This window comes from Rutidosis leptorrhynchoides, chromosome 2 (assembly GCF_046630445.1).
Source record: "Rutidosis leptorrhynchoides isolate AG116_Rl617_1_P2 chromosome 2, CSIRO_AGI_Rlap_v1, whole genome shotgun sequence".
Classification (NCBI taxonomy): domain Eukaryota; kingdom Viridiplantae; phylum Streptophyta; class Magnoliopsida; order Asterales; family Asteraceae; genus Rutidosis; species Rutidosis leptorrhynchoides.
Genome location: NC_092334.1, coordinates 129,980,208 through 130,052,296, shown reverse-complemented (window position 1 = coordinate 130,052,296; position 72,089 = coordinate 129,980,208). Strand labels below are relative to the sequence as shown.

Here is a 72,089-nt window from a genome sequence, read left to right as displayed (position 1 = left end):
ATTTAAGTTTGGTGTGAATTTTTAAAATATGAATTTTTAATTTTATGCATTTTAAATTTAAGTTTGATGTGAATTTAAAAACAAAAATTTACTTTATTTTGCTAAGTTAAAAATATGATTTTTAAAAAATTCGTCGTAAGTTGAAGACTAGGTCGTTGAACCGAAATTGCTTTACCCGAGGGAGGGACGAGAATTTTTATTATCATTATTTTTAATCTTATTGATTTAAAGTATGCCAAAAACATTAAAAAACCCAAAAATCTTTGCTTTTAAAACCGCGCTTTAAATAGACAAATTTTAAAATTTTGTCGAGGGACGGACTAGGACATCGATCCGAAACGACCTCGTTCTAAATAACAAGGGAAAGAAATTTTTAAAATTAGTTAATATTTGTTTTATAAGTTAAAGATTTAGAAAAAAAAAATAATAATAAGCTCCGCGACTCGCGGAGTTTGAAGGGAAACACCACCGCGACTCGCGGAGGTTGCGAAATCCAGAAAAAAATAAAAGGGATCGAACAGACCAGTTTCTTCCCAACCAAACTCAAATACTGCGAAAAACACACACGAAAACACACACAAATTCGCAATTTTTGGCCATTTTTCATCAAATCTTTCACAAAATCATTTGAGAAGGATGCTATCAAGGAATTACTCAAGGAAAACGGTAAATTTCTACACCAAATCACCCTTTAATCCGAAAAATTAGTGTTCTTGAGCAATTTTATACCCAATTCAATTTTGATGCTTTTTAGTGTAATTATGCTTAAATTGCTTATGTATTATGCTTATATAACCTAGAGTGATGCTATTTAACATGATTAGAAGCCTTAAACTTCAAATTTTGAGTAATCTAGGGTTTGTGTTCTTGAGCAAAATTTGGGGCTTTTTGATATAAACAGGTTATGGCCGATTTTTGTCATGAATTATTGCTAAATTAAGTAATGTAACATGTTTAGGTAGTTAAATGATACAAACTTTGAGCCTAAACAAGATTTTTGAGAATTAAAGTGGACTTTTTCAAGTCTAAAATTCATGAACTTGATTTTTGAGAGATAATGCCATTTGAAACTTGTTTAATTGCTAATAATGATTATTTTGACATGTTATTTGAGTTGAATGCTTATGAACTTGGCAAACAATTTCGTATATGCTTATTTGAAAAAGTGTAGATTTGATAAAAATATGAAAATAAGCATAAGTTTGATATAAATTGAACATGTCATTGTAATTATTTTGATTGATGATTTTGCTGACACTAATGCATATTTGGATGCACAAAAATTGTGTTTGATGTGTTTTGCAGACTGAAAGGGGTGAATCTTCATCCCAAGCTCGCATTGCTCCTCCTGAGAATGCGGAACAACAGGATGTTGATAACTATTACAAACAAGATATACCTCATCCAGTTATGACATTTTCAGATATGCACGTGGAAGATTTGCACCCGAACTTGAGATTAGACAAACATTGGATAGATTATCCAAAATACCAAAGGAGCTTGCACACTCTTCATTCTAAAGCCGTTGAAGTACCTAGGGTAATAGAATGGGAACCGTTAGAAGCCGTAGGATTGGGCGAACAGATTAGAGAATTACTTACACAGAGGTATGGTAATTCTACTTTTAACGATTGGGTACGATTATTCAACATGCGTAGACCTGTATATAAAGTATGGTGTGAAGAATTATTGTGTAGTATAGAAATAAATGATCGGGTAGCTAGTTTAACCGATCGAACTTTTATTAGATTTTTGTTAGGAGGTTCGATGCGCCACATGTCTCTACTAGACATGGATCAGGCCTTATGTATATATACGCCTGAGGAGCTAGCATCTGCCGATTGTCGAGGGTTGATATTAAATGGTAGGAAGATTGATGAAAATTTTGATACGCATGGTGTATGGAGTCAAATGACTAGCCATCACCGATTTAAAAGGGGGAAATTACTCTTATTTGGATATAGATAGAGCTGAGTTAAGAGTAATTCACAGGTTTCTAGCGAACTCGATTACACAGCGAGGTAAAAATAAGGAAAAGGTAAATGAGCAAGATTTATTTTACCACATGTGTATTCGAGACCCACAAAGCGCTGTAAGTATACCTTATTGTGTGGGTTATTATTTATCGGCTATGGTTAGGGGGATGAGACCGCACAGTATAATAGGAGGTGATATATTTATTACATTAATTGCTGAGTATCTCGATGTGGATATAAGTCGGGGGGGATTATTAATCGAAGAACCAGAACCCCACGATACAATTGGTTTAAATGTATATCATGGTGCTAAGGTTTTGAAGAGGCGAAATAACGCCGCAGTACAATATAATGGAAGACATCCACAGGTTGAAAGAAATCAACAGCCAGGTAATGTGGGAGGGGGAAATGAAATGATAGAAATGCAAAGGTTTATAGCTTCACAAGAGTATGAAAATGCTAGACATCGAGCATTTGAAGATTGGCAAGTTCATCAAAACCACATCATAGCTCATTGCCAACATATAGGTAGAAACTATATTCCTACTCCAAAGCCCGCATTTCCTCCCTGGTCTATAGAGATCCAACCACCATATCCTACTTATAACCCAGCTGAAGCATTTTATAACACATACGGTTATGCATGGAACCCCTACTGGTATCAGTATCAACCCTAGTTTATTTAGTTTTATTTATTTTATTTTTGTAATGTTACTACATTTAGCACTTATGTTGATATTGTAATAGTTTTTATAATTTTCTAACTTTTATTATTAGATTTTAATAATTTTTGAATGTAGGGTAATATACCAAACTTCAAAAATATGTATATATGTTTGCAGTTTATCTTATGTACACAACAGGGTAAAACAACGCATTTTCAAAGACTGGCATTAAGTTCAGAAAAAGCAACTAATTTTGACGACAAGATGAAAAATAAATGTGATGTAACAACAAGACGGAATGAACAAATGATATGCACCATTTACCATTCAACACAAACAACAATATGTTTGGAAACTTTGGTAAAATTTAATCATTTTTCTACGCTAATCACCCTCAATAATTTAAATTGTTACTAATTTTTTGCAAATGAGGGCATTGCAAGATCTTAAGTGTGGGAAGGGGTTAAATTCTTTCGGATTTTAAAAAATTTTTATTTAAACACTTGGTTACCATTAAAAATACTAGTAAAGTAGTAGTTGTATTAGAATCTAGTGCTCTCTGATAATAAAGAACAACCCTAGTCTTATATACTGACTACCCAATTCTAGTAAAATTTTCAAAATTTCCAATTAAATGAACTCAAAATCATGTTTATACATATTTATGAACGATAAAACTAGGTATTAACACCGAAATTATTGTTACCTTGGAAAGGAAATAAATTGAGAAACAAACCAAAATGTTAGAATTCATTTAAAATGGAATAGAGGACAATAAAAAGGAAAATAAAAGCCAAGTGTGGGAAAATTTACCAAGTTATTTAAAATATAAGTCACATATTTTTGTACAAATAACTGAAGATACTTTTGTTTTGGACAATTTCTAAAAAGTTTTACCCGATTTTCTGTAAGAAAGATGGATCTACACGATGAATCAATTCCATCATTAAAAGGAAGTAAAGTCTTCCGAAAAAGACACGCGCTTCTTGATTTAGGTCAAGAAGTTGTCGTCCAGACCAGCTGTAGGTTGACGAAAAATCTAGAAAAGTCATCTCTAAAATCAGCAGGAAATCCACGGACCTCAGCATCAAATAGGGTCGCCAAGTGGTCAGACTTATCCTAATCATGAGAGGATCTGTCTCGTACAATGGGGAGGGCACCGTGCAAATTAGCTTGATAAGACTAATGAATCAGACCTCCAGAAAGGATAATCTCCTTAAAGATTAAAAATCAGCTTCTAAGACTGATATTACTCAATCCTAGAGATTGACCTTAAAGATTGAGAATTACAAACTTATGGAATTCAATGATATCTAAACTCGAGCTTGAACGAGAAAATATTTTGATCAAAATTTCAAACCGATTTGTTTTCTGAAAACCTATTTTCAATGCGTTCATTACCATTGAACGTAAAATCCTAGGAATTCACCTGGAATTCATTATGTCACCTGAACCAAATCGGGTGTCAACCGTAAGAACGGTGGTTGCATAGCATGGTCAAAGACAGGACCTTGTGCCAGACTGGAAATTATAAGGGTGTGCTTTACTATTGCTCCTACAAAGGATAGTAATTGCATCCGACATGTTATAGACCATGAACAAAAGCATGTCAGGGGACATTGCCTTACCAGTTGCTTGTTCAATGCTTTCCTTTACAAACGGACGGTAGTTTACCGAAAGGTAATATACGGAGCAAGTATACTGGACGTGTTGCTTTCCCAATACAAGGTTAGCAAGTGGGTGACACAAAACCGCAAGTTTTGAGCTAAAATTTTTAAATCTGAAACCCACTAAACCCACAAAAACAATTTGCAAACACCGGTGAAGGTTATTCCGGAAAACTTAGCTAGGGTAAAAGCTAGAATGAATTTTCAAAAGATCAAATGTTTTCATAAAGATCTAATTTTCTTAATGGATCTAAATTTTTATAGTCATGTGAGACTGTAAACCACATCGTTACTACCATTGTTTATACCGCCGTATAGAAATCACTGATGTACAAAGTGTGAAGAATAAAGAAGTGATTCTAGTATTTCAAGACTATATTGCTTGAGGACAAGCAACGCTCAAGTGTGAGAATATTTGATAATGCTAAAAACGAACATATATTTCATAGCATTATTCCTCAAGAAAGACAAGCTTTTAGTTGCAATTGTTCTATTTACAAGTGATATTCGTTTAAATAATAAAAGGTGAAGATAAAAGATAGATTCGACGAATTGAAGACGCAAACGACCAAAAAGCTCAAAAGTACAAAATACAATCAAAGAGGTTCCAATTATTGATAAGAAACGTCTCAGTTTTACAAGAGTACAAGATTCAAAACGCAAAGTACAAGATATTAAATTGTACGCAAGGACGTTCGAAAATCCGAAACCGGGACCAGAGTCAACTCTCAACGCTCGACGCAACGGACTAAAAATTACAAGTTAACTATGTATATAAATATAATATAATATATAATTAATTATATAAATTATATATATATATTATATTTATATATTAAAACCGTCGACAGACTAGGATTTAAACTTGTGTGAGCTGGGTTTACGAACTCCGCGACTTGCGGAGTTTGTAGTGCAAAGGGACCGCGACTCGCGGAGATACCCTGGACAAAAATGCCTATAAAAGCTAACGCATTTTGATCGTTTTATATATCCTTTTATCAATCTCTCTATAAACGTATATATATATATATATATATATATATATATATATATATATATATATATATATTTATATTTTAATTTTAATTTTAATTTTAATTTCTAATAATAAGGGTATGTTAGCGAATGTTGTAAGGGTGTAAGTCGAAATTCTGTCCGTGTAACGCTACGCTATTTTTAATCATTGTAAGTTATGTTCAACCTTTTTAATTTAATGTCTCGTAGCTAAGTTATTATTATGCTTATTTAATACCGAAGTAATCATGATGTTGGGCTAATTACTAAAATTGGGTAATTTAGCTTTGTACCATAATTGGAGTTTGGACAAAAGAACGACACTTGTGGAAATTAGACTATGGGCTATTAATGGGCTTTATATTTGTTTAACTAAATGATAGTTTGTTAATTTTAATATAAAGATTTACAATTGGACCTCCCTATAAATAACCATATACACTCGATCGAACACGATGGGCGGGGTATTTATATGTACGAATAATCGTTCATTTAACCGGACACGGGAATGGATTAATAGCCACTAGAATTATTAAAACAGGGGTGAAATTATGTACAAGGACACTTGGCATAATTGATAACAAAGTATTAACACCTTGTTACAGTTTAAGTCCCCAATTAGTTGGAATATTTGACTTCGGTTATAAGGATAATTTGACGAGGACACTCGCACTTTATATTTATGACTGATGGACTGTTATGGACAAAAACCAGACGGACATATTGAATAATCCAGGACAAAGGACAATTAACCCATGGGCATAAAACTAAAATCAACACGTCAAACATCATGATTACGGAAGTTTAAATAAGCATAATTATTTTATTTCATATTTAATTTCCTTTATTTATTGTTATTGTATTTAATTGCACTTTTAATTATCGTACTTTTTAATTATCGCAATTTTATTTTATCGCACTTTTATTTATCGCAATTTCAATATCGTTATTTACTTTACGCTTTAAATTAAGTTATATTTATTTTTAATATTTTACATTAGGTTTTAACTGCCACTAAAGTTTTTAAAATCGACAAACCGGTCATTAAACGGTAAAAACCCCCCTTTAAAATAATAATATTACTTATATATATATTTATATTTTTATAAATTAAAACTAATATAGCGTTAAGCTTTGTTTAAAAGATTCCCTGTGAAACGAACCGGACTTACTAAAAACTACACTACTGTACGATTAGGTACACTGCCTATAAGTGTTTTAGTTATCGTTGTGATTATTATTATTTCTATAAGTATTATTACCATTATCATTAAAAATTATTATTATTATTATTATTATAATTATCATAAATAATACAAATTAGTATTATTAACATGAATATTATTATCATTATTATTATTAATATGGTTTTCACTAATATTGGTATTATTTCTATTATTAATATTATTAGTATTCTTAATATTATTAATAATATTAAATATTAATAGAATTATAAGATTTAACATATTATTATATTTAATATAATTATAAATTATAAATATTAAACATAATATATATATATATATATATATATATATATATATATATATATATATATATATATATCAGATAAAAACGCGTATTATATTCACTGCCTTATCTATTTCTTTTTCTTTCTTTCTGTCATGCTCGTGAGGGTTGGTCGACACCAAACTGATTATATAATGATCAATTATGGATTAAAATCATTCGAAATTCCACAATCATAATCAATTACACTTCTTGCTATTAGTTGTCGAATTTTAAACAGAAAAATATAGGAAATTGGGTTCAACAGCTCTGTATGCGAGTATTATATTCAAGAGTTCAAAATTCGATTCAATCATCAGAAAATAATAATACAGAGCTGTTATAAATCATCTTGTGAAACTTTCTGTAAATTTTCAAGCCTTAATTTCTTAAATTGATTGATAATTTCGGAGTCAAAGTCTCGAAACAAAAAGTCAAACGGTTTGATCTTTGTGAAATTCGAAGTATAGTTAATGTTTCAGCTTCGATTGATGATTCAAACGGTTTCCTGGGTTAATTTGTAATCTTATTCATGTATTAATCATAACCTAAAAACGTATGAATTCTAAAATCAGAGTTTGAGTCTTAAATGGGTCATCGTGTTCCTGCTACTGCATTTTTTTCTTTCATTTTATTTTCTGATTAATCCTTTCACCCACCGTAGATTGTTTAGGTTTCGAATACACGTCCTAAATTGAACCTAGTGTGCTGTTGTGAGTTTGGGAGATTCAGCCGATTGAGTTGTGGAAACAAAGAAGATGAATATAGAAAACAGGTTAGTTACATTATAATTATAGATTAGATCATAAATGTAAGCAGCAGCTGAGTGGTTTGGGCGAGTTTTGGGTTTAACTGAGAGGTCTCGGGTTCGAGCCCGGGCAGGGACGCTTATTTTTTTAAAGGCCTTAGTACACAAAGGTAGTCTTTCTAATATTTAGTATTATTATTATTATGATTATTATTATTAATGTTATTATTATGAGTATAAATATAATTCTTATTATTATGATTATTGTTATTATTGTTATTATTAGCATTATTATAAGTGTTATTTATATAGCTATTATTATTAATTTTATCATTTTAGTATTATAATTACAAAATTGAATATTATTATTATTATTGTTAAGTTAAGTATTATTATAACTATCATACTATAATTTACTATTATTATCATTAAATATTAGTATTATCATCATATCTACAAATGTTATTATCATTGTTATTATTATAAGTGTTATTATTAATATTACAATTATTATTATTAAAATGATTATCATTATCAATATAGTTATTATTATTACTATTGTTAAGTTAATTATTAGTAATAATACAACTACACATTATTTACACTAAAACGAGTATTATTATCGTAACTATAACTAATATTATCATCATTAATATTAATATTAAGGTTATTATTATTATTACTACTAATGTTATTATTATTATAAGTATTAATATTTATATTATCATGCGTATTATTATTATGTAATTACTAAAATCATTATCATAACTATCATTAATAAAATTAATATTTTTATAGTTATTATTATTAATATCATTATTATTACCACTAATAAGATTATTAACATTATTACCTTTATTATAAATACTAAATAATATAATCATTTTACCATATTTAGTATAATATTAGTATCACTATAATTACTAATCTTAATAAACAAATGTTATATATATAAATATATTTAATACATATAACATAGAAAAATTCAATATTTTTATATACAAAATGAATATATGAAAAATATATATATATATATATATATATATATATATATATATATATATATATATATATATATATATATATATATATATATTATTAATATAAAAAGGATATAACTAATAAATTTATATATATATTTGTTCGATTACAACTATGTATATTAATAAATATACAAATGATATAGGTTCGTGAATCCGAGGCCAACCCTGCATTGTTCAAGATCGTCATATGTATTTTTACTACAAAATACAGTATTGTGAGTTTCATTTGCTCCCTTTTTAAATGCTTTTGCAATATATATTTTTGGGACTGAGAATACATGCGCTGCTTTTATAAATGCTTTACGAAATAGACACAAGTGATCGAAACTACATTCTATGGTTGGATTATCAAACCGAATATGCCCCTTTTAGCTTGGTAGCCTAAGAATTAGGGAACATCACTAATTTTGAGAATTAGTGCACCCCTAATTGACGCGAATCCTAAAGGTAGATCTACGGGAACTAACAACCCCCATTCTGGAATTTGGAATGCTTTAGTACTTCGAGTTTATCATGTCCGATGGGTATCCCGGAATTATGGGGATATTCTATATGCATCTTGTTAATGTCGGTTACCAGGTGTTCACCATATGAATGAATTTTTATCTCTATGCAGTTTGCAAAATGCCTGATATGAGATTTTGTTTATGAAAAACTGAAATATAAAATCTTGTGGTCTATTAAAATGATGGAAATGAATGTTTACGATAAACTAATGAACTCACCAACCTTTTGGTTGACACTTGAAAGCATGTTTATTCTCAGGTATTAAAGAAATCTTTCGCTGTGCATTTGCTCATTTAGAGATATTACTTGGAGTCATTCATGGCATATTTCAAAAGACGTTGCATTCGAGTCGTTGAGTTCATCAAGAATATTATTAAGTCAATTATAGTTGGATATATTATGAAATGGTATGCATACCGTCAAGTTTCGATGTAATGAAAGTTTGTCTTTTAAAAACGAATGCAATGTTTGTAAAATTGTATCATTTAGAGGTCAAATACCTCGCGATGTAACCAAATGTAATGTATTCGTCCTTATGGATTAGGACGGGTCGCTTCATGTGGTATCAGAGCGGTGGTCTTAGTGAACCAGGTCTTGCATTAGTGTGTCTAACTGATAGTTGTTTAGATGCATTAGTGGGTCTGGACTTCGACCGTGTCTGCATGTCAAAAGTTTTGCTTATCATTTTGTGTCAAAAATTACCTTCTTATCATTCTTAGGGAATCACTTGCTTATCATTCTTAGTCTAGACACATCTTACTGCATTGATTGCATGAATAGTGTATAGACCAAATTCATATCTTAGCGTATCTGCTAATTCATATCTTAGTGTATCGGTTACTGTAAACTTTGCCTGTCAGTTCCGAAAAATCCTCCGTAACTTATGAGATTTTGGAATATCAAAATAAGTCCTATAATCTATTGCATATCAAAAATCAATTCCCTGATCGCACCAGATGGATCCCTCAATCAGTTCGAGTCCTTCGGATTCCGATAAGCTATTCCGATAGTCATTCCGACCGCTATTCTGATATGGATGTTCACCTAAGCTCCGGAAGCAGCGTCACCAAAATGAATCAACCAATCAGCCATCCCCAATTCATATGATGGGTTCGTAGACTACTTAATCATTAGAGACAAGAAGAAGGCGATCCCTTTCATCCACCATATTGTCCTCTTGAAGAAGAACCTGAAGCACTTACCGGCGAACCTGTCTATAATACCATTTTCTCGCTCATTTCCAGAGTATCTCATCATGATTATATTCTATCCACAATTCTAAACCTTATTCATCCGCTCGTTCCGACCGACAATCATCCCAGAATAATGGAAGAAGTCAACGAACTTCACGCTCGAATAATCATTCTGGAAAACGTGGTGCAAAACCTACCATCTTCAGCAACAGCACCGGTAACACCAGTACCATCAACAACAACATCTGCAGCACAAACCTCAACATCTCATTCTGTACCTCGAGTATAATCATCATTCTACATGACATTCTATATCATTTATCTTCGTTCGACATGGCGATTATGTAATCTCTAATGTTTTAGAGATTATATATTCTTATTCTAACGGTAAATCAAATGAGTTTAATATCATATTGACTCATTAAATCCATGATTACATCTGAAGAAAATATATATATGTAAGTATATTTTCATAAAGATTATAATTAAAAATTCTTTTGTACAAACTATTAATGATGAAAATATTTTAACGGGTAGCTAATACCCGAGGAATATTTAGATTTTACATTAATAAGTTACACGGTACATTCTTTCAAATCTGATTCAACAGTCATTTACTATCCTATTTACAACCACCGATATACGTATCCGTTCACCGCAAAATAACCATTTTCATTCAATTTCATATTTGGATTTTGATCTATCAGAATCCAACAAGTGGCATAATGAAGAAAACATTGGAAAAAAAAAATTTGTTAGAAACAAACGAATTAACTATGAGAAATTCTATTAAGAATCCACGCTAACAAAAATCCTAGCTAACTGTTCCTAGTTAACTGATTACATTTTATTTATCGCAGTTTATTTATCGCAATTTTATTTATCGTCATTTAATTTTTTGTTATTTATTTTACGCAATTTAAATATCGGGACACGTATACAAGGTTTTGATATATCATATCGACGCATATATATATATATTATTTGGAATAACCATAGACACTCTATATGCATTAATGCTGGAGTTAGCTATACAGGGTTGAGGTTGATTCTATAATAATATATATACTTTGAGTTGTGATTGAGTCTGAGACATGTATACAATGGGTCACGAATACATATTAATTAATTCGAATATTATATATTAAACTATATATGAATTATTGGATTACTAATTGTGGACTGCCAACTATGGACTGCCAACATTGGACAATTAAAATGAATTAAAATATTGATTATAACATATGAAACTAAACAATTCTTCAAGTTTGCCACTTGATTTCATCTTAAACCTCATTTATATCTTGACGATTACAATTTGCGTTCAAACCTTTCATGATTCTTTAAAACACCTCAATCGAGAGGATGAACCAACCTCAATTCATCTACGGAAGAAAAGATTTATGCATATAGCTATGCACCTGAAAAATTCTCGAAAATTGTGTAAATGTTTAAAACGTATCTGTGCTAGCTTCTTTGGCATTGTTATTTCTGAAAATAACAACGCAATTTCTTTTCAAATTAGCCAATTTTGTCACAGCTCCAGCAAATCAACTTCAATGTTTCATTCGAATAAGCCTTATTATAACCTTGATATATAAGTTTGCCTTTCGTCATCGTTAACGGGGAATTGTTTATATCTCACCATATTAGCAAAAACTTACCAGTAACTTCATTACTCATCGGCTTAAGTCTCTTCGAAGAACCATTATAGTTGTTCAATAAAACCTATTCAAATACTCATCCACATCTTGTAACGAGAATTGCCATACCAAGTACCAGGAAATTAGCAATCAGTATTTCGAATCTCGCAGCATTGCTACATTAACAGTTATGTGAATACGTATAACAGTTACCTCTTAGAATTATGATTTTCAATTCTGAACTTTCTGAAAAGCATCCAGTCTACGAATCAAAACACCAAATTTTGAAAATGCTGATGAAGCAGCAAAAACTGTAAACGACCTTAACAGTCAAAAGTTTGATGATAAAGAATGAAGTGTTGAAAACACTCAATGGAAAATTTGTACTGGAAAACGGATTGAGCAAACCATGAAGGAGGCCGTGGACAAACCACAAAGGCTAAATCTGCCTTCAAAGATTCCAAATGATTCGGTATTTGCTGAAGTTATTATCGAATACCTTATTCCTGACTCTACACTTGTACGGACAATCTTCATCATCATCCATCAATATTAGAAATTTTAAGATATCATCGTATCTTTCATTATTAATATCTTCAATATTTCTGAAGATATCTTCATAAATATTCTTGTTCGATATTAATTATCTCTCCGCGTTATCTGTATTATATCATAAAAGAAAACAGTTTTAGCTTCTAAATCTCTGAAAAATTAGAGTTTGAATTATGAATGATTTTGAAGTAGTTTTGGAAATTGATGCATGAGTTAGTATAATATAATGACACTTGATCAACGTGATTATATTACAGTAAGTCATGCTGAGTTTCTAATGGAACGTGATGATTCACATATCATAACGTCATCACGTGCCATGTTACATAACTTTTTCATTCTGCTTAACTTCTGAACATATCAAGAAAGTATATTCTTGATAATTCTATTCTCAGTGATTCTGGTAATTTGACAAATTAAATCGTGCGATTACGTTCTTCTTGTTTAGAACATTAAGTTCATTCGAAGTTCCATACTTATGAATTCTGGACCGTTACTTGCTTTACTAGAGGTCGAGAAGATAATAAAAAGGCAAAGAGCTCCAAAATATAAGAGAAAATATAAAGCCCAATAACAACACGGAGGTTACAAATCATGGATATTAATACGAATAGCAATATAAAGACACGGTATAATTAAGAATAATATCACCCAAGGTAATAGTAGAAGTAAACAGATTTTTCTGGTGGAAGATTGAATAGAAGGATGACAGAAATGATAATTAGAAAAATATCAAGGATTAGAACTCGATTAAGCATTTTCACAATATTTTAGATGTATGAACTAAGAAAGAAAGTATAGGAATGGTGAAAATAATGGAGCGGAAAAAGTTTAATTTATAATGGGAATATCAGACAGAGTAATCGAGGCAGATCACCGTATTTAATTATAGATATCTTAATTTCCTTATTCGACGAAGAATCAAATCTTTTAGATTTCGAAGATTTTCTTTAAATCCATTGAATTCCGGAATTCAACCGTTACTACGTCAAAAGTTAAGACGAACTTTGTTTTAATCATTTCACTCTTTTGTGACAGCTTCACTCGTACGCTTCGAGTAATCGAATCGTTTTATCTATATTACTCATTGATGATAAAACTTTATTTTATCAACTTATATTCGTCATGAAAACATTCTTATTGTTAGTCATGTCCACCACACTCAAATTTCGGGACGAAATTTCTTTAACGGGTAGATATTGTAATGAACCGAAAATTTCTGACCAAATTTAAACTTTATTTATATATTGTTCCGACACGATAAGCAAAGTTTGTTAAGTTGAATTTCAAAAATCTTAAACTGTGTTCATACATTCATTTACCCTTTGACTGTGCTCGACGATTCACGAACATTTATGTGTATATAGATATGTTTATATAATATAAAGTTATATTAATTGAAAGCGTTAACAAGGTATTAGATGTATAATACTTTACATGAACATATTTGTTTCGATATATGTTTAATATATTATCGACGAAATTATAAGATAATATCAAATGATTGAATTATCAGATACATTATGATATGATTACGAGTCTATGTTGTGAGGTCCACTGTGATTTGAGAAATCATTCCTTTTTAACAATATTCGGAATAAATGGTAAAGTGATCTACAAGTAAGAACAAAAGTGTCAATTAACGATAACTAGACAAAAGTTAATGGAGATTCCTGTTTGATTTCCAATACATGCTTTACAATAATTTACTAGTGTCTTTTGATATGAAAATCATTTAGTTTTTATAATATTAAAAAAGTTGTATGATATAGATGAAACCTTTTAAAGAATGAATTTGAATATATACAACAAGTCGGAATGTTAATTGTTAGAATTAAATATATAAATAAATTGCAACGTGTATTTAAAACATGGTTATGTATATTAAATATATATGATTTCAAATTAGCTAAGTAAACGATAGTAACACTCGCTAAGTGATTCAATTGATATGTAAATATGATAAGTAGTACGTTTAATAAGTTAAAATAAACCTTAGTACATAAATAAACTATACCTAGTTAAATTTTAAAATGAAAACGTTATATGATATAATAATTTCCATTATGTAAACAATTTTAAATTATACTTTGAAATATAATTAGTATTTGAAAAATTAAATATTATATTAATTATTTCAATCACATATAATATGTATAAATTTATACTTCTAAATGAAAATATATACATATTTTACAATGTGATAAATATTAACTTTGTTATAAAATGTTTTGATTTATACTATTAAATAAGATAAATATATGAAATAAGATACATTTAATTTGTCATATTATAAATATTATTATTATTATTATTATTATTATTATTATTACTAATAACCTTATTATTATAATTAGAATTAAAAATTTTAATTTTAGTTATCATTGTGATTATTATTATTTCTATAAGTATTATTACCATTATCATTAAAAATTATTATTATTATTATTATTATAATTATCATAAATAATACAAATTAGTATTATTAACATGAATATTATTATCATTATTATTATTAATATGGTTTTCACTAATATTAGTATTATTTATATTATTAATATTATTAGTATTCTTAATATTATTAATAATATTAAATATTAATAGAATTATAAGATTTAACATATTATTATATTTAATATAATTATTAATTATAAATATTAAACATAATATATATATATATATATATATATATATATATATATATATATATATATATATATATATATTATATATATATATATATATATTAGATAAAAAAACGCGTATTATTTTCACTGCCATATCTATTTCTTTTTCTTTCTTTCTGTTTTGCTCGTGAGGGTTGGTCGACACCCAACTTATTATATAACGATCTATTATGGATTAAAATCATTCGAAATTCCACAATCATAATCAATTACACTTCTTGCTATTAGTTGTCGAATTTTAAACAGAAAAATATAGGAAATTGGGTTCAACAGCTCTGTTCACGAGTATTATATTCAAGAGTTCAAAATTCGATTCAATCATCAGAAAATAATAATGCAGAGCTGTTATAAATCATCTTGTGAAACTTTCTGTAAATTTTCAAGCCTTAATTTCTCAAATTGATTGATAATTTCGGAGTCAAAGTCTCGAAACAAAAAGTCAAACGGTTTGATCTTTGTGAAATTCGAAGTATAGTTAATGTTTTAGCTTCGATTGATGATTCAAATGGTTTCCTGGGTTAATTTGTAATCTTATTCATGTAGTAATCATAACCTAAAAACGTTTGAATTTTAAAATCAGAGTTTGAGTCTTAAATGGGTCATCGTGTTCCTGCTACTGCATTTTTTTCTTTCGTTTTCTTTTCTGATTAATCCTTTCACCCACCGTAGATTGTTTAGGTTTCGAATACACGTCCTAAATTGAACCTAGTGTGCTGTTGTGAGTTTGGGAGATTCAGCCGATTGAGTTGTGTAAACAAAGAAGATGAATATAGAAAATAGGTTAATTACATTATAATTATAGATTAGATCAGAAATGTAAGCAGCAGCTGAGTGGTTTGGGTGAGTTTTGGGTTTAACCGAGAGGTCTCGGGTTCGAGGCCGGGCAGGACGCTTATTTTTTTAAAGGCCTTATTACACAAATTTAGTCTTTCTAATATTTAGTATTATTATTATTATTATGATTATTATTATTAATGTTATTATTATGAGTATAAATATAATTGTTATTATTATGATTATTGTTATTATTGTTATTATTAGCATTATTATAAGTATTATTTATATAGCTATTATTATTAATTTTATCATTTTAGTATTATAATTACAAAATTGAATATTATTATTATTATTGTAAGTTAAGTATTATTATAACTATCATACTATAATTTACTATTATTATCATTAAATATTAGTATTATCATCATATCTACAAATGTTATTATCATTATTATTATTATTATAAGTGTTATTATTAATATTACAATTATTATTATTAAAATGATTATCATTATCAATATAGTTATTATTATTATTACTATTGTTAAGTTAATTATTAGTAATAATACAACTACATATTATTAACACTAAAACGAGTATTATTATCATAACTATAACTATTATTATCATCATCATTAATATTCATATTAAGGTTATTATTATTATTACTACTAATGTTATTATTATTATAAGTATTAATATTTATATTATCATGCGTATTATTATTATGTAATTACTAAAATCATTATCATAACTATCATTAATAAAAATTAATATTTTTATAGTTATTATTATTAATATCATTATTATTATCACTAATAAGATTATTAACATTATTACCTTTATTAGAAATACTAAATAATATAATCATTTTACCATATTTAGTATAATTTTAGTATCATTATAATTACTAATCTTAACAAACAAATGTTATATATATAAATATATTTAATACATATAACATAGCAAAATTCAATATTTTTATATACAAAATGAATATATGAAACATATATATATATATATATATATATATATATATATATATATATATATATATATATATATTGTTCGATTACAACTATGTATATTAAAAAAATATACAAATGATATAGGTTCGTGAATCCGAGGCCAACCCTGCATTGTTCAATATCGTCATATGTATTTTTACTACAAAATACAGTATTGTGAGTTTCATTTGCTCCCTTTTTAAATGCTTTTGCAATATATATTTTTGGGACTGAGAATACATGCGCTGCTTTTATAAATGCTTTACGAAATAGACACAAGTGATCGAAACTACATTCTATGGTTGGATTATCAAACCGAATATGCCCCTTTTAGCTTGGTAGCCTAAGAATTAGGGAACATCACTAATTTTGAGAATTAGTGCACCACTAATTGACGCGAATCCTAAAGGTAGATCTACGGGAACTAACAACACCCATTCTGGAATTTGGAATGCTTTAGTACTTCGAGTTTATCATGTCCGATGGGTGTCCCAGAATGATAGGGATATTCTATATGCATCTTGTTAATGTCAGTTACCAGGTGTTCACCATATGAATTAATTTTTATCTCTATGCAGTTTGCGAAATGCTTGATATGAGATTATGTTTATGAAAAACTGAAATATGAAATCTTGTGGTCTATTAAAATGATGGAAATGAATGTTTACGATAAACTAATGAACTCACAAACCTTTTGGTTGACACTTGAAAGCATGTTTATTCTCAGGTATTAAAGAAATCTTCCGCTGTGCATTTGCTCATTTAGAGATATTACTTGGAGTCATTCATGGCATATTTCAAAAGACGTTGCATTCGAGTCATTGAGTTCATCAAGAATATTATTAAGTCAATTATAGTTGGATATATTATGAAATGGTATGCATGCCGTCAAGTTTCGATGTGATGAAAGATTGTCTTTTAAAAACGAATGCAGTGTTTGTAAAATTGTATCATTTAGTGGTCAAATACCTCGCGATGAAACCAAATGTAATGTATTCGTCCTTATGGATTAGGACGGGTCGCTTCACAGCATCACCACCAACAGCATCAGCTTCATCAACAACAACATCCGCATCACAAGCCTCAACATCACAATCTGTGCCACGAGCATCAACATCATACACACCATAGATACCAAGGAATACCAGTAACAACAAACGATGAAGTATTGATTCATAACTACATTGAAGAAATACTCTGCAGAGAATATGTAGTTTCTAAAAGTTTTTGGAGATTATTTATTCTTGTTCCAACCTCAAATCAGATGAGACTAATATGATATTAACTCATTAAATCCATGATTTACATCCGAAGAAAATATATATGTGGGTATATATTCAAATTCTTTTGTACAAACTGTTGATGTTAAAAATATTTTAACGGGTAGGTAATACCCAAGAAATATTTAGAATTCACATTAATATGTCACACTGTACAATCTTCAATTCTGATTCAGCAGACATTAACTATCCTACTCACATCCACAGATATATGTATCTGTTCACCGAAGAACAACCATTTTCATTCAAATTCAATTAGACATCCAAAGCTTTAGCAGGAGTTCTCTTCCTAAGATCACTACATTCGTAAATTATATTCATTCGCATTCTTATCACATCAAACCACCGAAACCATCATTCATTACTTTTGAGATTTACAACATTTCTAGTTACATCCTATGCTTAAACACTTCAACTCCAAATTCTTGAAAACACCTCAGAACTATAACCAATGATTCAGATTCGTTAAAATTTGAGAATGCTAATGAATCAGCAAAAGCTGTAGAGGGTCTTAATGACCAAAAGCTTGATAATAAAGAATGGTACGATGGAGAAGCTCAAAAGAAAACTTGGTACCCATGAAGGAGGCTGTTGACAAATCACGAAGATTAAACCTATACATAAAGAATCTAGATGATTCAATTTCTGATGGATATCACCGAAGATCTCTTTACGCATTCTAAATTTCTACAGAAGAATTTTCCACGATTATAAAATCATCGTATCTTTCGTTATAAATATCCTTTATATCTCTGAAGATATCTTCATAACGATTCTTGTCTGTAATTAATTATCTCTTTGCAATATCTTTATTACATCATAAAGGACACTATTTTAGTTTCTATATTCTGTAAAATTCAAGTTTAAATTATGAATGATTTCTGGAGAAGTGTTGGGAATTGAAGCATGAGTTAGTATAATATAATGACGTCAGGCCAACGTGATTATATTACAGTAAGTCATGATGAGTTTCTAATGGAACGTGATAAAGGTTCCCAGATCATACCATCATCATGAACCATGTTACATAACTCTTTCATTCTATTTAACCTCTAAACATATCAAGAAAATATTTTTCTTGATGATTCGGTCTTTTCCGGATATTCTGGTAATTTGACAAATCAAATCGTGCTATTACCTTTCCTTTCTACTTTATATATTATGATCATTCGAAACTTCATACCTACGAATTCTGGACCATTACTTGCTTTACAAAAGCATGAATCTTCGACATATAAGGGAAAATATAAAGCCCAATAACGACACAGAAATTACAAACCGTGTATATCAATGCGTATAGCAATATAAAGACACGGGAGAACCAAAAATACAATAAATCCTAGAGCATAATAGAAGTAAACAGACTCCTCTGGTGGGAGTTGGAAAAGAAGGAAGATTGTGGCGATAACCAATATAAGGTCAAAAACAAGAACTGGATTGAGCATATTAACAAATCTTTTGGAAGTATGAATTGAGAAAAGAAAGTATAGAAGTGGTGAAGATAATGAAACGAAAGAAGCTAATTTATAGCGAAATTCCAGACACAACAATCAAGGCAATTCACCGCATTTAATCAAAGAAAATCCTAATTTCCGTAATTACCGGAGAATCAAATCTTATAAAGATTACAAAGATTTTCTTTAAATCCCTTGAATTCCGGAAATCAACTTTAGCTATGTCAAAAGTTAAGACGAACATTTAATTTCCTCATTTCAATCTTTTACGATAGCTTCGTTTATACTCTTCCTGTAATCGAATCATTTCATCCATATTACCCAATGTTGATAAAACTCTATTTTTTAACTCATATTCATCATTCTTGTTGTAAACAATGACGATCTCTATCAAATTTCATGACTGTGATTTTCATGAACTCCTCTCTATTTTGTCTACCCTAAATATTGTGGCATAAACGCTCAAGGTTTAAATAAGCTCACTATTATTCATAACACATTTCATGTGTATTGAAATGCTTGTATAACGTCATCATCTCTTTCTGAGAAAACCTAATCAATGACACTCTTGTTAAATTCTTTAGATAACCTCCGCATTAATAATAAAATGCACTTCGTAGAATTTATGGATCGAATGATTTAAACTCTCGAAACAAAATAATATTCTATCCATTGGAATTCACGTAAGGCCCCGAGTATACCTGGGAACATGAAAACCAAATAAAACGTAAATATCCTCATCTATTTATGGACAACGCCGATAGATGGCAACAACTAAAATTTCGGGACGAAATTTCTTTTAACAGGTAGGTACTATAACAACCTGGAAATTTTCGACAAAATTTAAACCTAACTTTTATGTAATTCTGACGATTCACGATCCATTATTTATAAATAATTATGTATTAATATTAATTGTTATATTAATATTATTATTTATCATCATTCACAAGTATTATTACTCTCAATATTATTAATAATATTATTATTAATAATTATTATTATCATTAATATTTTTATCACTTTCACTAAAAGTGAAAAGATTATTACAAATATCATTATTACTAATTATAATTAAAATTATCATTTTTATCATTAATATTGTCATATTAATATTATTATCATTAAAATTATTATCATTACTAGTATTATTATTTCGTAGTATTATTATTATTATTATTATTAACATTTGTACTAATTATTATTATGCATATTATCAAGATTACTATAAAATAAATGCAATCTAATATTATTATAATTAATAATATTATCATTAATAATATTATTATTCTCATTTTTATTTATTAATATAATTATTATTGTTAGGATAATTAATTAGTATTAATTAAAAATAAAAGTGGACAAATACCTAAATTAGGTCAAAACAATATCTGTATATTTTTTTTACGATTGTGATCTCTGCTTTTATATTTTTTATATTTTTCTGTTCAATCATGATCTTCTACTTATTTTTTTATTTTATTTATCTGCTATTTATATTTTTTTTTTTACTTTCAGTTCCAAAGTGATAATCAAGTCGACATCCACTCAATGGTAGCAATTGATCATCTCAATTTATTTATAAAAACCTAATCGATTTCTCCATCATCATTATCAAAATAATCTTCTGTTTGATTTAAATTAACAGAAATATAAAAAAAAAAAAAATATATATATATATATATATATATATATATATATATATATATATATATATATATATATACACGTCGATACCTCTGTTTCTTGTTCAATTATCCAAAAGCTCGAAATCTAAATCCATTTCCAAATCTATAAATGTGGTTTTGTTAGGAATCCTCTAGGGAAACTATCTGCAAAATTTGAGGTTCCAACTCTTTCTATCGATCACGAATTTCAGAGTCAAACTTTAGAAATAAAAAGTCAACTGTTTTGTTCATAGCAAAATTCAAGTTCGTTTGAATGTTTAAGTTTCAATTGATGATTGAGAAACATTCTAGGAGTAATTTGAAACATAATTCGTGTTGAAACCTTTATCTAAAACGATCTAAAATCCGAAAACCAATTTAGTGTTCTTCATATATTTTTTTCCTTTTCGAAATTGTAACTGTTGTTGCTGTTTAATTTTTCTGTTAATCTCAGTCATCACTAATCAATTTTTGTTGTTAAATATCCAACAACCAATTCTGTAATCGTGTTTTGATTAACGGATTAATTTCTTGGTTCGTTCGAATTAATGAAGAAGATGAAAATATAATACGGGTTATATATATTAAAGTCGGTTATAAAAACAGAAAGATGCAAGTCAGAGTAATGGTTTGGGGTATGTGTAGAGGAACGAGAGGTCTCGGGTTCGAGCCCGGGCGTAGGCGTTTATTTTTTTTTAAAAGCCTATTACATTAAAGGTAGCTATTTTTCTTTTCATTATTGTTATTAGTTATTATATTACTAGTATTATAATTATTAGTGTTATTATTATTATTATTATCATTAACATAACCAATATTATTATTATCATCATCATCATCATTATTATTATTATTATTATTATTATTATTATTATTATTATTATTATTATTATTATTTTTATTATTATTATTATTATTATTATTATTATTATTAGTTATTGTTATTATTATGATAATTGGTATTACTCCTAATATTTACAAGTATCATTATCATTATTAGTATTATTATCATTATTATCATTCTTACTAAAATTGTTATTTTGTTACCATTAAAAACTATCAATTTTATTATTAGACTTTTTATATTATCACTACAATTATTATTACAACTATTAATATTAATACTAATATCATTATTTTATGATTATTGTTACTAACACAAAAATATTTTAATTTAATATATTAACATTGATAATCTACCTTTTTAAATTAATATTAAGTACTTATTTCAAATATTGAAAATAAATATATATTAAGTTTTAATACATTAGATGATGCTTCTAAACATCAAAATAGGATATTTATAATAAATGACTTAACATATACTTTAAATCTGATATATACATACATATATATATACATATAAATTTTAAGTATTAAAAATATACAAATGAATATAGTTAATAAATTATTAATATAATAAGTATATTAATAATATAAATATATAAACTTGTTTTGATTACGATTATATGTTTTAATATATATAATTGATATAGCTTCGTGAATCCGAGGTCAACTCTACATTTGTTCAGTGCCGTCATATGCATATTTACTACAAACTATCGTATCGTATCGTGAGTTTTCATAGCTCCCTTTTTATATATATTTTTGGTCTGAGAATACATGCGTAACTTTTATAACTATTTTACACGTTAGACACAAGTACTAAAACTTTTATGCTATATACATGCTTTGTCATGCTAAATTCCTGCCGTAATATCGTTAATTGCTGAGGTATAAGATGCAAGCTTAGTTATTGTGAGTAGCGCTACTGAGAGTGATGTCTCTAACTATTTGACTAATGGTCTTTGGTTACATAATAATGATTCAACGACACTGACAGTACAAGGTGTCACAGGGTAACTTTTGTTTAGTCGCGATATTACAAACAGCAACTCTTTCGATTGATATATTTGATATCAATCAACTTTAAACTTAAAAAATCTTGTGGTCTAATACTATACTGAACTATTGATTTATGATAAACCTATGAACTCACTCAACCTCGTATTGGCTTTTTAAAGCATGTTTATTCTCATGTATTTAAATATTGCTTCCGCTGTATATCTGCTGCTTTGATGATGATTGCTTGCTATGCTTGGAGTCTTCATTACATATCATATCAATTAAAGACATTAAATGTTCTAAATACAATGTAATCTATTTATCTTCCACTGCAAAACTCAATAAAACGTCTCATATAGAGTCGTTCTCGTTTATACAACTGTGATTTGATATAATTAATCACAAATACCCCAGACCCTATTTGGGGGTGTGACAGATTGGTATCAGAGTAGACTGTTGTAGAGAACTAGGATTGCATTTTATGTGTGTCTTATACAATTAGGTACCTTAGCAATGTAGGACTACAACTTTCCTTGACCATAGTGCCTTTAATTGTTAAATGCTACACTATACCTTAGAAACTATGCTTATTAAATTCTTTAATCTTCCTTAAATGCGACACCGTTCTCGACATTCCTTTGTCATCTATCATGGTTTTGTGTATTACATATGTATTACATGAAATGTTATCCATGATTTTTGAAATCTCTACTATTCATATTCATTAGTTTCAAAATCTTGCTTTCTCGTTATTTTTTATCATTGAATTTTCTTGACGAGTGGCGTATACGAAACTCTAGAATGGAAGGGTTTGGATTACCGATTTAAAGGATCCTATAGCTCAAGCTCCTAGACCTGAATAGGCCATTACGAATTGAAAGTCTTTAATCGAAAGATTATCAGATTACATACTTATTATTTATAATCTCAACACGTTATACCGCCATTATTACATAAATGGAGGACACATCATATCTTATCATATCTTATCATATCTATTCCAATAGACTTTGTCTAGCACTATTCCTAAATTTCCTCCGTAAATTACGGAAATCTTTTTGCTATATACACGTATTCAAGGAGACGAATATATCATTCAGCATCCATCACTCATTTCATATCAAACCCTATTCCAAACACATAATATGGATTCCTCGAACTCCTCGAGCTCCAATGGCAGTGTAACTGGAACAAACGAACCAATCAGAAATCATCTATTCTGGATGAATTGGGGATGGGTTCGTAGCTGACTCAATCAATGGAGGCGAGAAGAATGAGATCCCTTCCACCAACCGAATTCACCAATTGGTGAAGAACCTGAAGCACTTACCGGCGAACCAGTCTGAAACACCATTTTCTCTCTTCTTTCCAGGGTATCCCGTCACGATTATATAATATCGAAGATTTTAGATCTTATTCATCCCCTTGTTCCAACCACCAATCATCCCGGAATAGTAGAAGAAGTCAACGAGCTTCGCGCTCGAGTGGTGGCTCTGGAGAACATGGTGCAATATCTACAAGCATCAGCAGCACCAGCAGCATAACCAGTAGTACCATCAGTACCACCAACATCACCGACACCACAAGCACTTTAAGCACCATCAGCATCGCCACCAATAGCATTAGCTTTATCAACAACAACATCAGCATCACAAGCCTCAACATCACAATCTATGCCACGAGCATCAACATCATACGCACCATAGATACCAAGGAATACCAGTAACAACAAACGATGAAGTATTGATTCATAACTACATTGAAGAAATACTCTGCAGAGAATATGTAGTTTCTAAAAGTTTTTGGAGATTATTTATTCTTGTTCCAACCTCAAATCAGATGAGACTAATATGATATTAACTCATTAAATCCATGATTTACATCCAAAGAAAATATATATGTGGGTATATATTCAAATTCTTTTGTACAAACTGTTGATGTTAAAAATATTTTAACGGGTAGGTAATACCCAAGAAATATTTAGAATTCACATTAATATGTCACACTGTACAATCTTCAATTCTGATTCAGCAGACATTAACTATCCTACTCACATCCACAAATATATGTATCTGTTCACCGAAGAACAACCATTTTCATTCAAATTCAATGGGACATCCAAAGCTTTAGCAGGATTTATCTTCCTAAGGTCACTACATTCGTAAATTACATTCATTCGCATTCTTATCACATCAAACCACCAAAACCATCATTCATTACTTTTGAGATTTACAACATTTCTAGTTACATCCTACGCTTAAACACTTCAACTACAAATTCTTGAAAACACCTCAGAACTATAACCAATGATTCAGATTCGTTAAAATTTGAGAATGCTAACGAAGTAGCAAAAGCTGTAGAGGGTCTTAATTACCAAAAGCTTGATAATAAAGAATGGTACGATGGAGAAGCTCAAAAGAAAACTTGGTACCCATGAAGGAGGCTGTTGACAAATCACGAAGATTAAACCTATACATAAAGAATCTAGATGATTCGATTTCTGATGGATATCACCGAAGATCTCTTTACGCATTCTAAATTTCTACAGAAGAATTTTCCTCGATTATAAAATCATCGTATCTTTCGTTATAAATATCCTCTATATCTCTGAAGATATCTTCATAACGATTCTTGTCCGCAATTAATTATCTCTTTGCAATATCTTTATTACATCATAAAGGAAACTATTTTAGTTTCTATATTCTGTAAAATTCAAGTTTAAATTATGAATGATTTCTGGAGAAGTGTTGGGAATTGAAGCATGAGTTAGTATAATATAATGACGTCAGGCCAACGTGATTATATTACAGTAAGTCATGATGAGTTTCTAATGGAATGTGATAAAGGTTCACAGATCATACCATCATCATGAACCATGTTACATAACTCTTTCATTCTATTTAACCTCTAAACATATCAAGAAAATATTTTTCTTGATGATTCGGTCTTTTCCGGATATTCTGGTAATTTGACAAATCAAATCGTGCTATTACCTTTCCTTTTTACTTTATATATTATGATCATTCGAAACTTCATACCTATGAATTCTGGACCATTACTTGCTTTACAAAAGCATGAATCTTCGACATATAAGGGAAAATATAAAGCCCAATAACGACACAAAAATTACAAACCGTGTATATCAATGCGTATAGCAATATAAAGACATGGGAGAACTAAAAATACAATAAATCCTAGAGCATAATAGAAGTAAACAGACTCCTCTGGTGGGAGTTGGAAAAGAAGGAAGATTGTGGCGATAACCAATATAAGGTCAAGAACGAGAACTGGATTGAGCATATTAACAAATCTTTTGAAAGTATGAATTGAGGAAAGAAAGTATAAAAGTGGTGAAGATAATGAAACGGAAGAAGCTAATTTATAGCGAAATTTCAGACACAGCAATCAAGGCAATTCACCGTATTTAATCAAAAAAAATCCTAATTTCCGTAATTATCGGAGAATCAAATCTTATAAAGATTACAAAGATTTTCTTTAAATCCCTTTAATTCCGGAAATCAACTTTAGCTATGTCAAAAGTTAAGACAAACATTTAAACCTATGAACTCACTCAACCTCGTGTTGACTTTTTAAAGCATGTTTATTCTCAGGTACTTAAATATTGCTTCCACTGTATATCTGCTGCTTTGATGATGATTGCTTGCTATGCTTGGAGTCTTCATTACATATCATATCAATTAAAGACATTAAATATTCTAAATACAATGTAATCTATTTATCTTCCACTGCAAAACTCAATAAAACGTCTCATATAGAGTCATTCTTGTTTATACAACTGTGATTTGATATAATTAGTCACAAATACCCCAGGCCCTATTTGGGGGTGTGACAACAATTACTATGCAATCATAATAATTTGTAGTTTTTTATTTATGTCGTTTTTAATTTCTAGTTTTTACTTTATGTCATTTAATTTTCTTGTTTTTAATTAATGTAATGTCGTTTTAAATTATAGTTTTTACTTAATGTAATTTTATTTTAGTTAATGAAATAATTTAATTTCAATAATTTTTATTAAAATAATAATAATATATTATAAAATAATAATAATAATAATAATAATAATTTGTTTAAAAATAATAATTTGTTTAAAAATAATAAGTTTAATAATAAAATAATGGACATAGGTCCATGTGATAGGTATGTCATGCATGAGAGTGAAATGTGATTTAGTAATGAGAAGTAAATGTTTGAGATGTCGCTGATATATAACTCATGTGACAGTTTATAAATTATAAGTATGACTTTATAGATGAGAATGGTATAATTTTGTAGACAAAAACATAGAATCATACCGATCAATTAGGGATGACAAAAAGACCCGTAATTGATGGATAAACTCGAAACTCGACACTTTTAGGTTGGGGTCAGGTCTAGATGTGGGGATAGTTTTTTAAAAAAAAAATTCGGGTTCGGGTATGAGGACGGGTTTAGATACAAACTCGGACACCCGACCCGATGAAGATTTCACTTTTAATAAAGATGATAATAATAATAATAATAATAATAATAATAATAATAATAATAATAATAATAATAATAATAATAATAATAATAATAATAATAATAATACATAATAATAATAATAATAATAATAATAATAATAATAATAATAATAATAATAATAATAATAATAATAATAATAATAATAATAATACATAATAAAATAAGTCACATTGTTGTATTGACTTCAATAATAGTCATTTAAACTAGTCCGGTTCGGCCCGCGCGATGCGGCGGGGGCTTTCGGCCTTCATATTCATATCTAACGTAGCGTTGTCTATGTAAAGAAGGGGAAATGACCCATGTGTTAATACCCGTTTTAGATATAGGTGCGCGTACCGTTTTTGAAAATTTGTCCGTTTCGAAGGTAGTTAGTCTCGTTTTGTTTGGAAAATTGTTTCATGTATAATGGCGGTAGCGGTGAAAATTAACTCGCATCGAGTAGGAAAATAAGACCCGTTTTAGATGTAGGTGCGCGTACCGTTTTTGAACAATTATCTGTTTCGAACGTACCTAGTCTCGTTTTGTTCGGAAAATTATTTCAAGTTTAATGGTGGTCACGTGAAAATTAACTCACGTCGGGTAGGAAGATAAGGCCCGTTGAAGCTAATGGTGAGTTTTGTTTTTTGAATTAAATAAAAAAATAAATTTACATTTTAAACCCTGATAATTTACGAGTTATACCCCTGAAAAATTATATTTGTTTAAATCTTGAGGGGGCAGGGTGTAAATTTCGGGTGTGAAAGCAATGAAACGACATTTTGTTTTTTTTGCAACGACACCATAATTCACCACTTTTAGTATGTATATATATAATAATTTTGTACTCATTTTAATATCACTATTGAGACAAAAATAAATATATGGAATGAATAACGATAGGCATTTTTAATACTCCGAAAAAATCCATTAACTCGATAGTTAGTATGTAAATGAGATATCCATTTTTTTTTTTTTTGAAAGGCCAAAAGTTTTACTTAAAGAAATCAAGTTACAGCAGAGCATAGTTGAGACTATGCACAAAACACGTTACATACTTGGACCCTACACGAAGCAAACTCGAATTACATACAAAAGGAGAAGAAGAACTCGATTACAGGTACATAAAAAATGGTTGAGATGCAAAGGCTGCAGCTCTAATAAATCTCGAATTATGGAGCAGTGAGATACGTCTTCGGGTTGAAGATCCACGTTAGCCAATCGATTTGTCTTCCTTTTGACCTATTCGCAATCCACTCATAAGATTTAACTTGTATTTCAATGAACGTCACCGGAATAGACCACGAATTTCCTGTGAGCTCCGTGTTATTAGATTTTTACATATAAGATAAGAACACGTCCAACTCACAGCTTGCCATATTTTTTTGCCGAAACTTGAAGTTGTACTACTTGTGTTACCCATGAAAATTTCATGCAGACTGAAGTTTGAAAGCTTCCCCATATCCCATCATGAAAAGACATGTCCCATATGTCCAAAGCTTTTTTGCAGAATATGAGAGAGTGCTCGACGGATTCCAAATCCTCATCACAAAGAGGGCACCGTACACTATGCAGATCGATGCCCCGTTTATCTAGTTCAAGCCTTACGGGAAATCTTTTCTTTAGCCCTCTCCAAACGAAGATTTCTAGTTTTTTGGGGACTAGATTATTTCGGAGAGTGCTTTGGATAGAGTTGCTCGAAGACAAGAGTTTTTCATCCATTTCGCTCGTTAAAGTTTTAACCTTGAATTCTCCATCTGAAGTGTAAGACGAGACCTATTTATCTTTTGCATTAAGATCAAGCGTAAATGGTTCCAGCAGCTTATCAATACTCTTTAATTCGTCCAAAGCTCGACCCGTAGGATCTCGTATCCAATTCCAAGAAGGATGGCCAGCAGCTAAGCGATCATTAACCGTTAAATTTACCTCGTTCTCAAGTTTGTAGAGTCGTGGAAACATTGTGCAAAACTTCCCAGCACCCATCCAATCTTCGTGCCAAAATAATGTAGATTTCCTGTCACCAATTCTTTTAACAAACGACGTCTTGAAAGGAGTTTGAGCCTCTTCAATTGTAGAACATGTTAAAACAATATTGTGCCAAGTACCTGTGACAACTCAAAAAATTTCGACCAAATTTAAACTTTATCTTTATATTATTCCGACACGATAAGCAAAGTTTGTTAAGTTAAATCTCAAGGATTTTAAAATATGTTCATACATTCATTTAACCTCGACCAAATTCCAATGATTCACGAACCATTATATGAACGGATATGATTATATATGTATATGTGTATATATTATAACTTGAAAACGCTAACAAAGTATTAGGCATATAATACTTTACATGAACGTATTTGTTTCAAAATAATTATCGACGGAATTAAAAGATAATATCAAATGATTGAATCATCAGATACAATGAATTATGATTACGAGTCTCTGTTGAGAGGTCCACATTGATTTGAGAAATCTTCCTATTTTAACGATATTCGGAAGATGGTAAAGTGATTTACAAGTAAGAACAAATAGGTCAATTAACGATAACTGGACAAAGGGTAGTAGAGAATAACTTTCAACATAATGATTGCCTCGAGTCTTTTGATAAGATAATTATTAGTTTTTATAATATTGAAAACGTTTTATGGCATAGTTGAAATCTTTTAAGAATGGATTTGAATATATACAATAAGTTGAAAATGTTAATGGATAGAACTAAATATATATAAATAACTTGCAACGTGTATTTAAAACATGTTCATTAAATATATATGTTTTCAAATTAGTTAAATACACGATAGTAACACTCGCTTAGTGATGCGATTGATATATCAAATGTTAGTACATAAATGAATTATATCTATTTAGATTTTAAAATAAAAATGTTGTATGATATAATATTTCTATTACGTAAACGATCTAAATTATATTTGGAAATATAATTGTCTTTGAAAAAAACTACATATTATATTATTAAATAAATATTTTGGTTACATATAGTATGTCTAAATTATATTTTAAAAAGAAATATATATATATATATATATATATATATATATATATATATATATATATATATATATATATATATATAGTTATAGTTATATATTCTACAAAATGATTAATTATAATACTAAATAGATACAAAACGTTTTGATTAATATTATCATGTAGATATAACGAGACGATAGTTTATAGAATCAAATGACCAAAACATTTAAATGAATAAGTTACACCTTAAGTGGGATTGTTTTTCATTAATTTAAGTCTAGTTATCAATAATGGTACACGTCGCGTAATGTAAAATGCTAGTTTTCTAAGCGTACGAAAATAAGTTCGAGAAACTGGAACTGAGACATAAGTCGAGCGTCAACGTACAAATCATCGGAAATAATTTTACAAGTTAACTATGTACGTAAATATAATATAATATATATATATATATATATATATATATATATATATATATATATATATATATATATATATATATATATATATATAAACCGTCGGCAGCCTTGAAATCATTGGGAATGAGCTGGACAGCAAAGCTTCGCGATCGCGGAGCATTTAGGCACAAAACCTTCACGATTGCGGAGGTATCAGTATCAGGATTTGTGTATAAAGCTCGATCGTTTTGCTGCTCGATTCAATCCATCCATCTCTCTGATCTACTCCGTAATATTTATTAATATTATTATTATTAATATTATTATTATTATTATTATTATTATTATTATTATTATTAAGATTATTATTATTATTAATCTTATTATAATTATTAGTATTAGTATTATTCACATAAAATACTACGACGAAGTTTTGAGCGAGATATTTCAAGATGGGTTTTTCGAGTAGGATAAGGCTAAGGAAATTATGGGTTATAGCTATGGAGGATATGGGTATGAATCAGGGGTATGCTCGTGAGGTCAAACTAGTGTTTATCATCTCCGTTGTGTCTACGTACTTTCCTGCAATATTGAATCTCAATATTGATACGTGAGCATTCATAACTTAACTTATACATATTATTAGTGTATCCATGACTAGTGCTCGAGTAGTTATGATTATGCATGCATGTATGTATAATTTAGTCGTTAGATAGTTTTGACGAATCATAAGTTAGTTACATATGCGGTTGAGATAAGGTATATGATATGCATGTCCTTGGAAAGCTAGCAAAAAATTAAGAACTTTTCATTTAGATATCGAATGGTTTCGATGAACGGATTAGAAGATATAGTCAATTGAATTTTTGTATTATTATTAAAAATGATTATTATTATCGTCGTTATTATCGTCGTTATAGTTTTTATCTAATTATTATTATTATTATTATTATTATTATTATTATTATTATTATTATCATTATCAATAAAAGGTATTATCATTAAAAATTGTTATTATTATTATTATTATTATTTTTATTTTTATTAGTATTATTATTATTATTATCATTAAAATAGTTATTAGTATTATCATTAATATTATTATAATATTTATTATTATTAGTATTATTATAATTAAAACTAATATTAGTAACACCTAATTATTATGATTGCTATTACTATCATTAATATGAACGCTATATAAAAGACGATTAAAAGCTATTAAACGAATCGATTAGGAAATAATAAGTATGGGTATCATGATGAAATTTAAAATATCGTAAGATATTGATCTAGATAAAATTATCGTTTTTCATTATTTTTATCACTATTATTATTAAAAATATTATTAATATTAAAACTATCATTTTTACAAAAATTATTATTTGTAGGAATATCATTGTTAATATAAAATATCATTATCATTTTAATAAAAATTATCATTTTGTCATAATAACATATTTAGTAAATATAAATATTATTATTAGTAGAATAATAATAATTATTATTACAAAATAATACAACTTTTACTTATTATCGATATTATCTTATCAAATAAATATACGATACGAAGATATTTTACTACATGTAATATAATTACATTAATAATATCTATCATTATATTTTTATGATAATAAATGAACTTTATAAATTTTATTACTTAAGATATATAAAAGTATATTTTTATTATATATACATATATATATATATATATATATATATATATATATATATATATATATATATATATATATATATAATTTTTTACTAATAAATGACTTTTATTATTTACTCTTATAAATTCTGTTAAATATATTAAATACATAAAAAGACTATATTTAAGTTATAATCATGTATAGGTTTTGGAAGTCATTTTGATCAAGTTAACTTCTGTTGACTTTTGCATATTAGTCTCGAGCATTAGGATTGTGATACACTATGGTTTGACCTAAATTGTTAGGGAGATTTTGATCAACATATAAATATATATAAGGTTCGTGAATCCGAGGCCAACCTTGCACTTGTTCAATATTACCATATGCTTAATTACTACGAAATACAATATTGTGAGTTTCATTTGCTCCCTTTTTAAATGTTCTTGCAATATATATTTTTGGGACTGAGAATACATGCGATGCTTTTATAAATGTTTGACGAAATAGACATAAGTACTTGAAACTACATTCTATGGTTGGATTATTATACCGGATATCACCATTTAAAAAGCTTGGTAGCCTAAGAATTTGGGAACAGACCCCCAAATTGACGCGAATCCTGAAGATAGATCTATGGACTTTAACACGTCCCATCCGGGTTACGGGTGCTTTAGTACTTCGATTTTATATACAGATGAGTGTACCTGTATATTGGGGATATTCTAGATGCATTTGTTAATGTCGGTTACCAGGTGTTCACCATATGAATGATTTTTATGCACTTGCGAGTGTAAGATTATTTATGAAGAATGAAAATCTTGTGGTCTATTAAAATAATGGAAATGATTGTTTATGATAAACTAATGGACTCACCAACCTTTTGGTTGACACTTGAAAGCATGTTTATTCTCAGGTTTGAACGAAATCTTCCGCTGTGCATTTGATCATTTAGAGATATTACTTGGAGTCATTCATGGCATATTTCAAAAGACGTTGCATTCAAGTCATTGAGTTCAATAAAGATTATTCTTAAGAAGATAACAGATTAAGTCATTTATAGATTGGATATATTATGAAAGGGTATGCATTCATGTCAACTTTCAATGAAATGAAAGTTTGTCTTTTAAAAACGAATGCAATGTTTGTAAAATGTAACATATAGAGGTCAAGTACCCCGCGATGTAACCAGATGTTATTGTATTCGTCCTTATGGATTAGCACGGGTCATTTCAGTACCCAGTGTCGAGGGGTGATACGAATCACTCCTTGACATTACGCCACCACAAGTACCATGAATGCTACGAATAACTTTGTACCAAAGCGAGTCGGTTTCAGTTTTGAAATTCCACCACCACTTTCCCAAAAGAGCAAGATTTTAACTTTTTAAAGAACCAATATTTAACCCCCCCCCCCCCCCCCCCCCGTTCCCGTAAGAATTAATGACATTTTCCCATTTGACCCATGATAATTTGTTACCCGAGCCCGACCCGCCCCAAAAGAAATTACGTCTTACACTCTCGAGTTTTTTTAGAACACATGGCGGGGCACGAAAGAGCGAGAAGTAGTACAACGGAAGACTCGCGAGAACCGATTTAATAAGAACTAATCTACCTCCGAATGACATCGATCTCCTTTTCCAACCCGAAAGTCTACTTTCAAATTTATCTAAAACCGGCCTCCAATCACTTAGCTTCTTCATCCTCGAACCGATAGGTAAACCTAAGTAGATGAAAGGAAAGTTTCCCACTTTGCAGCCCATATGGTTAGCTAGGCAGATTAAATCAGTGTTATCGATCCCGACACCGTATACACAGCTCTTCTGAAAGTTCACTCTTAATCCCGAGGCTAATTCGAAACATTTGAGTAGATTCATAAGATTGCACGCATTTGATCTACTCCATTCCCCAAAGAATATCGTATCGTCGGCATATTGAAGATGAGATACAAGTACCTTATCATTCCGACCTCAATACCTTTGAAAAGCCCTTTCTGAATAGCCGCCTTCGTAAGAATATTCAAGCCTTCCGCCGCTAGGATGAAAAGAAAAGGAGAGAGTGGATCGCCTTGTCGTACTCCTCTCTCAAGTGAGAATTCCTTAGTGGGGTGAGCCATTTACCAAAATTGAGATAGAGGCCGATTTTAGACATGATAAGATCCATTTCCTCCATTTATGACCAAAACCCATGCTTTTCATGACATCTAGAAGAAAATCCTAATCGAGACTATCAAAGGCTTTTTCGAAGTCGACTTTGAAGATTACCCCTTTTCTTTTATGAGTTTTAAGATACTCCAATGTCTCGTTTGCAATCAGAGCCCCATCAAGAATGAATCTTCCTTTTAAAAAGGCACTTTGTTCACTACCTACAAGATTTGGAAGCACCTTTCGAAGACGGTTTGACAACATCTTGGAGACTATCTTGTAGTAGCTACCAATTAGGCTAATAGGTCTATAGTCTCCTAGCCCCAACGTATCCGACTTTTTGGGGACGAGTGTGACGAAGGAAGCGTTACAACCTCTCGAGATATCACATTTTTCCCAAAACCATGTAATCGCCTCGACAAGATCTTGTTTGATTATGTCCCAAAATTTCTTGAAAAATCTCACATTGAACCCGTCGAGCCCCGGTGCTTTGGTACTTCCACATTCAGAAATGGCATCAAAAATTTCAGATTCTGTGAACTTCCTTTCCAGGTCTGCTGCTTCCTCGAAACTGATAACCGGGTAAAGTAGATCTTCCATCGAGGGCCTTAACATATCAGGTTTCTTGAACAGCTTGCTAAAGTGTAAAAACGCTTCGTGTTTTACCTCATACGGATTATCATTCCATGTACCATTAATGAGAAGACCGCAGATGTTGCATCTATTGTATTTGTTACGAATGATCGAATGGAAATACTTGGTATTCTCATCGCCTTCAAGGGCCCAACGCACTCGAGCCTTTTGCTTTAGCATACTCGTTTTGACCTTCTCCTTATCCATCCAACTTTTCCTTGCATTTTTCCACATGTCTAATTGATGAGGATTTAGTAGAACTGATTCGGCTTTACGTTCCAAGCTTTGGGCCAACTGCTTATATGTTTCAATTTCACCTTCTAACTGCCCAAATTTAATTTTATGCCACGACTTTAAAACATATTTTAGCCTTTTTAATATGTTGAGGAAACGACAGTCTTTTCTATAACCTGCATCCATAACATTTGAGTCGTCTGTCCATGCTTCTGATATAATCTTCTCAATACCCTTGTCATCAAACCACTCATCGAAGACCTTAAACGGTTTTGGTCCATAATCCTTATCATCGTCTTTTAATACGATTGGACAATGGTCGGATTCACCCCTGTCTAAAGCTACTGCCGACAAATTATTCCACAAAAAGAGAACTTTTTCGAAACCAAGAATCGGTCTAGTTTACTAAACTTAGTGACGTCGTCACTAACACGTTTAAAGGTCCTTCCACCAAGTGGAATGTCTAGAAGATTATTAGTGTTGATGAAGTCATTAAATCGTCTCGCCATACTAGCTACAAAATCACAATTAAAGCGTTCGGTTTGATCACGAACTTCATTTAAATCCCCACAAATAACCCAAGCCTCCTCTCCGTCGTGTAACAATTTTGATAACGAATCACACAGTTATTGTTCTTTAGCGTCGTCGTGTGGACCATACACATTGAGAAAGTTAATACTTTCGCCACTATCTCTCCAAATACCACTAATACCAATGGTCAGATCAAGATTAATAACATCCTTAGGTTCGAAAAGATTAGAGTCCCAAATTAATAATTGCCCGCCCGATTTACCAATCGCCTATTGTTGAATAAAGTTACATTCATTGGATCTCCATAGTGAATGCACCCACGAATCATTAATGAGATGGAGCTTTGTTTCTTGAAGGGCAACAAAGGCAGGTTTCTCGTTAGTAATAAGTTTTTTGATTGGACCAAATTTGTTGTCTTTCCCATGCCCCATACCTCTAATGTTATAATATAGAATCTTCATAATGAAATAAAGGTGGTCGAAACAGGAGAACCAGGAAGAACAAACTTACTGTTTCTTTTTTTTTTTTTTTTTTTTTTTGCCACTTTTTTGAAAGACCAATAGAAATTTTAATAAAATAGAAAGGGATACAACTTGGCATATTAGATAATGCCATTTACAAAGAGATACAGATGCATAAAAAACTAGAAAACGATAGAAACATGCAAACTAAAGACTGAACATTTATCCTATATCGTTGAATGAGCTCGGATTTGTCAACCATTGCAGCCAAGTTAACGAAAGTTTTCTAGAACGATTTGAGATCCATTCGAAAGATTTGGTTTGAATTTCACTTAGCAACAAGGGACCGTTACCTTTTTTCTTTTTAAAGACCATGTCGTTTCTATTTTTCCATAATAGGTAGCCGGTGATCCACTCGATTGCTTGCCAAAGTTTGGAGTAGATGTTTGGATTTGACGAGCTAGCGGTACCCGAAAACAAGGCACTGTAATTCGAAGTAGAAGAAGGAGTAGAGGACCACCATCTTGAAACACGAGACCAAATATCGACCGCGAAAGTGCATTGAAACAGTATGTGTTCTGAGGTTTCAATGTGACTGCTGCAAATTGGACAAAGCACCGAATCTAGGTCCACTCCTCGTTTGTCTAACTCACTAAGAACCGGTAACCTATTAAGCTTGGAACGCCAAATGAAGATGCCAAGTTTTTGTGGAACTAGATTGTTGCGCATGGTTGCTAAGGATCCATTAGTCCCTGGCAGTATCTTGGTATCGATCAATTTATTTAGAACCGAAGTAATGAAGCGTCCGTTGTTGTTTAGGTTCCAATTCCACACGTCGCTAGGGTAATCAGAGAACCTGAAATCTCGAACGGCTGCTTCAAGTGCTACTAGTTCATCGTTTGTTCTTCCTGAAGGAATCCTGGACCATTGCCAAAATGCACACCAATTTTCGTTTTCACTATTTTTAATTAACCGATCCATTACTAACACATCTTTTGAGTTTTCAAGGTGGAACAATCTAGCAAATGTTTCGCATAAAGGAGTGCTTCTTAGCCATGAATCCAACCAAAATCTTGTGTTATTACCTCGATTAACAACCTTTACGAATGAATTGGAGAAAGAAACGCCCAAACTATCGATGTGGAAACCTGCTGCCCTAATGCCATTCCAAGTTGAGTGCCTGCTGCGTATTACATGGAATTCATGAGAATTTAACCCCCCGTCCCGCCCGTAAAGACTTTGAATTATTTTGACCCAAATGGAGTTTGTTTCGTTGTGAAAGCGCCACCACCATTTACCAAGTAAGGAAAGATTTTTAGCTTTTAGTGTCCCTATGTTTAACCCCCCGCCCTCGTATGGTAATAGAATTTTCTCCCATTTTACCCAAGAGATTTTTGAATTTTCTCCCGACCCGCCCCAAAAAAACTTACGACGCAAACCTTCAAGCAAATTGAGGACACTTGAGGGAGCACGGAATAGGGAGAAGGCATACAATGGTAGGCTACTTAACACCGATTTGATAAGAGTAAGACGACCCCCGAAAGACAACGTCTTTGTTTTCCAATCCGCCAACCTTGAATGAAATTTTTCAATGACTTTTTCCCAATCCCGAATATGTTTCATTTTTTGACCAATAGGCACACCGAGGTATGTGAATGGAAAAGAGCCAACCCGACATCCTATAAAATTAGCCATATTTTCGATTGTCACCTTTGAAACACCGATCCCATATAAACAACTTTTTTTTGCCACTTAAGTCCCATACGACAACCGAACTCGTGTAACCCTTCAGAATTAATGGAATTGAAAGAGTTAGACGCTTCTTTGTTCGTTTGTTCGCTCCTTATTCTTGTCGCCTTCTTCTGATGTTTAACCGACTCATTCGATTTCGATTTTTTGGCTTAGATTTGCACAGGAAGTGCGTTTCGATCGAAGTTGTCGACTGCCCTGTCTTTCTTTTCTTGCCACGCTTTTGATATTCAACATTCGAGAAGAAGTTTTCCATCGCCTTAAGCTTGACCAACAACACTCTCTCTTGGTAGCATCGACACCTTTGGGGCGAAATTGATCTCCTTTAGGAACCCTTGATTTAAGACTGTACCGTTATTCGCGAAGAAACCCAATAAATGGGATCTCCATTTATTCGCAATAAATCCAATAATAACTCAACATTTAATAAGTAAATGGAAACTCAACAAATATTGATCCGGGTTTAAAATAAGGTTTTGTTAAACGGGTTTAAGTCCGGGATCAATCAACACCGACCCAAATCCGATGTCATTCGATATGTTCAATTCATAATTCATAATTCATAATTTAAAATAAAATAACTTTAATAACAAGATAGCTTTTTTTCATACCAAATCACCCACAAACCTTTTTATCCATACATGTACTGATCATTCATCAACACCCAACTTTAGCCTATTTTTGCTGTCCCCTTTTAACACTCTCTCAACTACTATCCTATAAATTGCAATAAATTTATCATCATAATCATGAATTGTAAATTTCAATTGTGTTCAATCATCTTACCACTGGTCTAAACCATAACTAAAGCCCACATCTTTTTACCTTTTTCTCGCTCTATTATCTTTCAATGTCTATATAGAGTGAGAAAGAAAGGTAATTGAAACTGCAAAAGTACCATCAATGGATCTTGGAAAATTTTCTAATAATTTAAAGAACAGTCTCATATACCTTCACACTTGTTTCTGCACATCTTTCATGTCTTTTGGGATTTTTTGTAATTTGATGACAGCATCATCATCTTCTTCATCTAACCCTTCTTGTAACCCCATTAATATCCATTTTTCTGCTGAAAAATACCTTTAAAAATTAATAATTTATATTCTATTATACTTTCACTTGCTTCTTATAAAAATTGCAACTTTTGTTGAAGAAAAAATGTTGCTTGCATCACTCTCTGGGCTCTATCAGCCTTTTTTCAGGTAATTTTTTTTTTCATTTCTTTAGCTGGGTGCTATTTTCTCAAGATTTTGGTAAATGGGTATCTCTAAATTTGCATAATTTGTATGTGGGGTTTGGTATTTTTACATAAAGTTTGGATCTTTGACATGGGTTTGTTCTTATTTGTGTAATCAGGTTTGGAATTGATAGAAAACTTGATAAGAAAATGAAGAATTTGACAAATTTGACTATGATCAAGCATAAAAAAGGAAAGTTGAGCTTCTCACCCATGGCAACAGCGGCTTCTGTTAAACCTGGTGGTTTTTCACCTCCCAAATTCTATCAGGAGGTACAAAATTCATGTTTTTTACTATTACTAATTAATTGATAGGTTTAATGAATTTCTGCAATGAGATTAAGCCAATCCTTTACTTTTCTTGTTTTTTGTGCAACTTCTTTAATTAGAATTTTGACTTTAATATATGATGAATAAAAATCCAGGTTCTGATTGCTGCAAGAGCAAAGTTTACACAAGATATATCATTCCAGTCTAAAGATAAAGACATATCCCTTGCTAAGGTGACTTTATGTAAAGAACTTTACTTTATCATAAGATAATTGAATAGGAGAAAATGACATTTTGCCATGAAGTAAGATTTATCTTATTATGTGGTCCCATAATTTTTTGTTTTCCTATTGTAAGTAGTTAAAAACTCCATCATGGAAATACAATAGGGTATTTTGTGATGTGGTGCTATGAAAATCAATTTTCTTGACCATTTGTACAATTGTGTAAATACTTAGAGTTTTTTGGGCAAATTTGGAATGGGAATTTGGAAAAATGGATCTAGCTTTGGTGTTCTTCAATTAATTCAATTAATGATTACTTATTTAAGTTGGTATGTTAATTAATGTTATGACTGTTTTAGTAATTTAGGCGCAATCAGTTGTGATGTTTTTTTTTAATCGATTCTGGTACTTGAACACTCCCTGTAACTAATTATTCCTAAATTAACCAACTTTCTAGTGATTAGTGACGTATTTTTATTTAATAGACTATAGTAGTACTTTATGATGCTTATGATAATTGTTCCTTTTAGGACCTCCCCTGTTCATTGTTTCTTTTTCAAACGGAAAGATTCCTTTGTTATATTTTTAGCGCTTACCATCGTGTAAAGAAATAATGCCGTGTTAAGCAGAAATTAGTAAATGAATCTCATAATCATTCATGCCATTTTTTTGTTTTACCTTTCAAGTTTCTTATGTTGTTAGTTGTTGCAAAATAGTAACTGTTCTTGAAGTAAAGAAACACTTAACAGAGCAACCTGTAGCGTTTTAATGGGATTTTTGAAAAATCGATCGTTATTTTGCAACAAAAAATCAAATACTGTGAAGACATTCATTTCCCTGAAAATGAAACTTAATCTTTAATAATCAATATCTAAAGTATTTAATTTTTTATTTTTTTTCCTGATTGTCACTTGTTGCATTTCTTCCTGAATCAAGAGGTGAATTTTAACCAATTTACTTATGAATTGGATTACTTGGGTTAGGTAATTGGGAATATCAATATTTTTAATTAAGCTTACAACCTCCAATTTTTTTATATGGCCTGGCCTATTTTACAGCCTCTAATTGAATCTGTTCTTGTAAGTAATCGAGAATAAATGAAAAATAATACAGTAATAAGTTGACTTTGGTCTTCATGTATTATGCAGACTTTGCTGCATATTTCTGCCGAAGATGAGGCGTTTGTTGCTTTTAACCGTGAAATGGATGCTAATTCTTTCGTAAATGAACGTAAAGGTGGTAACAAGGTGTCGTCTGATGGCCAAGAAAATATTCACATAGAATCTATGCTTATGGCCGGAAAAAGAACCGAAGACTGGTTATCGGAAATGGATATTATCGCGAAAGAAGTTGAAGTCGAACTAATTTCAAGAGATATCGGTTGCCATTTGATTCAAATTTTGGAGGCAGTTAACAAAGTTCTTTTCGAGTCAAGAGGCTTCAAAAGGTCTTCTGTTGTGGATTCAAACTGTTCTTATTTGCATTCTGTTTTAAGCTGCAAGCGTGGCAATGGTAAATTTTATTCCTTTTTTATATTTTTGGCAAGTTGTAATTCTTAAACTCTTGCATTATTTTTTTCCAAAAGTTGAGATTCTTACAGGCTGATGTAATATTGGCACGCTTTTATTTTGCAGCAATTTTGCTTAGCATAATCTACATTGAGGTTTGTCGCAGACTGAATTTGACTATTGTTGGATCCCGGGTCGGGGAAGAGTTTTTAATCTGGCCGCAAACAGAAAACCCGGAGGTAAATGACGTTAGAGTATGTACATATTTTACTCAGATGTACACAGCTTAACCTGGTTATCCTGGTAACCATTTCCGACCCTTTCCGTAGCCATCTTGGCTTAAACATGAGACCTCACCTTGGTGATGGTTGTTCAAACTTCTAAATATTTTATATAAATAATTAGTTGGTCAAATATGAGTACATAAACTGTATTATTTCAATAAATACCATATTTTGAAATGAAAGTGATTTAAAATGTTCTATGTCTTGAAAGTAAACCTTGGGCGGGTTTTGACCTGTTTCTTTTTAGATTTTTTTTACATGTTTGACATAAATAAACTGAACAGAGTTCGGTAACATGTTAGTTAAAGCGTGAATCTTTTTTTATAGGAACTCTTTAAGGTATATTCAGGGCACAGCTTATTCGGGATCGTTAATGGACGATGTGTTGAGGACCCAAAGTCAATGGCATCAGATGTAAACAGCAATTCACTACTGGGTCTTGATATTGCTTCAAACCGGGATATTATTGGCATTTATCTTGCTAATTTGATTGTAAGAAATTCATTAAAAATTCAACTTTTTTATATAATAAGTTTTCTTTTGTTAAAACTTTATTGATTCTTGTTTCTTTTTCTTCCACAGAGGCTTCACTGGAAACGTGCGTCAAGAACGAATCATGGTTTACTGTTGACTTCTCCACTTAGGCCCGTTCATGATGACAAGACCAATGGTTCAAGTTCAAGCATACCGTTGTTGCGTCCTCAAGATCTTAGGTACTCAAGTCAAATTACTAGTTTGCACTTAGTATCACACCACCACTTCCCTAATAATCCATGTTTTACAACATACAAGTATTTACATATGAATATAACTTTTCTATTTAGTCCACTAAAAGCATGAAAACGTCCATGCTTGAAGTGAGGACTCATGTCGTATCCGTAAAGCTACATGTGTAAAACAAGTTGCACTGATTTGGAAGTATTTACTAGCAAAAAAAATTTAGCAAGTTGCTACACCAATTACTTGAATATCATATCATAGTCTGTACTTTTAGCCTGTTACTTTTTTATAGCATGTTGTATCTTTTGTTTTGCGGCTAGGCTGGCTATCATGGCGTCCGAGAAACTGCTGATATTGCAGCCACATAATTGGGCTTTGAGGAGAGATCATGGCATGATGTTGTATTTCAGCAGGTATATGTGGTACTTTTTTATTTTGGATTAATATGGTATCCGACCCGCTTTGCTACCCGACCAATCCAAGGGCGACCACCCGCTTTGTGGGTAGCCCGGATGGGTGGTATTCTTAAAATATGTAGCTCTGTTATATGTCAAGTATTATAATTATTAACTAGTTTTGTGTAAATGGTAGGGAATATGGGGAGGCAGTTCAAGAACTAAGCATTTGTATGGCATTTGCACCTGAAGAAGAGGCTGAAATTTTGGAACCTTTTGTGGAGAAGTTGCATTTGTTGAGACTTGAATCTTCTTGGAAATCATCCTTGGGCCAAAAGGGTCATTTGACAGTTCCTTAATATGGTACAATGGCCTTATCGCTTCATTTGAACTTGGTAGTGTTATGTCATAACATATTTTTATTTAACCTTGTTAGATGTATGGTTTGAACCGTGGTTATGGTATAAGTTATAACTTCTAAAATTAAATTACAAGTGTTGTATAGCATCTTAATTCGGTAAATTTTGTAAGAGTTTTGCTAACGCCCATCGGTAATTCGTTAAAAAGAATGATATATTACAATTAAGAACGATTAGGTGAGCCCTAACAAAACTTGATAACCCCAAGTTACCAAACCTATGGACAATAAATGAATATATGTGATGAACACGAAGAAAACTAGCAAGAACGTAAAAAACACGAGACTATAACGAGGTTATATGTAATCAAACTTGATTCCTCGGTCTACCAAAGAGTATATATTTTTTTTATATCTATTTTGTTACATATGGGGTATTTATAATGCAAAAAGAACAACAAATTCGAAGCAAATGCGAACTCCTAGTCCAAATTCAGTTATGGCCGCATACGCATCTCGGTTGCGATAGGATCCATCCCGGTCGCGATGGCCATGTTTTCAGCTACTGATTTGATTTGCCTACGCATCTCGGTCACGATCAAACCCATCCCGATCGCAATACGACTCCAGCCCAGAAACTAATTCGTGTTTAACTCGCCTTCTTCCACTCGAAGAGACGTTAAATGACACCCAACTTTAACCTGTTTTTCATCCCACAACAACAACCCGACCCGCTAATTACACACTCCTTTTGATACCCTTATAGTTCTACTCGAATCACACCGCACTTCACTCGTTAACGCGTGAGCAAATGAAGTCTTTTGACAAAAAATACCGTTGAATTATAATTCGATCTTTATGTTACTAGATTGGGACCAAGAACCTCTTTGGATACAACACTGTCTCCTTAGTTTAGGAGACAACGATTCGTTTGAGCTCGACCCGACCTAATCAACCTCATAGCCTAAGGGATCCACCCGTACACAATATCATCGACCCGATTTATGTTTCCAACAAAAAATAAACCGACCGGTAGAACGAACACATGGACATTACCGATTAAAACCTTGCACGAGAACGCAATCGTACCTTTAATCGTCCACTTTACTACCTTTGCTTTCACCGTTGGAACACCGACCACATATGTTCGAAAGAATTTTGACATACCGGATTTTTCACCTTAAGCCAACTCACATTGTACCGATGTATCATTATCCGTGACTCCTTAAACAACCTCTTGTTCATCTTCCTCGGTTGATCGCAACAAAGTTGCCATTGGAGAAGATCTACCCGAAGTAACGAAGACTCTAGTGTACCTAATTCGACCCAAATCTCCACTAGTTTCGACTTCACTTGAGCTCCCACTCAAACAAGACCCCTCAACAACCTCGGAAAGCATTAGCCCACTAGGTTTTTTAGCACCTACAAAACCACCTAGCAATTCCTCGGAAGGAACATCAACCATATACATGGTTCCCGTCTTATACCTTCGAGCAATAACATAACCTCCTTTAAACACTATTCACATCCCCAGATAGAATATGACACCTATTATCATCCAATTGCCCCACCGAGATTAATCTTCTCGTGAGCTTGGAGATGAACTTCGCGTTCCTAAATGTAACACCGGCCATTTTTTTTTTAAATACACAGCGGAAGACTTTATTAACAAACACAATATAAGTCACGTCATTACGTTTAAGTTTACACAACGGTGTTACGTTATCACAAAACATTATTTATACAAAAGTCCACATCAGAGTTGGGTTGTCAAACATGTCTTCTGCAATAGCACCTTTCCCGACTAGCAGTACCTAAACCTGCAAAGGGAGAATATGTGGGGGATTAGCGCACCGCTAAGTGAATGGAATCTATCTAACAGATATAGCTTAAGTCACACACAAGCTATATACTAATAACAACACATGCTAACTATCAACTAGCATACAATAAGACAATACGAGGATCGGCGGCTTGTACGAGCACACGACTCCTAGCTGATCGGACTTGAGTCTACGGATAGTCCCTGCTACTCAATTCACAGTATAGTTATCCAGATGCAGGGGATGCATCATTCACACTATACTCTACAATCAGTAGCCTATGGACCCAACCTCCCCTAGGCACGGTTGACCTCATACGAACTCTAACCTCTCCTAGGCACGGTCTCGAGTCCCCAGTCTCCCTAGGCCCGACTGGTGCCATTCACACAGTGTACACATAATTCACATACAACATCAGGCATACTATATTATTCTAACATGACAATTTCTACACTATGCATGGTAAAAGAGTCAACCACAGTAGCATGATATGCTACTTAAACTCTATCCGGAGATAGACCCACTCACCAATTACCAGCAACTGCTCAGTTATTATTTCTGAGCTTCCTCCTTGTCCTTATAACCTGAGAACAACACAAACAAAGTTAATATACATATCCAATAAATAATATAATCATTTCATACAATTAACTAGGTCATAACACCATATATTCATAATTTTATGAGTCTACATCATGACTCCACTCAATAACGGCATACAGGTGCGTGCAAAACACGACATACACACTAAAACTCCTTTTCCGACCCAAAAACAGTTTGATCTAGTTTCTTAAAAGTTCACCATTGAAAAGTATTCTTTATTACGATTCTAACGATAGTTTATTCATCAAAAACGGAGTTACGTTTTGAAAGTTACGCCCGTTCTAATTTCATAAAAGGTACTGTAGCAAATAGTGGCACTGCAGCAACTCGGTAATGTAGCAAATAGTGACACTGTAGCAGCTCGGTACTGTAGCAATAGTGACATTGTAGCACTCGGGCACTGTAGCAACTCGGTACTGTAGCAACTCGGGTACTGTAGCAAATAGTGACACTGTAGCAAATACCGAACACTGTAGCAAATAGTGACACTGTAGCAACTCGGTACTATAGCAAATAGTGACACTGTAGCACCTCAGGCACAGTAGCAACTCGGGCACTGTAGCAACTCGGTACTGTAGCAAAATACTGTACAACTGGTTCGAACACATTCGCTGATTTCGTGATTTTTTCGCCCAAAACTCGATTTTTGAGTGTTTTTGATCCGCTTTTAAGCACATGGAAGCTACTAAACATATATACAACCTATTTCTAACATCAATTAAGCATAACAAACACCAAAAATGAAGATTCAAGCTTAAAATCACACTTTTATTCAAGAACACAAAAACTCAATTAATCAAGAATCAAAGCAAGGATTCAAGTAAACAAACCTGATTAGATGATCACAAGGATACAAGAAATTAGTCACTGAAGCTACTTGATCTAATTTCTTACTTGGATTTGATTAGCGTTTTGAGAGTGAAAGAGTTTAGGTACGTTCTAGTTTTGGGAAATTAGGTGAAATGGATGGAAACATCCAGATATTACACTCTTATGTGTTAAAAAAATAATACCCCATCACACACGGGTATTTACCAGTTATCTAAAATCTTTCGCACAAGATTAGGTAGCCCAAACGAGGTCCAAATTAAATAAACAAACCTGTTCTGGGACCCTTGTCACAAACTGGTCACAACACAATTATAATAAAACACTAATAAAATAATTAAAATAAAAGCACTTAAGACTAAGCATAAACCCTAAGGGCAAAATAGGCAACTTACAACTAGCCCGGGTTTCAGTCTGTTACAAATCCACCCCCCTTAAGAAGATTCCGTCCTCGGAATCTGGTCTTGGTCAAACAAACGAGGGTAGCGATTTCTCATCAACTCTTCTGTCTCCCATGTAAAATTAGAACCCAAACTGTGTTTCCACTCAATCAACACCATCGGAATCTCTTTCTTTCTCAGCTTAGTCACCTTTTGGTCAACCACACGGACCGGCTCTTCCACCAATTTCTTATTCAAATCGACCCTTAAATCTTCTAAAGGAAGAAGTTGTGTTTCATCGTCGTCTTTACACTTACGAAGATAACATACGTTGAATGTATTATGAATACCAGCTAACTCTGGCTGAAGATCTAACACCACAGTCTGATCATTCAACACTTCACTGATCGGAAACGGACCAATAAATCTCGGTGCTAACTTACCACGTTTACCGAATCTGATAACCCCTTTCCACGGCGAAACTTTCAGATACACTCGTTCACCCACATTAAAGGTTACCGGACGTCTACGCGGATCAGCATACATTTTCTGCCTATCTCTAGCGGCTTTCAACTTTTCTCTCGCAATTGCAACTTTTTCGGCTGTCATTTGAACAATTTCCGGACCTGCAAACTGTTTCTCCCCGGCTTCTAACCAACAAGTCGGAGTTCTGCAACGACGACCGTATAACATTTCATAGGGCGGCATCCCTATACTCGAATGATATGAATTATTATACGCAAATTCGACCAACGGCAAATGTGTATCCCACGAACCACCGTATTCTAACACACAAGCCCTTAACATATCCTCCAAAGTCTGTATCGTTCTTTCACTCTGACCGTCTGTCTGAGGATGATAAGCTGTACTTAAATTCACACGTGTACCCAAATTCTGTTGAAGACTATTCCAAAAATTCGACACAAATCTGGAATCTCTGTCTGAAACGATCGATAATGGCACACCATGTCGACTAACTATCTCATTTATATACAATTCGGCTAACTCATTTAACGAAGCTGTTTCACGAGTAGCAAGAAAATGAGCACTTTTAGTTAGGCGATCCACTATTACCCAAATCATATCATGTCTTTTCTGAGTTCGAGGTAATTTGGTCACAAAATCCATCGTTATATGTTCCCATTTCCACTCTGGAATCTGTAACTGACGTAACGAACCATAAGGTTTCTGATGTTCGGCCTTCACTTGAGCACATATATGACACTTTTCGACATAACGGGCGATATCTGATTTCATTGTTGGCCACCAATACACTGTTTTCAAATCATGATACATCTTATTACTACCCGGATGTACTGTCAATCTGGATTTGTGAGCTTCCGTCATGATTAAATCCCTCAAATCTCCAAGCTTAGGCACCCAAACACGATTGTTTAAGGTCTTTAGTCCACGTGAGTCATCAATTAAGTCCACTTTTCATTTGGTCATTTGTTCAGATTTAATATGTTCGTCCTCTAAAGCACAGGCCTGAATGGTTCTTAAGCTGTTAATCAAATCTGAAGTTATATTCAAACGAAGAAATTTCACATTTTCACTTGACTTTTTACGACTTAGCGCATCTGCAACCACATTTGCCTTACCCGGATGGTATTTAATTTCACAATCGTAATCTTTGATCAACTCTTGCCATCGTCTCTGACGCATATTCAATTCTTTCTGTGAGAAGATATACTGCAAACTCTTGTGATCTGTACATATAACACAATGGGTTCCATACAAATAGTGTCTCCACAGTTTTAAAGCAAACACTACTGCAGCCATTTCAAGATCATGCACTGGATAATTCTTCTCATGAACTTTCAACTGTCGCGAGGCGTAGGCGATTACTTTATCTCTTTGCATTAATACACAACCCAACCCAGCATATGATGCATCACAGTATACCACGAAGTCATCTGAACCTTCTGATAAAGCTAATACTGGCGCCTGACACAGTAGCTGTTTCAAATTCTGAAAAGCCTTTTCCTGTTCATCAGTCCATCGAAAGGCTACATCTTTACGAGTTAACTTAGTCAACGGACCCACTATTTTCGAGAAATCCTTGATAAATCTGCGATAATAACCGGCTAATCCCAGAAAACTCTTAATCTCAGTCGGAGTCTTCGGAGAATTCCAATTCATTACCGCTTCTATCTTTGTCGAATCAACTTTTATACCTTCGGCACAAATCACATGACCCAAAAACTGCACTTCACGTAACCAAAATTCACACTTTGAAAATTTTGCAAATAGTTGTTCACGTTTCAACATGTTCAAAACCTGTCTCAGATGTTCAGCATGTTCACTTTCGGTCTTTGAATACACTAGTATATCATCTATAAACACAATCACAAACTTATCTAAGAACGGGCGACACACTCTATTCATTAGATCCATGAAGATTGCTGGCGCATTCGTCAACCCAAACGGCATGACAAGAAATTCATAATGACCATACCTTGTTCTGAACGCTGTTTTCGGTATATCTGATTCAGCAACACGAACCTGATGATATCCGAATCGTAAGTCTATCTTAGAAAAGAATGAAGCACCCTGTAACTGATCGAACAAATCATCTATTCGAGGTAATGGATACTTATTCTTCACTGTTCTTTTGTTCAATTCACGATAATCAATACACATACGCATTGACCCATCTTTCTTTTTAACAAACAATACCGGAGCACCCCACGGTGAAGAACTCGGTCGAATAAAACCACGATCTAATAACTCTTGAATCTGTGACATCATTTCACGGATTTCAGACGGCGCTAATCGGTATGGAGCTTTTGCAACTGGAGTTGTTCCAGGAACCAATTCAATCTTATATTCAACTTCCCTTACCGGCGGCAGACCTGGTAACTCATCTGGGAACACTTCAGGAAATTCTGATACTATCGGAATATCGGCCACTTTTTTCTTTTCTTTCTTCGCATCAATCACATATGCAAGAAATGATTCACAACCCTTTGCCATCGACTTTTTCGCTTTCATCATGGTTATCAACAGAAAATTATACCCTCCCCGCTCCCCTCGGGCCACAACACGGGTTCCATCGGTCGAACGAAAGGTAATCATTTTCCTATCACACTTAATATTAGCCCTAAGCGAGCTCAACCAATCCATTCCTAGTACTACATCAAAGCTAGGAATAGGTAACACTAAACAAGTCACCGGGAAAGACTTCCCTTCGATCTCTATACAAACCCCAGACACATATGTTGTGATGGGTGTGGTCTTACCATCGGCTACTTCTACACTAACCGGCTTGGGTAACACAGTAGCTGGTAAATTCAACTTAGCACAGAAATCTAAGGACATAAAACACCTATTGGCACCACAATCAAACAATACGCGAGCAGGTATTGAGTTGATTAGAAACATACCGGTGATCACTTCGTCGGTTGCCACAGCATTCTCCACCGACATTTGAAAAGCTCTAGCCTCTGCTGTTGGAGGGTTCTTCCTCTTCTGCCCACTCGAGGCAGTTGACCCTACGGCTGATGCCGAACGCGCCCCTGACCCTGCCCCGGAACTACCACTCTTCGACGGACAACTAATTGCATGATGCCCTGGTTTGTGACAACTCCAACACACACTATTCGGATACGGGCATGCTGAAGACTCGTGCCCAACAACACCACACTTTAAGTATCTTCTTGTAGCCTCAGAACACTGACCACTGTGAGAAGATCGACACGTGTGACACCAATTCCCTTTACCTAATCCAGATCCAGTACTACTCTGACCACTTTTACCCTTCGATTTAAATCCACTAGACTTCTTAAATTTAGATCCTGATTGACCAGATACTTGTCCACCTTGTTGTAGCACATTACCAAACATTCTGTTTCTGGCAGCCTGAACATCACTTTCTACCATCTTAGCCATCACAACAGCTTGAGACAATGATGTAGCTGTTCTAACAAAAGTTCTGTACTCAGGCAGAATGATATTAACAAAATGCTGGATACGAGACGCTTCGTCTGGCACCCATTGTTGTACAAACCTCAGTTTATCCATAAACTTCTCTACTACCTCATCGATCGTCATTTGAGGTGTCATCTTCATTTCAAGAAACTCAGTCTTGATTCGGTTCATATCAAATGGATTACAATATTGTTCACACACCTTCCCATGAAACTGCTCCCATGTGATCATACTCACTTGCTCTTTTGGTATACTAGAAATCAAAGAATCCCACCAAATCATAGCCCTACCTTTCAACAGTCTACTAGCATATGTTACCTTCAGCTCGGGTTTACACTGACACGCTTCAAATACCCTTTCAACTTCTCGCAACCAATTGAGAGTTACAGTCGGATCAGTACTTCCAGAGAACTCGGAGGGTTTGCAATCACGGAAGTTCTTATACGTACATCTTTTGGGTGGTTGCATGTAAGGTTGATGGAACATTTGCATTTGGTATGGATTCATCATCATGGGATTTTGGTAAGTAAAGGTGTTTTGTGGTGGCATATAATATTGGTTAGGTATTTGATTCTGAAACTGGTTCTGGGGCACATTAGGTATCGTTTGGGATTGCGCTGTTGGGAATCCAGGTGGTGTATCATCATTTCCAGAATGCCTCGCCAATTCAAGCTCATTAATTTTGTCCTCGGCCTCTTTTAGCTTGCTTTCTAACTGAAGGATGTAACTACTCTGATCATCATCTGACTCAACACCTTCTTCTGGTGCTCTGAATGTTCCGGGGTTAGATGGGCCAGTTGCGTTTCTATCAGCCATACCTGTGCTACAAAACAGCTCACACAAAAACTTAGTGGATAACAGTTAGTTCAATCACAACTAACACACGTATATCCTATTTGCACTTAGCCCCCACTCCCACAGACATGTTTGACTTGCCTCAGGGTTTGGGAACAAAATACGCGCACGTATTTACTGCCAAACCATGCTCTGATACCAACTTGTAACACCGGCCATTTTTTTTTTAAATACACAGCGGAAGACTTTATTAACAAACACAATATAAGTCACGTCATTACGTTTAAGTTTACACAACGGTGTTACGTTATCACAAAACATTATTTATACAAAAGTCCACATCAGAGTTGGGTTGTCAAACATGTCTTCTGCAATAGCACCTTTCCCGACTAGCAGTACCTAAACCTGCAAAGGGAGAATATGTGGGGGATTAGCGCACCGCTAAGTGAATGGAATCTATCTAACAGATATAGCTTAAGTCACACACAAGCTATATACTAACAACAACACATGCTAACTATCAACTAGCATACAATAAGACAATACGAGGATCGGCGGCTTGTACGAGCACACGACTCCTAGCTGATCGGACTTAAGTCTACGGATAGTCCCTGCTACTCAATTCACAGTATAGTTATCCAGATGCAGGGGATGCATCATTCACACTATACTCTACAATCAGTAGCCTATGGACCCAACCTCCCCTAGGCACGGTTGACCTCATACGGACTCTAACCTCTCCTAGGCACGGTCTCGAGTCCCCAGTCTCCCTAGGCCCGACTGGTGCCATTCACACAGTGTACACATAATTCACATACAACATCAGGCATACTATATTATTCTAACATGACAATTTCTACACTATGCATGGTAAAAGAGTCAACCACAGTAGCATGATATGCTACTTAAACTCTATCCGGAGATAGACCCACTCACCAATTACCAGCAACTGCTCAGTTATTATTTCTGAGCTTCCTCCTTGTCCTTATAACCTGAGAACAACACAAACAAAGTTAATATACATATCCAATAAATAATATAATCATTTCATACAATTAACTAGGTCATAACACCATATATTCATAATTTTATGAGTCTACATCATGACTCCACTCAATAACGGCATACAGGTGCGTGCAAAACACGACATACACACTAAAACTCCTTTTCCGACCCAAAAACAGTTTGATCTAGTTTCTTAAAAGTTCACCATTGAAAAGTATTCTTTATTACGATTCTAACGATAGTTTATTCATCAAAAACGGAGTTACGTTTTGAAAGTTACGCCCGTTCTAATTTCATAAAAGGTACTGTAGCAAATAGTGGCACTGCAGCAACTCGGTAATGTAGCAAATAGTGACACTGTAGCAGCTCGGTACTGTAGCAATAGTGACACTGTAGCACTCGGGCACTGTAGCAACTCGGTACTGTAGCAAAATACTGTACAACTGGTTCGAACACATTCGCTGATTTCGTGATTTTTTCGCCCAAAACTCGATTTTTGAGTGTTTTTGATCCGCTTTTAAGCACATGGAAGCTACTAAACATATATACAACCTATTTCTAACATCAATTAAGCATAACAAACACCAAAAATGAAGATTCAAGCTTAAAATCACACTTTTATTCAAGAACACAAAAACTCAATTAATCAAGAATCAAAGCAAGGATTCAAGTAAACAAACCTGATTAGATGATCACAAGGATACAAGAAATTAGTCACTTAAGCTACTTGATCTAATTTCTTACTTGGATTTGATTAGGGTTTTGAGAGTGAAAGAGTTTAGGTACGTTCTAGTTTTGGGAAATTAGGTGAAATGGATGGAAACATCCAGATATTACACTCTTATGTGTTAAAAAAATAATACCCCATCACACACGGGTATTTACCAGTTATCTAAAATCTTTCGCACAAGATTAGGTAGCCCAAACGAGGTCCAAATTAAATAAACAAACCTGTTCTGGGACCCTTGTCACAAACTGGTCACAACACAATTATAATAAAACACTAATAAAATAATTAAAATAAAAGCACTTAAGACTAAGCATAAACCCTAAGGGCAAAATAGGCAACTTACAACTAGCCCGGGTTTCAGTCTGTTACACTAAAGAACCAAGCATAATCCCCAAGTGTCTAACCACGAGATCACAAATACCCACAACATCAAGAGTATTCTCATTCGCAACTCGAACCCTACCAGAATAGCCCTTAAAATTCACCATCTCATTCATGTACGAGGTAGCATGAGACGAGGTACCTGAATCTAAAACCTAAAATTCGTCAAGAACCTCCTTTTGGCACATCAACGCATCCTCGATCATTACATTCATTGCGCTCTCACCCGACTTTAAACTCGGGCACTTAGATTTGTAGTGACCAACTTGTTAAAAATTTCAACACACCACGTTCTTACTCTTTGATGGACTCCTTTACATAGCTCTTCCACGACTAACAGTTAGAACCGAACTCGAACTCCCACTTGAATCTTTTCTGCGAATACCTTCACCAAGAATCAAATTACGGATTCCTTCAAAAGTGATCTTAGTAGTTCTGGATGAACCACTAACCGCCGTTACGGTACCGGCCCAACAATCGGGTAACGAAGATATAAAAACAATGCCTCGAACTCATCATCAAATTTAATATTAACCTATTTCAACTGAGTTAAAATCAATTAAATTCATTCAGATAATCTGCTGCCAAGAAACCCTCCATCATCCTAGTATTCACCAATTTTCGAATCAAGAAAACTTTGTTCAAAGCAGATGACTTTTCATACATGTTAGACAAAACCGCAATCAATCCCAAGGTTGTAGTTTCACCCACAATGTTGTAAGCAACATTATTGACCAGAGAAAGTCGAGCAACCCCTAGAGCTTGCTGTGTCATGCTAAGAAGCTTAATTTTTTAATTAATAAATCTGATTACTAATTTATCATGACACGCTACAGGCAACAGTCCCGATCGGCGTAATTAATTCAGTAAGCGTGATTCGTCCCAAGAGAGTGGTGGGTTGTACTTTTGGAAATACTAAAATGAGTGAGAATTGGTGATGTTAATGGGTGAGAGTTGGTGATGTTAATCGTGAAACGTTGGTTAGGAATTCGAGTTGCAGGAGCAACAATTTTTATATTTTAAAAAGATAACAGATAAAAATAATAAAAAGAAGTATTCATATAGATATATTCAGACTGTTCTTTAAATAGCCCGATTCATAATAGTTGAAAGATTTCTTAGTTGAAATTGCTTAAACTTAACTAGGAAATCAACCTAATTTTGTAAAAACAACGCCGACTCAATTAATCATACGATTTGCCTTATTTAATTTATGAAATTAAATCAAATGCTTTACGAGGGCGAGTTACATCTCCATCTTAAATCGAGTTCATAAAATAATTGATAACCATGACACAAAATCGTGCGACTTTAAACATAATCAATTAAGTATGATTTATATGACAACATATTCACAATATTATAAGTATAGTAGCTATGAAAATAATTACAAATAATATGTGTATTACATTCGTATGACAACATATTCACAATATTATTTTAACACTTATATACAAATTGTGGTAGGAATGTTTGTAGTTTCAGTTACATCAGATTGTAATTTTGAGTTTGCGTTCACATTACAAACGGTCTATCAACTTCGGCTATATTTACACAACGCCGCCTCAAGTTTACACTTTCTCATGGGTTAAAAAAGTGTAAATATATAATTTTATTAAAATAAAAGAAACTAATTACACTCGAATTTATAACGGGCCATATCTTCTCGCTCGGCGCAAGCTAAATTTTTTCGAGACCATCGTTCAATTACGAAAAATCTTACGAACCCAACGGGACTAACTATACGTGAAACGGACTATTTTTAAAAAAGTGCTAAACACAACGACAACCCGTATCTTCCCGCTCGTCACGAGTTAAATTTTTTCGACGGCAGCGTCAGACTCGACATAATTTTATGAACAAAACGAAACTAACCACGTTCTAAACGGACACTTTTTAAAAAACGTTAAACACAATGACAGCCCGTATCTTTCTGCTCGCCGCGAGTTAAAATTTTCCGACAGCCCCGTTACACTCGAAAAAATTTATTGAACAAAACAAAACTAATTACGCTCGAAACGGATACTTTTTAAAAAACGCTTAACACAACGACATCTAAAACGGCGCTTAACACATGGGCCGTGTTCCCCTCTGTAAATACACAACGCTACGTTAAATATGAATACGCAGCTCGAAAGCCCGGCCGCAACGCGCGGGCCGGTCCGGACTAGTTATAAGTATAGTAGCTATGAAAATACCATTAATATGTACAATATTATTCATACTTACTAATTAATTAACTAGATTAATACCATTTACAAATATGATATATAAAAAGTATGATAAACGTCTTAAAAATTGAATTATAAGCATTATTTTAATTTTAATTCCTAATACAATATAAAATAAATGATCAATTTATATTCATATGATATGATAGACTAAACAAGGTTCGTTCCCTATTCAATGAATCAGTAGGCTTTGTAAAAGATTTGTGTATAAGAGATTTTACGCACTGCTTATTTAAAAGATTCGTTAACAAAACTAAACGATATAACATTCGTTGAATTGAATTATAAGCATAAAGATTCAATGATTATTTCGATCCGTTCTGTTTCACTTTTTTCGAGTTCGGTTCGTCCCATACCAAGGATCAAAATATCTGAAAATTAAGGACCGTGAGTTATACCAAAACTCCTTGAAAATATTCAGTTCCGGTCTGGTTCAGTCTGATCCTTGAGTTTTTTACATTTTTTTCTGACTCTAGACATATGTACATATTTACCTAAAAAATGAGATTATCACAAAAAACCCATTTTTTTGACCTTTTTGCGTGAGAGTCTAATTTTTTTTTGTCAATTTGCCCTTGCAAGGAGCAAGGTGTCTCTTGCTCACTTGCGCCTTGCGACCTTGGTTGCACCTGAGACTCCCAGGTGGAAGCAAGGACGTAAGGTGCCTCTTGCTCCCTTGCTTCCACCTTGGAGCAAGGTGCCTAGCTCATTGCTCCTTGCTCTCAGGTGGGAGAAGGGAGCAACAGGCATCTTGCGTCCTTGTTTCCACCTGGTAGCAAGGGAGCAAGAGGCACCTTGCATCCTTGCTTCCACCTGCGAACAAGGAGCAATGTGCTTTGCTCCTTGCTCCCATGTGAAACCAATGTTGCAAGGACGTAAGGCGCAATGGAGCAAGAGGCATCTTGCTCCTTGCGAGGGCAATTTGGCAAAAAAAAAAAATTGTGGGCTCTCAAGCAAAAAAAGCCCAAAAAAACTGGTTTTTTTTGGGTGATAATCCCCCTAAAAAATATATAAATTTGTAGTGGGTGTGGAACTTCATTGTTTTTTTCAACAAATTAATGATAAAGGAAAAATGACTAATACTATCTTTTAATCAAATTTAACAAGCAATTATCAACTTTCATGTTTGGATGATGCCTCGTGGAAGATCAATGTGGTGATATGCTTTTTGTTTCTATAATGGGTTTAATGCCCTTAACGTCTTTATTTGAATTGCAAATGGGCAAAGTCAATATAAGCCCATCTTGCCTATAGTATGTAACTAGAAAAATACTGGCATGCGTGACACGACGGAGCTTTTCGGGTTACATATTCATATTTAACGTAGTGTTATCTGTTTGAAGAATTTAAAACGCATTACTACGGGTATTTTTTGAAACACTTGGTTAGTACCTAGTATACCTAATGCACTATGTATTTTTTACGCGGGAAAATCTCGTATAAAAGGGAAACCATCGATATGAGGTGGTTAGTTTGGGTTGTTTATTATACGTGTATGTATATGTAGAAAAAGTATCCCGAAATATTTAGCGTTTTTTAAGTACAGTCCGTTTCGCACGTAGTTAGTTGCATTGTGTTCGTAAATTTATTTCGAGTTGAACGATGATCTCGGAAAAAGTTAACTCGCGGCGACCGGGAAGATAGGGTCCGTTAAAAATTTGAGTGAAGTTAGTTTTATGTTTTTAAAAATAAATTTGTGGTTTTACATTTTACCCCCTTGTTTTGGGGGTTGTAGTTGTACATGGGGCTAATTTTGGGGGGTGTTTTTTTTTTTTTTTTTTGGCATGGGGTGTTAATTGTTTTTTGAATGAGTACGACTAAAAACTGGACGCCATTGAGCATGTAGAGAAATTTTCATCTTTCATTCACAATTTGTGGAAGATTGATATTAATCCCACTTTTTGTTAAATAAAAAATAAAAAAATTTACAACTTTCAACCAAAGGGTATTCATATCAATAATGTTAAAATTCCGGATGAATAAATATTTGTACATTCGTGATATGCAATAAAGTATGTGAGTACTTGTCTTTCTAAAACATATACAAATACTTTTCAAATTTATGAATTGTAGATTCAATTTCTGTTGATTTACATTATAGTTTAATTTTTATTAATTATTATTATTATATTATTTAAATAAGAAAAATTTAAACATAGCCCTAAACGCTATTCTTAAGATTTTAAGGCATGTTTTGTATGTTTATACTATTTTAAAAACTACCCCGCTAATATGTAAACAATTAACTTTCTAATTCTTTTATGTTATAATTCAGTAGGCTTATAACTACCTTTAGTGGTTTGATTCTTGATGTTATAATTCAGTAGGCTTATAACTACCTTTAGTGGTTTGATTCTTGATGTTATAATTCAGTAGGCTTATAACTACCTTTAGTGATTTGATTCTTGATTTAGAATACTAATAATGAAGTGTAAGAACAAAGATGATAATGGAGAGAAAGAAAGAAACACTTTGTAAGTGTGAGAAATGGTGCAAGTTTAATGCTTGCATTCATGAGTATTTATAGCTTAAAATCTCAATATAAAAATACATACTTTGTGTACCAAAATTGACTATATGTATACACCAAAATTGACTATCCATATCTATATTATTATTATTATTATAACACTCCCCCTTGGATAGCAATTTTATTTTGTTGAAGATCAACTATAAATTACTGCCTCGTTAAAAACCTTGCTAAAGAAAACCCAGTGGGAAAAAACTTTAGCTAAGGGAAAAAGAGTGCAGCATGGAGTTGACTCCCCCTCAAGTAGACATCGCTTCAGCTGTTACATCTTTTGAACATGTCTCATGCCAATGTTATGAACGTGTGTTCTGAAAATAGCAGTTGGAAGTGCTTTCGTGAAAAGATCAGCAGAGTTTTTGCTAGATTGCACATATCTCATTTCAATCTGGTTGTCCTTAATGAGATTTTGAGTGTATGAGAAGAATCTAGGTGGTATGTGTTTTGTTCGGTCACTTTTGATATACCCTTCTTTCATCTGTGCTATGCAAGCTGCATTATCTTCATAGATAATTGTTGGACTTTTATCGCGTTCTAGTCCACAAGAATCAGTAATGATTTGTGTCATTGATCTCAACCAAAAACATTCCCGAGTAGCTTCATGTAATGCAATCACTTCGGCATGATTTGACGATGTAGCAACAAGTGTTTGTTTTTGAGAACGCCATGATATTGCAGTACCTCCATTTAGGAATACATATCCAGTTTGAGATTTAGCTTTATGTGGATCAGATAAATAACCTGCATCTGCATAACCAACCAAATCTTGTTTTGATTCGTTAGAATAAAATAATCCTAAATCAGTAGTTCCTCGAAGGTATCGAAATATGTGTTTGATCCCATTCCAGTGTCTTTTGGTAGGAGCAGAGCTGAACCTTGCCAACAAATTAACTGCAAAAGAAATGTCAGGTCTTGTACAATTTGTAAGATACATAAGAGCTCCAATTGCACTAAGATATGGTACTTCTGGTCCAAGAATGTCTTCTTGATCTTCACATGGACGAAATGGATCAGCTTCAACATTGAGTGATCTAACAACCATAGGAGTACTTAATGGTTTTGCCTTGTCCATATTGAAACGTTTCAAAATCTTTTCAGTATATGTTGTTTGATGTACAAGTAAACCATTAGGCATATGCTCAATTTGTAAACCAAGGCAATACTTGGTTTTTCCGAGATCTTTCATTTCAAATTCTTTCTTTAGAAGTTGAATGGCTTCATGGATCTCTTTATTTGTACCTATGATGTTAAGATCATCAACATAAACAGCTATGATCACATATCCGGATGTTGTTTTCTTAATGAAAACACAAGGGCAAGTAAGATTATTTGTATACCCTTTGCTTATCAAGTAATCACTTAATCGGTTATACCACATACGTCCCGATTGTTTTAACCCATATAAAGATCTTTGTAATTTAATCGAATACATTTCTTTGGGTTTTGCATTTGATGCTTCTGGTACCTTAAATCCTTCAGGTAACTTCATATATATATCACTATCAAGTGATCCATATAGATAAGCAGTCACAACATCCATGAGATGCATTTCTAAATTTTTAGAAACTGCCAGACTGATTAAGTACCTAAAAGTAATTGCATCCATAACAGGAGAATAAGTTTCTTCATAATCAATTCCCGGTCTTTGAGAAAAACCTTGAGCTACAAGTCTAGCTTTATACCTTGTAACTTCATTTTTCTCATTTCTTTTTCGGACAAAAATCCATCTGTATCCTACAGGTTTCACATCTTTAGGAGTGAGAATGATGGATCCGAAAACTTTTCTTTTATTGAGTGATTCTAATTCAGCTCGTATTGCTTCTTTCCATTGAGCCCAATCATGTCTATTTTGACATTCAACCATAGATGTTGGTTCTGGATCATCATCATTATTCATGATGTCATATACAACATTAAATGAAAATTTCTCATCAAGATTTTTCATTTCATTTCGGTTCCATAATATTTTTGAATATGCATAATTGATTGCAATTTCTGTATTGACATCATCAATCTCCTCTGCAGTAGGAGTACTGATTTGTGGTTCTTCTTGAACACTTTCTTTTACTTCATTATCAGCTGATTTTCTTTTTCGAGGATTTTTATCCTTTGAACCGATTGGTCTTCCACGTTTCTGACGTGGCAAAGATTCATGAGTGACGTTATTGCCAGCTTTTGGAATTTCAATTCGAGCTGGAGTATTTACTGCTGGTATATATGATTTTGTCACCGTTTTTGTATCTGTAAATGCATCAGGCAATTGATTTGCAAGTTCTTGTATATGCATTATCTTTTGAACTTCTGTCTCGCATTCTTTTGTGCGAGGATCAAGATACTTTAATTGAGGTTCACACCATGAAACATCATTTTCTTTATTTTTCATTTCTCCCCCTAATCTAGGGAACAATGTTTCATTAAAATGACAATCAGCAAAACGTGCTGTAAAAACGTCACCTGTCATAGGTTCAATATACCTTAATATTGAAGATGTTTCATATCCAACATATATTCCCAACCTCCTTTGAGGACCCATTTTTGTACGTTGTGGTGTCGCAATTGGAACATACACTGCACAACCAAATGTTCTAAGATGGGAAATATTTGGCTCTTGACCAAAAGCAAGTTGTAGGGGGGAATATTTATGACTTGCACTTGGTCTGATGCGAATCAATGCAGCAGCATGTAAAATTGCATGACCCCATATAGATACAGGGAGTTTTGTTCTCATTATCAATGGTCTAGCGATTAACTGTAAACGTTTAATCAATGACTCGGCTAAACCATTTTGTGTATGCACATGAGCAACAGAATGTTCAACAACAATTCCTATAGACATGCAATAGTCATTAAATGCTTGAGATGTAAATTCACCAGCATTATCAAGTCTCACCCTTTTAATGGTGTAATCAGGAAAATGAGCTCTCAATTTAATAATTTGGGCAAGAAATTTTGCAAATGCCACATTACGGCTTGATAACAGACAAACATGAGACCATCTGCTAGATGCGTCTATTAGAACCATGAAATATCTAAATGGTCCACATGGTGGATGAATTGGTCCACATATATCACCTTGAATTCTTTCAAGAAACATTGGTGATTCTTTCTCAACCTTAATTGGTGAGGGTCTAGTTATCAATTTTCCAAGAGAGCAAGATGTACATGGAACCATTGTATCATGATGGATTTTTCTATCCTTTAATGGATGTCCATGAGTACATTCAATAATCCTTTTCATCATTGTTGATCCTGGATGGCCTAATCTGTTATGCCATAAACTGAATACACCAGGATCAATATATTTTTCGTTAACTACCATATGTATTTCTGGTACATTTATATGTGTATAATGTAATCCAGAACTAAGTCTTGGCAGTTTTTCAACCACATGACTCTTGTCAGTGATACTTAAATATTTCTCATTTTCTGTTGTCACTGACTGATAATCATACCCGTTAAGGTATATGTCGGAGAAACTCAATAAATTTCTGCTTGACTTGGGAGAAAATAAGGCATCATTTATTAAAAATTTTGTACCATTTGGTAGTATGAAATTTGCCTTTCCTATCCCTTTTATCAAGTTAGCAGGTCCTGATATTGTATGTATAGTTCCTTCCGTTGGTTTTAGATCAATAAAATATTTCTCGGATTTAAGTATAGTGTGTGTAGTTCCACTGTCTGCTATACAGAGATCTCCACCACTTGATTGATGTTGTATTCCAGCAAAATTCATATTGAACTTCATATATAAGAAATAAATAGTGAGTACATTAATATTACACAATATTTTAAACGCAAATAGATAGTACTGAAACATTTAGCAAACATAATGACAAAGACAGACGATATTAAATCGTTTATTTTTCAAAAAACACACAACTTAAACATTCAAGAAATCTTCATATAAATCAGATGGTTTCTCAGTGACTGTTGGATCAATATTATCCACAAAATTTACTTCCTTTTCTTTACCTTTCAGCGAATCCTGATACATCTTAACAAGATGTTTAGATGTTCGGCAAGTATTAGCCCAGTGGCCCATTCTACCACATCTGTAGCAAGATTCTTCAGAATTTTTAGAAGAATTTTCTTCAACATCTTGTTTAATGGGCTTGTTTTGTGGTTGATATTTATATTTTCGTGGATTACTATTTCTTTGACCACCACGGCCACGACCACGACCACGTCCACGCCCATTACCATTACCATAAGGATGGTTTCTACCATAGTTATGGCTTTTGGCATGATGATGGTGATGGTTATTATAACCACGACCTTGCCCGCGTCCTTGTCCCTGTTTATAATTATTTGCAGTATTTGCTTCAGGGATTGCAAGTGTACCAGTAGGACGGGATTGCTGATTTTTCATTAATAGCTCATCATTTTGCTCTGCAACTAAGAGATATGAATTAAGTTCAGGATATGTTTTGAACTTTAGCATTCTCAAATTTCTTTGCACTGTGATGTTTGCAGCATTCATTGTGGAGAAAGTTTTCTCCATCATGTCTGCATCACTAATTTCATGTCCACAGAATTTAAGTTGTGAACATGTATTATACAGAGCTGAGCTGTATTCATTTACTTTCTTAAAGTCTTGGAACCTTAATGTTCTCCATTGTTCCATTGCAGCTGGAAGTAAAATTTCTCTTTGATTATTGAATCTGCTTTTGAGACCTTCCCATAAAACATGGGGATCTTCTACAGTCACATAATTATTTTGTAAGCATTCATCAATATGTTGATGAATAAAGCAACATGCCGTAGCTTGTTCTTTTTCAGAACAAGTGTTGTTTTCATTTATGGTTTCAAGAATGCCCATTGATTTAAGATGCATTTTTACTTTTATAACCCATGGCATGTAGTTGTTTCCAGTTGATTCTAAAGGAGTAAATTTAAGCTTTTCCAGATTCGACATTTTCTATTATCAAAAATTAAAACAAACATCATGATAAATTAGAGTCAATTTATATTCATAAGTATATAAACATTAAACATAAATTTAATATAACATAAATGATAAGTAGGTGACAGTGTCGACCATGTGTAAGCAATCATAAATAAATGTTATATAACAAAAATATAAAAATTAGTAAACATAAATGAAAATTTGGCGACAGTGTCGACCATATATTTTTTCAGGTGGTATAACCGACCTATATCATTCTGGTGGTATAACCGACCATATATCATTTTGGTGGTATAACCGACCATATATCATTTTGGTGGTATAACCGACCATATATCATTTTGGTGGCAGAGCCAACCATATTTAGTATTAAGATTATCGTGCTGATAACGTATTATAATTCAGTAGGCTTATAACTACCTTTAGTGGTTTGATTCTTGATTTAGAATACTAATAATGAAGTGTAAGAACAAAGATGATAATGGAGAGAAAGAAAGAAACACTTTGTAAGTGTGAGAAATGGTGCAAGTTTAATGCTTGCATTCATGAGTATTTATAGCTTAAAATCTCAATATAAAAATACATACTTTGTGTACCAAAATTGACTATATGTATACACCAAAATTGACTATCCATATCTATATTATTATTATTATTATAACATTTTATACAAATTTTAATGCACAATTTTTTTTCTTAAAGCTAAGCCTTTGGCCGCTTGCAATGGTTCTAAAGTTTAACACAAAATTCCTTCTCCACATCAGCGCAACATCAGCACAAACACTTTAACATTCTTTTTCCATTCCATTCACTAAACCCTCACTATCTTTGATCGGTGTCGAAGGGCCGGTCAAAAATGAACTAATTACTCTAGGTTAGCTAGAGTAAGAATGATTCGTTCCACGGGAAATAGTGGTTAATAGCAAGCAATTTTCAGATTTGGTTGTTTGTGATTAACTAAGATTAATTAAAGTAACGACTAAATTGACAATTACTAGGCAAAACGCAAACTTTGAATGATTAAGAGCATAAACAATAAGCTAGATGAAAAGGTTGTAGACAATTGGATTAAAGACTTTATTCCTTTACAATCTCAATTATGCATGCACTAGTCCAACAAGTCTTTATGCTATCAAATTATCAACCAAACCTCATAGACAAGATTTCTTCAGTTTTACGATATATGATTATCTCGGGCACAAACAATGTTACCTACACACGTTGTCTTTATCCCTATACTAAGTTATAACTAGGTTGGATTAAGAACAATATGTTAAATAACAATAACTTGTCTTGCAACAATCAATAAACTCAAACTTGCATTAATTGATAATTCATAAGATTCAATGAAGTCATAAACCAAAAGACATAAGGATTACAAAATCAAGAATCACATAAATATATGAAGAACTAAGCATAAAATAATTGTTCATGCAAGGAATAAAGTAAAAGAGACTAGCCACTCATGTTGGTGATGATGAACATGATGATTTGATGAAGAATCTTGAATAGCTTGGCTTAAATCCTTGATCTTGGAATGATTATGATGATGTTTGTGGTGTTTTTGGCTCTCAAAACTGATGGAAAAGATAAAGAATTCGTAGCCTAGGGTTTACTATATATAGGGATGAAGTAGGGTGTTTCCCAAGTATTAAATCCCTCAAATCCGGCTCAAAATTATATCCAAAAATATGTCCACCCGCTATTTTCGCCCAACGGCCGCAATTTACGGCCAGCCGCAAAAATATGCCCGTTTTGAACCTGATGATGATTTTTTCCCAGACCCTGACGCAATTTGCTCCTCCCAGCCGCAATTTGCGGCTGGGCTCATGCTTTTTCACCCTTTTCTCGTTTAAACTCTATTTTTTCGTGTTTTCGTCCCAAATCGTTACTCGTTATAAAAACCTCATGAAAAAGCATTTAAAACCTCAAATATACACTTAAGATTCACCTCTTAACATCAATCATGATCGGCATTTATGACCCGATCAACTCCCCCACACTTGTCATTGTTTGTCCTCAAACAATCTTCAACTCAAATCTTCAGCTTGAATCTCTACCAAATGATAAATCTTTAAAAGCATATATATAACCGTGAAGCCTTGAACTCAATATGAAACATAAATTCCACCGACATGGCTCCCACTTAACCAACTTTAACTTCCCAAATTGAATCATGATTATAATAACATCTTGTCTCGAACGAATACTTCAAAAGTGTAATAGAACCTCAAACTTTTAATCTTCAAATAAATCATGAATCGAGTGGGGGCCATCCGCCATCAGAACTAGAAGTCATATCTAAAGAACCATGGTACAAGTTACATACTACGCTCTAGTTGTTAACTAGAAGCGTTACCGTTAATTCCATCTTCGTTTCAAAGGTTGGTGTGCCAGAGTGTCCGAGGACACCCTTTTTGGTTCTCCCGGTGTTTTAGGATAACAGCGCTCATCTCATGTCCCAACAACTCCTCCGGTGACTCTCGGAGAAGGGTGGACAATCGACGAAGGGTCGTGGAATTTAAGTCCCACGTGACTTATAATGAGATAAAGTTTTTATGGTTTTAGCTCCATCGAGATCTAGTTTAGCGGTATTATATGCCCCAACAAGGCTCGCATGTAGGAATATTTATCCAGCCCCTATACTGGCTGTTTTGCAGCAAACTGCGGGTAAAGCTAGTGTCATCCACAGCTAATCCTGGTTTTGGATAACGACACAGAACAAGTTCAAGCACTAGCATTTGTTCCCGGTATCGAAACAAGATGTGAATGAACAGGAAATGACATTTTGTACTTTTCAATTCGTCAATTCATGGGTAAAAAGGCTGCACTAAAAGTGCACTTGAAACATAACTCAGAAGACTTTACTTCCTCGTTTGGATGGACTTGAAACATCCGACAGGTATAAAACACCTTGGCGAAACACAACTGATATCGGCCAAAAAGTCACATTTTTACCCCCAATATTAAGCCCTAGAACAACAAAGATTCAAAATTTGTCTACAAAATTATCGCTTTTTTGGTTGATTTTGTAGATTAAGTAATTACGAAGGCGATGCAAAAAGAATCAAGTAAAACAGAGCTAAAACGAAGATTCTAGAGCGAAAACGGTGAAAGACAAGAAATCAAGTTACGATCCTGGAAATTCAGCTGACCAGGCAAGCCAAACGGCCTGCCAAACGGCTTGCCTGGCTCAAAAATGGCCTGCCAAACGGGTCAGACAAACGGCCCCTGCAAACAGGCTGGCCTGGCAAACGGCTTGTAAAACGGCCCTGCAAACGGCTTGTAAAACGGCCTGCCAGCCGTTTGCAGGCAAAATCCAAGTCTATTTAAAGGGCTTTCTCCATCCATTTCAACACACACTCAATTTGTAATTCATTTTATATTTTCAAGCTTTTAATTAGTTTTTAGTAGTAGTTAGCTTAGCTTTTATTTTCCGGAGGATATCCCGGCGAGTCCCTGCGATCTCGGGCAGATTTCTTCGGCCTTTTCAGGTTTTTATCCGAAATGCTTGTCTTTTTGTATTAAACATGTGTTCTTACTTTTTATGTTTAATAATGCGTTCTGATATTACCATGATAGCTTAATTAATCTGTATGTTGCCATGATAGAAGTTTGGGTTAGCGTAATTATGTTAATTTAGTACGATTACTATTGTGATACTAAACTAGGATGTCTGATAGATTTGTATGCTAGCATCTTAAGGATTGACCAACCTAGGTTGTGATCAGGACTTGTCCACCTATATGAAATTAGCTACTTCATAGGATTAAGACCCCTGGTTATACTGTATCTGAAGATTCTATGAACTCGGTATGGTCGGAGTTCCCGAGAGGCATTTAATGCACTTTTAGGAAACGGAACTTAGGAATTGAGACATGAATGAACTAGTATGCCTATTGACTGTTCTGAAGAGACTTCTTAGGAGCTGTTAAGATCTAGTTAGTACCTTCACTGTGTGACCCAAGCCTATTGCATGTTCTTGTTTGATTGTTGCCTTAGGACTTAGTCATATCATCTGCTTAGGTATTTATTAGGTTTCTATCTGCTTCACTATCAGTATATCAACTATAATGTTGTATAATGTTTGAATTGATATGATCTCATTAGTATGATGGAATGGTTGTTAGTTTTCACTTAAGGTTTGCCAACTTAAACCGACAGACTCCTTTCGTTTGTGATCAGTGTTCAATCAACACGACACGTTGTTATTCAGTTAACCAAACTGATAACGAGGGTTAGGATTAGAGTTCAACTCACTAATAAACCTAGTACTTTACTGAGGATAACCTTCAAGGTATAGCTACATTTTAATTATACAACCAAGTGACATACTTCTCACTGCTCAAAGAGAACTCCAAGAGTTCAGAGACAAATAGGTCTGTTAATTGGCTCATCCAACCAGATTTATATCATTTCAAGCATAGTCTTAACCTAAGCATAATTTCCTTTCCATAACCCAACACTGATATCTTGGTCAACATTTCCCTGATCTGCATACTCCGGATATCTTTCCATTTATTTACTTTTCCACACTTAGGACATTTAGCTTAAACAAACTACTATACTTTATCTATGTAATTTAACTAAAAGATAATTATCCACTTGTGTAACATCCCGCATTTTTCCGTTAAATTATTTTAACGCCCGTCTTTTTTTTAGATAATATCTTTAATTATCTAAATTCGTACCTTTCGTTGACTAACGTTCTAAAATATTTCCGTTATTTGGTTATAACATCTCCCGGTTACTCTAGCGTTTTTAAAATATTCGTTCGGTTAATTCACGCACCCGCATCCAAACTCGAGGGACTAATGTTGTCAAGTGAGGAAAGAGGTAACTAGTGGTTGACTAGTCAACCACCTCCCTCCCCACCATTCATTATTTTTCTTTTATTTTCCATTTTCTCTCCATTTTTACTTCCAAACTTCCACCATTTGATCTTCATCACTAATTCATCATCTAAATCCGAATCAAGAAGCTAACATCAAAACAAATCATACTTTTAGAATCCTCTCTTCATCCTCTACATTTTGGTACCAATTTCACTACTTGAGGTAAGGTTTCTAAAAACTCTAAATTTCTCTAATTCGACTTATAGACTTGAAATGGTGTTAGTTAGGGTCTATGGCTCGTGTCTAGCATGAATATATGAATTATTTGCTCGATCTTGTTGTTTTGCATAAACTAGCATGAACTTGAAATGGGTGTGCTTAATCTTGAGTTTTGGGATGATTAAATGTTGTTTAAATGTTAAAGTTCATGTATTAAATGTGTTACTAGCATCGTTAGCTTCATTTTGGTATGTAGGTTGATTTAGAAAAGCTTCATTTACAAAATGGTTGAATTCATGATTCTTGGTTAGGGTTTGATGAACTTTAAAATGAACTTTTGATGCATGGTATGCTTGTTAATGTTGTTAGTAAGTGTTTAGTTGCAATGTATGTTTAATTACCTTCGAAACGGCGTATCGTATGTGTAAATTGGATTCCCGAATCATGAAATGCATATAATGAACTTGAAACTTTGATAATGAACTTTTAACGATCATTCGACGAGGATGTTGTTGTTGTAAATGATGAATTTGATTTATGAAACGTGTTTAGTCGTATTCCTCATCAAATTTCCTTTCCAACGATATAAGATACGTGTTTTGAGTGTTTACGGTTCGTTAATTGTGTTTGAATGAAATTTGGTTTGAGACTTAGACATTTGAAACAGCCCAGGTACCAGGCCACGCCTAATGTCGCGGCGCGGCCCTCCACTGTCGCGGCGCGACAATGGCCGTGTTTGGGGACTGTTCAACTTTGCACTTTTTTGTTTAATTCCAACTATGCTACGCACCTCCGATTAACATGTAACTTGTTCTAACATGCTCATATATGATTATATGACTCAGAAAAATTGTCCGAGACCCGACCCGAACATGTTGACTTTTTCGTTGACTTTGACCGAAGTTTGACTTTTAGTCAAACTTAACAAAACACTTATGCAATCGTTCTAATCTTATTTTATACTTGATTCTTGCATGAAACTTGACAACGTGATTCACATGCTATATAATCGAGTCGTAACGATCCATAGGACTAATTGAAAACATTTCGCCTGACCTTGTGTCGTAACTGGTTAATTGATACAACTTACTTGTTTAGGTCAAGACTAAGCAACTTTCATGCACACGTTTACTTTGTGAAGTACTTTTATACTCGTGCACTCGAGGTGAGATCATAGTCCCAACTTTCAACAACTTTTATACTTTAAATCATGGGATGAGAAACATATACAGTTTTATACTACATACTTTATACTTTGAACACAAGTACGAAAACAAACATTCCACAGCGAGTTAGAACAAAAAGCCTCAATTCAATTATCATTAGTTACAGTTGCCAGGTGTAAGCGCGAACTTAGATTATGTGATCACATGGGCTTGACGAGTCTCATTCGGACGGTTCGCTACCGTTAGCGGATGAAATATATTTTCGGGTTTAGTGTATGTTCTAACATTACGTAACAGGGTACAAAACAGTTAAGTCTTGATAATTGGGTGCTCGCGAACATACTTTTGGAATGCGAATGATTCAGATAATCAACGTTATGGAAATACAAAATCTTGTGGTTCAAAACAACGTTTACATACACCTATGATTTCACCAACATTTTTCGTTGACAGTTTTCTATATGTTTCTCAGGTTCATGAATGGCTATTTGATACATGCTTCCGCGTACACTCATACTTGCTTGGGGTCAAGCATATATGCATACACTTTGATTACTTGCTTGGAGTCAAGCATACATGCATACGCTAGTGATAGCACCTTTGGATTCAAACAAATGTTTACATACTTACGCTATTTATAGTAACCGTGATTTTCAACTAATTATGTCGCAAGTTATATTCATTTATACATTACTACTTTTGTAAACTTAAAACTTGTTGTCGATCTGTTTGGTAAACTAAACTTTGTAAGTCTTGTACATTTCAAATGAATGCGACATAATTTTGGTCAAATGCGTCTCATATAGGGACTATGACCACACAACGGGACCTAAGTTAACGGTTCCATCAATGGCAATTTTGTCGGGTCATTACAGATGGTATCAGAGCGTTGGTTGTAGGGATTTAGGATGTGCATTAGTGTGTCTAACAGAGTCGTTAGGACGCATTAGTGAATCTAGACTACAACCGGATAGTTAGCCATTGCATTCTGACATACATTTGCTATAGATAACACTTACTTGACTACTTGTGCATTATACTTGAATCATTCTTAGGCAAACTTCTTAATGGTACCAAGTTTTCATCATACGAATCTGAAATCTACCACTTTCGGGTAACACACATAAACTTAAGATTCATACGCGTAAGGACGACGACGACTTCATTAGTCATACTTGTTCGGGAACTCTGTCTCCCAGATTGTTATTCGCCACCGTTTCAACTTACTATCGGTGTCACACCGGTGTTCCTTACTATCTACCACTTCTTGTGTGACGATCGCTCCAAATCCATATGGACGAACACGTCATTCATCGATTTCATTGCGAGGTATTTGACCTCTATATGATACGTTTTGTAATCATTGCATTCTTTTGAAAAGGCACACCATAAAAGAATATTTAAATCAAAAGTTTTCGACATATGATGAATTCTACATATAGACAATCACCATAAATAATAGTTTACAACAGTACTTCCGTTGACAATGCAGTCAAAATAAGATACATGGTGATGATTTGGTGAATGCAACGTTTCCTTGAAAAATATGTCATGTAAGACTCCATGCACATAGCTTGTCTAACATCTAAGTAAACAGCGAAAGACTTCTAGGAAACCTGAGAATAAACATGCTAACAAGTGTCAACACAAAGGTTGGTGAGTTCATAGTTTTAATGTTTCGTATAATCTGTATATTAAGGTGGATCACAAGATTTTAGTTGTTTCATCCAGAAACGTTTATCAAAATATTCTACGAAATTGAGCACCCTGGTAACTAAACTTAACGTATATATAATTTGTACCCTTTGTATAATCATCTTAATAATACACGCAAACCAACGTGTACGCTTCTCAAATAGCATACGTCCGTTAAAAGGCTAGTGCTCTAGCTCAGACGGGGATATCAAGCCCTATGGATCCATATATAACTACTCGCGCCCACCAGTTCTTATAACCGGCAGTTACTAGTTACCAAAGCTAAGGGATTTTTGGTTCAAAATCGGTGTAGAATTTAGTATGTACTTGTATCCATTGCGTTTAAAATAAAGTGCATGTATTCTCAGCCCAAAAATGTATATTGCAAAAGCAATTAAAAAGGGAGCAAATGAAACTCACGTACATAAATATAGTATTTTCAGTATGTATAAACAGTTGCATGTATTCTCAGCCCAAAAATATATTGAGTAAAATGGATCATATGAAACT

General features: G+C 33.0%; 2 protein-coding genes across 3 annotated transcripts; one reads left to right on the top strand and one right to left on the bottom strand.

Moving 5' to 3' along the window:
- Positions 1-29,513: 29,513 nt before the first annotated feature.
- LOC139888268 (uncharacterized) lies at positions 29,514-34,893 on the bottom strand. The gene is made up of 3 exons (XM_071871287.1): positions 34,755-34,893; positions 34,393-34,626; positions 29,514-29,842 (listed from the first exon to the last, which is right to left on the bottom strand). The coding sequence occupies exons 1-3, from the start codon at positions 34,891-34,893 to the stop codon at positions 29,514-29,516; spliced, it is 702 nt and encodes a 233-aa protein (XP_071727388.1).
- A 4,313-nt stretch (positions 34,894-39,206) lies between these two features.
- Positions 39,207-43,698, top strand: LOC139891400 (uncharacterized). Of its 2 annotated transcripts, none has more exons than XM_071874362.1 (9): positions 39,207-39,731; positions 39,886-40,039; positions 40,192-40,269; positions 41,409-41,772; positions 41,895-42,007; positions 42,380-42,544; positions 42,635-42,765; positions 43,093-43,185; positions 43,364-43,698. In XM_071874362.1, exons 1-9 carry the CDS (start codon positions 39,688-39,690, stop codon positions 43,524-43,526), a joined length of 1,305 nt encoding a protein of 434 aa, XP_071730463.1. In that variant the 5' UTR covers positions 39,207-39,687; the 3' UTR covers positions 43,527-43,698. The 2 variants fall into 2 exon arrangements, with proteins under 2 accessions (XP_071730463.1, XP_071730464.1); XM_071874363.1 differs by having other exon boundaries at positions 39,208-39,728; positions 39,882-40,039.
- Positions 43,699-72,089: the final 28,391 nt, after the last annotated feature.

Coding starts and splice junctions, on each gene's coding strand:
- LOC139888268 (XM_071871287.1), bottom strand. CDS start 34,893: ATGGCTCACCCCACTAAGGAATTCTCACTTGAGAGAGGAGTACGACAA. Junction 34,627..34,754: donor TCAGAAAGGGCTTTTCAAAG/GTATTGAGGTCG, acceptor GTTTCGAATTAG/CCTCGGGATTAAGAGTGAAC. Junction 29,843..34,392: donor GAGATCGATGTCATTCGGAG/GTAGATTAGTTC, acceptor GAGTTGTCACAG/GTACTTGGCACAATATTGTT.
- LOC139891400 (XM_071874362.1), top strand. CDS start 39,688: ATGTTGCTTGCATCACTCTCTGGGCTCTATCAGCCTTTTTTCAG. Junction 42,545..42,634: donor TTTATCTTGCTAATTTGATT/GTAAGAAATTCA, acceptor TTTCTTCCACAG/AGGCTTCACTGGAAACGTGC. Junction 43,186..43,363: donor ATGATGTTGTATTTCAGCAG/GTATATGTGGTA, acceptor TGTAAATGGTAG/GGAATATGGGGAGGCAGTTC.